Genomic DNA, 72089 nt, shown 5'->3' with positions numbered 1-72089 from the left:
TTGGGCACATACTTGGTTCAGGATGCCTTGGAGAAGGTGAATGTGATTCAGGATAGACTCCGTATAACCCAGTCCAAACAGAAGAGTTACGCGGACCGGAAGGTTCGTGATGTTTCCTATATGGTTGGAGAGAGGGTCTTGCTTCAGGTTTTGCCTATGAAGGGCGTTATGAGATTTGGGAAGAAAGGGAAGTTGCGTCCAAGGTTTATTGGTCCTTTTGAGATATTGAGACGTGTTGGGGAGGTTGCTTATGAGCTTGCCTTACCTCCCAGCTTAGCAGGAGTTCATCCGGTATTTCATGTTTTGATGCTCCGGAAGTATCACGACAATCCGTCACACGCATTGGATTTCAGTTCAGTCCAGTTGGACAAGGATCTATCCTATGTTGAGGATCCAGTGGCAATATTTGACATGCAGGTTCGGAAGCTGAGGTCAAAGAACATTGCATCCGTGAAGGTTCAGTAGCAGGTTCAGCCGGTCAAGGAGGCAACCTGGGAGACCAAGCAGGATATGTGTAACCGTTACCCTCACCTTTTCACTACTTCAGGTATGTCTCTATTCTCGTTCGAGGACGAACGAATGTTTTAAGAGGGGGAACATGTAACTACCCGGCCGGTTGTTTTAAGAATTAACATCCGATCCTCTATTAACTGCTTTCCCTGTATTTATTTCTACTATTGTGAATTGCTGGGAGGATTCGTTTGGAGTTTCAGAGTGTTTTGGGACACTTAGTCCCTAAATAAGAGCTTAAGCTTTAGAATTTGGACCATAGTCGGAGCAATGTAAAGATGGACTCGGAATGGAATTCTGTATGTTCGGTTAGCTCCGTTGGGTGATTTTGGGCTTAGTGGCATGTTCAGATTGTGTTTTGGAGGTTCGTAGCTTAATTAGGCTTGAAATGTCTAAAGTTGAATTTTTGAAGTTTCCGTTTCGATAGTGAGATTTTGATATCGAGGTCGGAATGAAATTCCGGAAGTTGGAGTAGGTCTGTTGTGTCATTTGGTACGTTTCTGCAAAAGTTTAGGTCATTCGAACGAGGTTTGATAGACCTTTTGATAGAAAGTGGAAATTGGAAGTTTTTGAATCCTTAGGCTTGAATCCGAGGGTGTTTTGATGATTTGATGTTGTTTTAAGTGTTTCGAAGGTAGGTACGAGTTTGAATAGTGGTATATGACTTGTTTGTATTTATGGTTGAGGTCCCGCGGGCCTCGGGATGATTTCGGAAGATTGTCGAAAGAATTGGGAGTTCTTTGGAGCAACTTCAGATGCTGAACTTCTATCATAACGGCACCTGTGGATTGGGGACCGCAGGTGCGTGATCGCAGAAGTGTGGGAGAAGCCGTATATGCGGCCATGCGCTAGAGGACCAGAAGTCGCAAGTGCGAGAAGTTGAGAACACCTGCGAGATTGCAGGTGCGGCCCCAGTGCAATAAATGAATTCCGCAGATGAGCACGTGGGACTGCAGGTGCGGGTTCCCAGGTGCAAGGAAAAGGCCGTACGGTGTGGAAACCCTGGGCCAGAACCTATATAAGAGTTCCTTCGCGATTTTCAGCTCTATTTTACCATTTTTATCCGGGATTGAAGCTTTTTGGGAGATTTTTGAGAGAGAATACAATGGAATTTTGTGGAGGTAAGATTTTTGGAACCAAGACTCATTTATATGGTGTTATTTCACTGGTTTGACAAGGAATTTATGGAAAATGATGGTTAGAATTGGGGGTTTAAGGTTTGAAATTGAAGACTTCGATTTTGGGATTTGAGGGGTTTTTTGTGGTCCGATTTTAATGTATTTGGTATATATGAGCTTGTGAGAGTGTAAGGATTCTAGTTTTGCAAATTTTATCAGATTCCTAGACGTGGGCCGGAGGGACTTTTTGGGCAATTTTCTTAATTTCGCGTGTTAGCTTCGAATTAATTAGTGGAATTAGTTATTTGAAGTTATATTTACATTATGCAATTGATTTGAATATATTTGGGCCATTTGGAGTCGGGTACTCATCGCAAGAACGTGATTTCAAGTTGATTCAGCTAGTTCGAGGTAAGTGGCTTGCCTAACCTTGTGGGGGAAAACTTCCCTTAGGATTTGGTATTGTTGTTATATGAGTGCCGTGTACGTAAGGTGACGAGTGCGTACACGTGTTAATTGTTGAAAATCCCATTTTCATTAAGTTAATACCATGTTTTCTTGTAGTTTAGCAAATACTTGTACTTGAAGCCTCTTGTTTAGATTGGGAAAAACATGCCTACGCGACTTAATTGCCTTCCTACTTTAATTGCCTACTTGTACTCTCTGCAGCATGTTAGAGTAGAAATTCCTGTCTAATTCTTGAATAGAATTTTATACTTTTCTGAGATGGTAATGTATTTACTTTGGGACTACGGGACGATATCCTGGGAGATCCCCCCTGCTTGTTTACTTTGGGACTATAAATCGGTATTCCGGTAGATCCCCCTGCACATTTATGATTGGGACTACGGGACAACACCCGGTAGATTCCCCGTACTGGATATTTACTTTGGGACTATGGATTTTGTATTCCGGGAGTTTCCCTTGCACATTTATAATTTGGACTACGGGACGATATCCCGTGAGATCCTCTGTACATTTACGTTTGGTACTACAGGACGATATCTCGGGAGATCCCCTGTTGCTATTTCAGTGTACTGAGATAGATTCTTTTCTGTGATTTTATTCGTTATAGACTGTTAGCATCTTAATTATATTATTGTATTCTATACTATTTTACCTTGTTTTTCATCTATAATCAGTAGGGCCCTGACCTTCCTCATCACTACTCGACCGAGGTTAGGCTTGGTACTTACTAAGTACTGCTGTGGTGTACTTATGCCCTTCCTGCGCATGTTTTTCGTGTGCAGATCCAGCTTCTTCATCTCAGCCATACCATCAGTGAGGCGAGGCGATCTTCAGAGACTTCAAGGTATATCTGCCGTGTCCGCAGACCGAGGAGTCCCTATCTATTCTCCCCTCTAGCTTTAACTCTCCTGTATTTACTTTCATTTAAACATTCTGGAGATTAGAATACTTGTAGTTATTCAACAGCTTGTGATTTCATGATTCCGGGTTTTGGGAGTTAATTCAGTTTGAGAGTTAATCCAGTTTGAGAGTTTATATTTGTATATGCCGAGCATCATCTTAAATGTTTTATTTATGTTTATTCTGCAGTTTTGGCTAGTTTTATCTTACGTTTCTTTTTTTTGCAAATCATTAGGCTTATCTAGTTGTAGAGACTAGGTGCCGTCACAATAGTTCACGGAGGGTGAACTTGGGTCGTGACAGAGGGGGATACAAAGGGGGCCAGCCTAGCAATGGTGGCCCTAGTAGAAGCGGAGGAGATCAGAGCGCTACCAAATCTAAGGCTCCTTTTTAGGTAGCAATAGTGCTGCATCTAACAATAATGATTTGGAGGGTGGGGGTGGGTGGGGGGGGGAAGAAAGCCCCCTTCAGGATGCCGTCATTGCAGCGGGCCCCATTGGAACAATGAATGCCACATGTACAGATGTACACCTATCGAACTTTGGATGATGGGATGGGCCACATTGGAACAATGAATTCCCACATGCACAGATGTACACCTATCAAACTTTTGATGATGGGACGGATGAACAGAGATAATCTTGACCAAACAAATCCAATAGGTGCCTTTAGCACACTTGTTTGTTCTATTTCTGAGGCCTTAGCGGGAACTAGTACTGGCATCCACAAGAAGGTGGACCCATGCCCAACCACCAACAAAGGGAAAAGAAGGCATATGAGGGGCCTGACCAAGAGAAGTCTTTGATGTTCGTCGAGATTAAAGTTAATGGCAAGTCCATTTGAGCGATGATAGACACAAACACTACTTAGAACTACTTAGTCTCAACTCAAGTAGAGTACCTTGGTCTAGTTGTGGGAAAGGGCAGAGGTGTGTCATGGCTATCAACTCACCGCCTCAGCCAGTAGGTGGAATAGCCAAAGGAGTGCCAGTGAAGCTGGGTCCTTATGAAGGAAAATTCAACTTGCACGTAGTGATCATAGATGACATTGAACTGATAATATGGTTGGAATTCATGAGGGAGACCAATTCCATTCCCGTACCTTATGCAGATATGGAGATGATGATGGGAACTAATGGGTCCAAGCCCTACATTATCCCATATTCAACCATAAAGATATCTGCGGAGAGCATCTCGACCTTATAGTTGAAGAAGGAAGTCAAAAGACATGAACCTACATTCCTGGCTACCCTCTATGTCATGACCCAAACTGATGGGCCGCGATGGGTTCCTGAATCCTATAGTCAAATATCCTTAAGCACATATATACATATACATGCGGATTACACTGGGCGAGCCGACAAGGCTGCGATAGACAACTATATACCTAAAACTGAAAGCCGGCAAGACCACATGCTATCCAACTATACATAACTGTTTATAGACCTCTAATAGAAATACAATTGTACAAAGACGGGACTGAGCCACATCATAACCATATATACATATACAAGCATATTGTACCAAAATCAAAAGAAGCTCCGGATCAAGTGGAGCACGCCAACTCTCGCTAAACAAGGATCCTAAGAAGGGGGACCGTCAGCTTTTCTACCTGCACCTGCGGGCATAAATGCAGGCCTCGTGAAATAGGGCATCAGTATGAAAAATGTAATGAGTTTGTAAGGCATGAAAATCAGTACGTAAAAGACATAGATGAAACATGGAATAAAGTAATCCATCTGTAAATCTGAATAACTTTGTAAATTCTGAAACATTTATAATGTCATGCACTTGCATATAAATGTCGTGTCATGCATAGGTATGGGTGTACATAATATCATCAAGCCACTAAGTGCATCCCATCATATCGTCTCGACTACTGTGGGAAACATCATCAACATATACCAACTGATCAGGTGGTGGTGCATATATAATGCCATAAGCTTTTTCCCATATCCCATATATATAAATATATACATATAAATATGCGTATATAACGCCGTCTGGTTATAGGTCAGTGTACATGCATAAATGAATAAAATGCATGAAAATATGTTAAAAATGTCAATATTCTTTTCTGATAAACTTTATCAACTGCATATTATTTTGAGACCCATGAATAGAAGATATAATAATATGTCACATGGGGAATCAAGAACAAAGAGACCATTAGTATTTCTTTGAATAGAGTCGTTTATGAAAACTGTGCGTTTGCTCGTTTCTTTTGTATAACTTGGATCATGCCAAAAAGAAAGAAGGGATAGCCTTAACATACCCGCAGTAGGGAAAACTCCGTATAATATTTTTGTAGATGATTGCACCGTACTCCTTTAGAATCGCAAAATTTTACGTTGCCATGATTCTAACAATTCTCATTGGAATTGTGTTGTTGCAAGTTGGATTGAATTTAGAACCTCAAAAATTGGATTGAATTAGCTTCTATTCTTGAAGTCTTCGAACTAGGAAAATGAAAATGTTTCTTGCTTTAAGATTATAGACGTTTTTGGTTCTTTTGTCCAAAATGAATGGAACAAGACTTTTACTTATTAAATTCTAATTATTCTTAGATAGCTAGCAAGGATTATATGACTACTTAGTTATTTTCTAGGTTTGTGGCTTCTTGCCATATTTTTTTTGGGGTGGGGAGGGGAGGGATTAGTCTTTATCTCATATTTTAATAATTAATTAGGTAATGTCCCGTTACCCCGTAATTGAGCAATTACTCGTATAATTAAGAATTATCTCAAATTACCTAAAAATACTAATCATTTTTTTATATACTTTATATATCACACTATCACGGCCATATTGTCATTTCTTCCACATTGTTGTTTCTCTAAAGTACCTTCACGGAGGCTACCTCCTTATTTCGTAGCTTGGGGATTTGTCGGTCTAGGATGGCAACCGGAATTTCCTCATATGACAAGTCCTCTGTAATCTGTACATCATCCGTGGGCACCACTCAGGTAGGATCGCCAGTGCACTTCCGTAACATAGATACGTGAAAAACCGGATGGATAGACTCCAATTTCGAGGGCAATTCTAACTCATAAAGTACTTGTCCCACTCTCCGAATGATCCTATAAGGCCCAATATACCGTGTGTTAAGTTTACCTTTCTTGCCAAACCTCATCATACCCTTCACAAGTGACACCTTTAAGAATACCTAGTCATTAACTCCGAACTCTAAATCTCGTCGCCGCACGTCAGAATATGACTTCTGACGACTCTGAGCTATCAACAGTCGATCCCAGATCAACTTTACTTTTTCTATGGCTTGCTGAACCAGGTATGGCCCATGTAACCCAGGTTTTCCAACATCAAACCACCCTATGGGAGATCTTCACCTGCACCCATACAAAGCCTCATATGGAGCCATCTGGATACTGGAGTGGTAACTGTTATTATATGCAAACTCGATAAGAGGTAGATGTTCATCCCAACTTCTCTTAAAATCCAATACACATGCTCGTAACATATCCTCGAGCATCTGAATTGTGTGTTAGGCTTGTCCATCAGTCTGTGGATGAAAAGCTGTGCTGAGATTCACCCGAGTTCCTATACCTCTCTGAAATGACCTCCAAAAATGTGTTGTAAACTAGGCCCCACTGTCAGATATAATAGATACTGGTACTCCGCATAGTTGCACTATCTCTTTAATATATAATTTGCATAATCTTCTGTTGTATATATAGATCTGACCGGTAGGAAATGAGCTAATTTTGTGAGCCTATCGACTATGACCCATATGGAATTGAACTTACGATGAGAAGGATGTAAACTCATGACAAAGTTCATGTTTATCGCCTCCCATTTCCATGTCAGGATCTCTATAGTCTGCATTAGCCCTCCGGACTTCTGGTGCTCTATCTTCACCTTCTAGCAACTAGGACACTGAGCGACAAACTCAGAAATGTTATTCTTCATATTGTTCCACCAGTACACCTCTTTAATGTCATGATACATCTTTGTTGACCCAGGGTGAATGGAGTACCACGAATAATGTGCCTCTGACATAATCCTGTCTCGTATCCCTACAACATCTGGAACACACAAATGACCCATGTATCTAAGAAATCCATCTCCCTTGAGTTCTAACAACAACTTCTTTTGCTGCGGAACTCACTCTCTTAACTTGACCAACTCCGGTTCATCGTACTTCCTCTCCTTTACTTTAGCTATGAGAGATGATTTTGCAGTAAATTCTGAGATGTGGGCCCGGGGGTCGGGTTTGGCCAATTTCGGGATTTTTGAGTTGATTTGTTTATTTCCACTTGGGCTTTGTTCCTTTAGCGTGTATTAATGATATAATACTGTTTTTGTTAGATTTGGAGCACTTGGAGGCCGATTCGAGAGGCAAAGGCATCGCAAGCTAGAGTTTGGACCGGCTTGAGGTAAGTAATGATTGTAAATGTTGTCCCGAGTGTATGAAACCCCGGATTTCACATCTTGGTGCCACTTTGAGGTGACGCACACGCTAGATGACAAGCGTGGGGCATGCACCGTTGGGGATTGTGACTTGGTCCGTCCCGTACGACTATTAAGTCGCGTATTTGATTGCAAACTATTTGATACTATTATGTTTTGAAAAGTAATACTATGTTTTGGGCTGAATGCCATATTTGGACCTCGTGCCAACTGTTTGGACACTTAGGGTCTTTTTACTAATATTCCTCATTGTTTTGACGTAATATATGTGCTCAGTCATGTTGTGTTTTACTGATTTCACAACTGAGCCATATTTACATTGTTTTGATACTTTAAATGATATTTTGGGCTGAGTATCCTATTTTACTATCTCCCGAGTGGCTTGAGAGGTTTCTGACTGAGTGAGGCCGAGGGCCTGTGTTGTGAGGATATCATGGGATCGGGCTGCGTGCCGCAGCATGTTGTACTAATTATGATATATGAGAGGCCGAGGGCCTGATTTATTATGCCACGAGGTGGCTTGTTATGTGAAGTCGGGGGCCTGATTGATTATGCCACAAGATGGCTTGTTATAGCGTTTGGGCTGTAGGAGCCCCTTCGAAGTATGAACACCCCCAGTGAGCGCGGGTACCCAGTGTGAGTGATGTGATGTAGCCCGAGGGGCTATTGTTGATTCATATATTTGCCCGAAGAGCTGATTACGAGTGACTGTGAGGTAGCCCGAAGGGCTGGTTCTGTTGATATTTTGCCCGAGGGGCAGTTTATGGTACATGTTTTGCCCCAGGGGCTGTTTACGTTTCTATCATTTTTACTCACTGTTTCACCACTTGTTTGAATTTATTGAAAGAGTTTTTTAAAAGAAAAAGGTTTTACTGAAACTGAGTTGTTTTTACTAGTTAATTGATTATTGTATTGTTTTGGGCATATATTGTTTTGTTGTAGTGTTATGACATGGAATTACATGTTTTCTTACTGCTCAACTGCTTTTACTTTTATTACTTACTTAGTTGGCGTACTCACATTACTCCCGCATCTTGTGTGCAGATCCAGGAGTCTCGGGACGCGATAGTGAGTGTTGATCATTCTTCCAGCAGGTCTCCGGAGTTGGCTAGGTAGCTGCTTGGCATTCATAGCCCCGCACTTCTCCTTCTTACCTTACTCAGACTGTCTTAGTATTTTATTTCCGGACTATGTTAGCCTTTCTTATTCTTAGACGGGTTTGTAGTTGCTCATGACTGGTGACACCCCGATGTCAGGCTTATGTTATATTTCCGCATTGGTTATTTAAACTTATATTGTGAGATATTTTTGTTAATTAATGGCTTAAAATGACTTTTATGGAATAATGGTTCGATTTTGGAATTGTGTCGGCTGGCCTAGTTTCACGGTAGGCGCCATCACGATCGGATCGGTTTTAGGATCGTGACAAAAACCAAGTAGGACAAAACCTTGTAAGGAAAAAGGAGTACAACACGTATGAACTCCCCCTGATGAGAGCATCAATTCACATCCTTGAGCCTTCGCATTCCAATCTTGTGCCCCATCTTCAAAAGCAGTTGGTAGAGATTTGATAAACAAATTTTCCATATCAACTTGTATGAATTTGTTGCACCTTGAAATTATCATTCTTGATAGATATGTAATGTTTTCATATAATTTCATAGAATATCTTCTTCATTATCTCCATAGAGTTAATCTCGCTATCGCATTATCATGCTTATAGTTATAGCAAGATACATATAAGCACAAATTGTACTTAGGATGTGGTACTTCAGGATCAAGAATTCTATATGATTTAAGCGATTTAAATCCCTCGTGGATTATCATATAAGTTAAATCATATAATACATATGAATGGACTTTAGATTCATATCAAGTTTTCATGTCATGCTAGACAAATAAGATATCGAAAACTGATTGCACATACTATTGACTTTATACTTTCAAGTATTTGAACTGCAGGTCCAAAACTACATGTATTTCATATGAAACCAATTCTACTTGAATTATTTCTTCAAACTTAAGATCCTCATAAATATTTAGCGTTATCATAGATGTAATCGATGAATATTTTATATCAGTTCTAATATTTTTCATAAAGACATAACATAGAGATCTCTCCATTCATATATTCAGGTACCTGAATCTCTCCTGAGATTTTATGAAGTGTTATGTTATGTGATCTTCTAGATCACTTGCCTCCTTAATATGATCATTTAGATCATTTGCTCATCTTCTTTATCAAGAATTTTATTTGAAACCGATTCTTCTATACGCTTTAAGCGTACCATAGACTTTGTCCTTCTAGGACTTAATATGAGCATTTGCAATGAGAATATAGTTACTTTCTTTGAGTCAGTAAGTAGGTCTCTCTCCCCCTCATGTTAGAAAAAATAACTTGCTTCCTCAACTTTGAAAATCAACATTTGTGTGTTATGGTGTTAATCAAAATACACATCTCACATCAATAATAATAGGATGGAATTATTTGGTTCATGACCCTGAACCACTTGTGGGGGGGAGAATGTAATAGACTTTCGTATATAACATATATCAAATTGATATAGATAACTTTGTTCTCATAAGCAATAGTTTAGCTATTAAATGGGGGCACTCAATAAATCTTTTTGCTAAACCAATTGTGATATAAACCAACTTATCAAGATAAACTATCTTGAATAAAAAATCTGGAAATTATGCTCTAAATTAAATTATTGAGCAAGTTACCTCGCAAACACCAAGTTGCGGGTTAATAATAATCGCATATGTAACCATCTCTTATATGCATCTTATGTGGTATACATGGCAGGTGAATGGGCTCATATTCACCTTTGATAGTTTCAGCATTCATGGGATTCTATCACAATTTTAGTTGGTCTGTTAATTAATGAGAACAAGCAACATAAGAGAATTCGTAAAGAACTTTCTAGTTCTTTAATATTTACCCATGTGAATTCTATTTTATTTTTGCACATCATACTTAAATTAACAAGGCTAAACCATTTATGCCAACTGAATAAATTATCAATATTGATAAAGTTCAAGTTTCACCATGACATGTGCAATTATCAATAAACTCCAAGTTTATTATGATATGGGTTTTCATATCAATAAACATCCACTTTATTATGGTATTCTTTTATTTATGTAGTACAAACTGAAAAATAAAACGAGTAGCTTTTCACATATATATTACCCTGCTATAAGTTGTAGTAATAGAAGATATTAAATCTTTCCATTATTTATAGGCTCAATATAACCAACCGCTTTCGCGAATACTTTAGAAACCAAATAAGTTTCTTCGAGACTTACTACAACACAATACCTTATTGGTAATCAATTGTGTTTTTTCAAAATAGTATAATTGGCTCTTGTAGAATTCTCACTTAATTTTGTAGTACCACATATTCATTAACATCCATATAGTGAATATATCTTTCAAAGAGAAAGTTATACTATTATGGTAATTGTCAAAATTATATGCACGATCTGTTTCTTGCATCATTGTTGTCCTTTAATAATCACATTACCAAATTATTTTGGTGTACAATAGGTACATGACCAGTGATCATTCATTTGACATTATTTTCTTATTTCATCTCAAACCTCATTCTAGAGGTGAGTGTGGTATATTCACTACCACTAGCACATTCATATTCTTCCAAGAATGAATACATATTCATAAATCACATGTTGTCGTATTCACATCATGAATGAACCATAATTATTTAGATGTGCTTTAGAGAATCTCATGTCAAATCGATGACAAACATTACTTTCACAGAGTGAAGGATTATTTTGAGAATCCTTGTTATTCTCATTACCACAATGATGACGATTATAATTTCGTCTATTGTCACGTTCACATCCATTGATACATTCCTAGTAATAATTTTGTCTTCTTTCAAACTTATCACATACTGCTATCACATTCTTTTAGGGGAATGAGAATGGAGCAAATTCAATGGGACGGGGTTTCAATTCTTTGCCCATAATCATACACGACTTTGATCATTGCAAGACATAAAAATTTTACCACTTTGGGTGGTTATAATTTCTTACAAACTCCATTACAGTTACAATCAAAATTTATTGTCTTTGCTTGTATTTAAAATCAAATTATTGAATTTCAAAAATTTAAAAGAGAAAAATAAAGTAAAATACTTACCTTAAATCTAGAATTTAATCATGAAGGAAGTTCATGGAACAATTGACAATTATTATGCTCAATCATAAAGCTTCTACTCAATTGGTTAGAGTCTCGTGCTGATAACGTGCTATAAAATAATAAAGGAATTTTTACATACCTATATACTATTGGAAAGTTTATTACCCTCCATACTCAAGTTTAACTTTAATTACCTCATAAATACAAAATTACCAATTATGTACATTTTTAGGATTAAAGGATAATTAATCAATTCCTACAATCACTATAACGTACAAATCCTACTCCCCCCACTTTTCTTTCTCCGTACCCCACTCCCCCCACATTTCTCTCTCCATACCCCAGGGTATCTTCAGTATCTCCCACCATTAACGCCTCTATTCACACTTCTTTCAAAAATCCTTCTATAGTTTTAATCTCTTCTTCAGAATTCCTCTCTATTTTTACATATTCTAGCCCTAAATACTCTACCAAAATTGTAGTTGCTTAATTTTCAATGAAGGGGAAAACATTCTCGAAGATTAACCCTAAAAAATCTAAAGTAGGTGATATGCCTACTTTTGATTTGGGTGTTTCCTCACAGGATTCACCCAAAAGAGTTTCAAAATTGGCACATGCAAAAGCAGAGACCAAGCCCAGGCTTTCCCCTCGTGAAGCTAGGGAAGAAGCTCGAACAAAATAGAAGCACGATAGGGATGCTGGTGAGGCCTCGAGGTCTGTTAAATCTGTTAAACAGAAGGCCAAAGAAATTGCTTTCGATGATGACTTTGTTAAAGAAGAAGAAATTGCTTCATATCATGATTTTGTCGAAGAAGAAATTTCTTCAGATGATTTTGTCGAAGAAGAAGTTATCACCAAAGTTGCAAAAAGAAGCAGAGTTTCTCCTAATGTTAAACCTTCAAAAAAGAAGAAGGTTCAAAAATCAGCTAAAACTGTACCCCAACAGTCATTGGAGAAGGTAAAATTTTAGTATTTTCAATTTTTTTTGTTTTTTGTAAAGCTAAAAAACTTGTTCTCCTTCCCGTGAACATACATAATTTTGTGTTTTTTTATTGTAATGGCCCGGCCGGTTGTTCTATGAATTTCAGCCCTGTTTTCCCTATTTCTGCTTCTTTATGTGATGCTCAGTTGTATTTTGTGGTATCGGGTTGGTTGGTTTGGGTTCGGAGTGGTTTTGGAGAGGAATGAGACACTTAGTCTCTTTTGAGTAAGCTTAAGTTAAAAAAGTTAACCGGATGTTGACTTAGGGTAGAAGGTCTTGGATGTGGATTTTGATGGCTCAGATAGCTTCATCAGGTGATTTGGGACTTAGGAGCATGATCAGAATATATTTTGGAGGCATGTGGTAGATTTAGGCTTGAATTGGCGAAATTGGAATTTTGGCGTTTTCCGATCGGCAGTGGAAATTTTGATATAGAGGTCAGATTGGAATTCCGGAAGTTGGAGTAGCTTCATTGTGTCATTTGTGATGTGTGTACAAAATTTCAGGTAATTCAGATGAGGTTTGATAGGTTTTTGCATCAGTTGCGAAATTCGGAAGTTTGGAAATCCTTAGGCTTGAATCCGATAGTTGTAAGGCCCCGTGGAAATTTCTACTCAAATACCTGAATCTCATGATGCCAAGATAGGATCATGTGTTAGAAATTCATAAAAATTCTTCGCGGCGTGGATTGATCGGTGCATTAAAAAGTTAAGAATTATGTTTTCCAGAAAAGTGCGTTTCTGCGATCCATTATGCGGTTACATAATAGGTATGCGGACCACATAGTCAGCGCAGATCCAGTCAGTATGTTGGTTAATTTTAGGCCAACTATGCAGCCAATTATGCAATCGCATAATCAATATACGGGCCGCATAGTCATCGCATAATCCTCTTGGAATTTTTGTGAAGGGCAGTTCTGCGGTGCATTATGCGACCACAGAACAGGTATGCAAACTGCATTTCTGTCGCATACCCAGATAGTTTGTCCAGATTTTGGGACCATTTTTTCGATCCATCTTGCGGACCGCATGTCCATTATGTGATCGCATATCGTGTCGGGGCTCCTATTTTCTAACTTTTATAACCTGACCCTATCCCATTAAAAACACCCCATTAGACCATTTTCCTGTTATTTTACGATATATAGAGTGAGAGAATAAGTTCTAGAGAGAGAAGGAGTGATCTTCATCAAGTCCCCACTCCATCCTTGCCCCAAATCCGTGAAAATTGTCAAGTGAAATTGTTAGGTCTTTACCCTAAGAGGTAAGAGCTTGTACCCTCATCCATAATTTCTAAATTTCCATTAAAATAAGTTATTAGCAAGGGGGTTCATGGGTATAAGGGCTGATAATCTTGCATGCATAAAAGATAATGGGGTATGGGGTGGTTGTGAACCAAAAGAGATAACAATTGTGGTATAAGATGATGAAAAGTTCTCAAAAAAGGGTCCTAAAATCACTGTGCGCACTTGGTGCTTGATAATTTACTTAAATGATTCAGAATCTTATTCATGCCTCTAATTCTTGGTTCAGCTTGTAATTTTCATAAAATAGATTGAAGTTGCTAGGAAATTTTGGAATTTATTATAAGGATTTAAGGAAAGCTCTACTGATGTATGTATGGCTAAAACTCCATCTTTTAGAAATTGAGCTTCGTTGGTGTTTGTGTAAATGCGGTAAGATTAAGGTTGGATTGTTATATTGATTGTTGTTTCACATGAATTGGAGTTGCAACCTTATAGGCGTGAAAGATGTGTCTCAATGTGATCGAAGTGCTATTCTTAATAACTTGGAAAGGGTGCAATGAATATGAATCATGTGCTAAAATGCCTAGACCTTAAATTAAGATTGAAGCTGCATATGTTGTGCCATCTATGTGAAGTCTCATCTATGCTTACAATTTTATTTGCTCTTATGTGCACATATTATCCTAAATTACAAACCTAACATTGAAATTAGGAATGATGTGAGATGTGGCATAGTGCCAAATATATGACGTGATAGTTGTGTCCCCAAGTGCCTATGAAATGATATATGTAAAACAAATATTGAAATGAGATGATTGATGGAAAAGGAAAACGCCTTGGTTAGGCAGCCTAGCCGATCGGGCCGAGATCGGACGCCATGCCGCAAACATGGTGGTATTGTATTTGGGATTGAAGTATATGTTCAAATGAGGCAACCTAGCCGATCGGGTCGAGATCGAACTCCTCTCAAGATAGCGGTGGTATTGTGGACAATGATGAACAGTATGAAATGCCCTAAAACTAAAAGCTATGGGAAAATGATGTAAAAATTGTATGATTCTTTTATTTGATAATGTTGTGATCATTTAAAGTGTTTGAGTTATACTTGTGAATTTCTTATTCTTATATGAAAGTTCATTCTATCTAGATGGTGTTTAGTTATACATACTAGTACTATTACATGGTACTCCCTTTTGCCAGGGGCGCTACATTTTTAAATGAATGTAGGTGGCTTCATAGCAGATAGTGCCGATCGCGCGTAGTGGAGTGTCCTCTTCTCAAATTCTTGGTGAGCCCCTTTCTCTTTCAAGAGGTTATGTTGTACATCTTTTGTTATAGATATCCACTTTTGAGGTACAGCTGGGGCCTTGTTGTCGGCATTGTCATACTTGTCTTTTGTATCCTTAGAGGCTCCGTAGACGTTTGCGTGGGTTATGTACGGGTGTTGGATGGGTCTATGAACTATGTTGTAATTCTAAATCTTGTTTCTCTAAAGTGAAATTGTATGGAATCTTGGGAACTTAACTGCGGTTTAAGTTTGTGATGTAAAATGAACTAACAATGTTGAATGTACAATCTTTCCTATTGCTTAAACAAATGAAAGCATGGTTTCCTTAATCATATTGAGTCGGGTAGAAAGTGTTCGATAAGGCTTGCTCAATTGGGTTCACTCGATTGAGTGCCGGTAGCGCCTCCCGAGGTTGGGGCGTGATAATGGTGATTTGATGTTTTGATGTTGTTTTGAGTGTTCCGAGGTTGGAACAAGTTTGAATGATGTTATGGCATGTTTGGTTGAGGTCCCGAGGGCCTCGGGTGAGTTTCGGATTCTCAACGAATCATTTTTGGACTTAAGGAGTTAGCAGTTTTTCTGGTATTCTATTGCAGTTGTTTTGTTCTTCGCGATCGCAGAGAAAAGTTTACGATCGCGTATCTTAGTTGGGAAGAGGTGAAAATTGTGCTACGTGATCGCAGAGGTTAGGACGCAATCACGATTGGCTGTGATGTTGTGTTTCGCGAATGCATGGCCAGGGCCATGTTCGCGTAGAAGAGAGTGAGCTAGTGAGAAGTGGAAGAGGTTGTTCTATACGATCGCGTGGGGAAAGGCCGAGATCGTGTGAGTTGGCAAAGCAGTGCTTCGTGATCGCGTGGAGGTTTACGCTATCGCGTAAGTTTAAAATGAGGGCAGTCAATTTTGGGCTTCGCGATCGCGATGAAGGGAGCACCTGGGCAGAATGTATAAAAAGCCATCTTCGCAATTTTTAGCTCATCTCTCACCATTTTTGGACGGCTTTGAAGCTTTTTGAGAGGGATTGAAGAGGGATTCGAGGGGAAACATTTGGAGGTAAGGTTTTTGAAATCAATACTCGATTCTATGGTGATTACTAACTAATTAGACATGAAATTAGTGGGATTTAAAGGCAAATATTGGAGAATTAGGGCTTGTAATTGGAGAGTTTTGATAGGGATTTGAGGGGCCATTTGAGGTCCAATTTTGATGTTCTTGGTATGTATAGACTCGTGGGAGGATAAGGATTCTTGTGATGTGATTTTTATCAAATTTCAAGACGTGGGCCCAGGGGGTCGGGTTTGGCCAATTTCGGGAATTTTGAGTTAATTTGATAATTTTCGTATGGGTTTCATACCTTTAGCGTATATTGATGATAATATATTGATTTTTGTTAGATTTGGGGCATTTGGAGGCTGAATCAAGAGGCAAGGGCTTCGCAGGCTAGAGTTTGGCTTGGCTTGAGGTAAGTAATGCTTCCAAACTTGGTTCTGAGGGTTCGAAACCCTGAACTATGTGTTCTATGATTACTACTGAGGTGACGCAAATGCCAAGTGACGGGCGTGTGGGCTTGCACCATGGGAATCGTCGCCTGGATCATTCCATGGCACCGCTTAGTGACTCTTTCTTGCTGATATCTGTGTTTTAATTATGTGATTAAGTTAATGAGCTGTAAATCATGCTAATTATCATGTTAAGGCTTCACGCCAATACTGTTGAGACCTGAGAGGTCGTTTATTGATGTCATATCATTAGCTTCATTGATATTCTGTACTCAGTCATGTTCATGCATATTATATCATGCATCAGTCTCAATTATTGTTATTTGACATGTCATATCATTATTTGGGCTAGTATCATGACATTTTGAGCCTGTGTGTGTGAAACTGGAGAGTGATGACTGAGTGAGGCCGAGAGCCTGATATTGAGTGACAGTTTGGGATCGGGCTGCACACCGCAGCAAGATATTGATTATGCCTTCGTTGGCTTGTTTTAGCGTTTGGGCTGAAAGGAGCCCCTCCGGAGTCTTTACACCCCCAGTAAGCGCAGTTGATGATATTGAAAGATGGATCTTCCCTGGACATGGATCTTGTCTGAAGTATTTATACTTGGAGATGGATCTTCTCCATAGGGCTGGAATGGCCTTCCTTGGTACTAGATGACTACGGTCAGTGATGTATATATATATATATTGGGATGGATCTTCCCTAGGCTGGATGGCCATATACGGTACCGAGTGGTTGTGCACTTGTAAGTGGAGGTACTCGAAACATTGATCATGCTATTTGTGCATTGGTACCTAGAGATTTCCTGAGTTGTATACTCTGTACTGTTCAGACTGCATTTATTGACTGTTGAGTTTTTAATTGAACTACAAGCATGTCTACTTTTCTGTACAGTTTAATTGTATTACCTATTGAGGTTTGGTTCATCACGACCTATCAGTCCATAGTTTTGGACTTGTTACTTACTAAGTTGGTGTACTCACGTTACCCCCTGCACCTTGTGTGCAGATCCAGGTATCTCAGGGCACGGTAGAGACTGTTAACTATTCCAGTCGCGGACTTCACGGAGATAGCGAGGTAGCTGCCTGGCGACCGCAATTCCGCTTCTCTCCTTCTCTATCTTCCTATTAGTACTTTATTGTTATTTCCAGACTATTTTGGTATTATCTTGTTTCGGAACTATTGTAGCATTGCTCATGATTTAGTGACACCCCAGGTTGGGCTTGTATTTTTTTCGCTTTTTTGATTTTAACTTTATATCTTTATCGGATTTCAGTTGAAAATGGTTTTACTTAAGTTTTTTTTAAATGAAATATGGATCAAACTGGAAATGAGTCGGCTGGCCTAGTTTCACGATAGGCGCCATCACGACCGGGTCGGTTTGGGGTCGTGACAAGTTGGTATCAAAGCGTAGGTTACATAGGTCTCATGGGTCATGAGTAGGTTTAGTAGAGTCTCACGGATCGGTACGGAGACGTCTATACTTATCCTTGGAAGGCTGCAGAACCTTTAGGAAAAACTTCACATTCTTGGATTACTATCGTGCGAATCTATTGATTCTGGTAACTAAACTTCTGTCATTATATTCTCTCATAAATGGTAAGGACACGTGCTACTGGTTAGGATGGACGACCACCAGTTGGGGCCACTAAAGGCCGAGGATGCGGTCGAGGTCATGGTAGGGGTTGGGGTGTAGCTCGTACAACAGCTAAGGAAGCACCAGCAGATCCACCAACCGTCCCAGTTCATTATCAGGCTCCAGTGTAGGATGCTCTAGCAGTACCAGCTCAGGCGCCGACTGTGCTTATTGCTATTCCGGGTCTTTAGGAGACCTTGGCTCAGAATCCTGCCACCCGTACACCCGAGCAGGTTGTTTAGGGACTGTAGACACCAGAGGCACCACCAGCCTAGCCGATTGCACCTGCTCAGAATTATATGGTCCAGTTATACCTGATGACGAGCAGCGTTGATTTGAGAGATTTGGTAGACTTCAGCCTCCGACTTTCAGTGGTACAGAGGGCGAGGATGCCCAGGGTTTCTTGGATAAGTGTCAGACGATTCTACGTATAGCAGGAATTCTAGAGACTAGTGGGGTCTCATTTACTACTTTTCAGTTTTTTGGAGCTGCCTTCACTTGGTGGGAGGCTTATGAAAGGCGTAGGCCTGTTGGTGCAGTGCCCCTTACCTGACATCAGTTCTCCATTCTCTTCTTAGAGAAGTATGTACTGCATTCCCGCAGAGAGGAGTTGCGCTGGCAGTTCGAGCAGCTACATCAGGGGGATATGACTGTGACGTAGTATGAGATGAGATTCTCCGAGTTGGCCTGTCATGCTATCTGGCTAGTTCCCACGGATAGGGAGAGGATTAGGAGGTTCATGGATGGCCTCACTTATCAGCTATGTATTTTTCTGACCAGAGAGAGAGTATATGGCACTTCGTTTGAGGAGGTAGTTGACATTTCCAGAGAGATAAAGTCAGTTCGCCGCCAGGAGCGAGATGAGAGAGAGGCCAAGAGGCCTTGGGGATCTGGTAGTTTTGGTGGTGTTCCTTCTGGAGGTCAATTTCACCATGGTTGAGGGCGTCCATTCAAGCATGCTCATCCAGCCCGTTCGGGTCACCGGGGTGGATCATCGGGCCATGGTTCTCACAGCTTACATCAGGGCCACTCATCTCTCAGTGCCCTTCCAGCTCAGAGTTCGACTCAGCACCATCAATTCAGGGTTCATATGCGCCCGATTCTTCTAGTGGTTATCCCGATGCTCGGGGCTCCCTTCAGTACCTACCGCTATTTACCGGGAGAGGTTGCTTCGAGTGTGGAGATTTGGGTCATATTAAGAGGTTTTGTCCCCATCTTACGGGAGGTTCATCTCATTAGAGGAGTTAGCCTTCAACTTCAGCATCAGTTACTTCCCCACCCGCTCAGTTAGCTCGGGGTGGAATTCAGTCAGCTAGGGGTCGCCCTAGAGGGGGAGGTCGATCAGGTGGTGGTCAGGCCCGTTTCTATGCCCTCCCAGCCAAGCCAGATGTTATTGCTTCAGATGTTATGATTACAGGTATTATCTCAATCTGCCACAGATATGCCTCTGTATTATTTGATCCTGATTCCACTTTTTCATATATGTCATCATATTTTGCTCGTTATTTGGATACGCCCTGTAAGTCTCTTATTTCATCTGTACGTGTATCTACTCCGATGCGCGATACTGTTATTGTGGACCGTGTATATCGGTCATGTATGGTGACTATTGGGGGTTTGGATACGCGAGTGGATCTCTTGTTACTTTTTATGGTGGACTTTGATGTGATATTAGGCATGGATTGGCTATCTCCGTGCCGCTCTATTCTGGACTATCATGCTAAGATAGTGACGTTGGCTATGCTGGATGTGCCACGGATTGAGTGTCAAGGTTCGTCTAATTATGTTCCCAGTAGGGTAATTTCATTCTTGAAGGCCCAGCGGATGGTTGGGAAGGGTTGTCTTTCTTACTTAGCATTCGTGAGGGATGTTAGTACGAAGGCTCCTACCATTGATTTAGTCCCGATAGTGAGGGACTTTCCGGATGTGTTTCCTGCAGACCTGTCGGGCATACCCCGAGACAGAGATATTGATTTTGGTATTGATTTGGTGCTAGGCACTCAGCCCATTTCTATTCCAATGTATCGTATGGCACCGGTAGAGTTGAAGGAGTTGAAGGATCATCTTTAGGAACTCCTTGATAAGGGGTTTATTCGGCCTAGTGTGTCGTCGTGGGGTGCGCCTGTTCTATTTTTGAAGAAAAAGGATGGTGCCTTGAGGATGTGCATTGATTACAGGCAGTTGAACAAGTTCACAATCACGAACAAGTATCCTTTGCCTCGTATTGATGATTTATTTGACCAGCTTCAGTGAGCGAGGGTGTTCTCCAAGATTGATCTTAGGTCAGGGTATCACCAGTTGAAGATCAGGGACTCGGATATTCTTAAGACGGCATTCAAGACCCAATATGGTCATTATGAGTTCCTTGTGATGTCTTTTGGTCTGACCAATGCCCCAGCAGCGTTCATGCATTTGATGAACATCGTGTTTCAGCCTTATCTTGATCCGTTTGTCATTGTATTCATTGATGATATTCTGGTGTACTCGTGTAGTCAAGAGGAGCACGCAGAGCATTTGAGAGTGGTATTCAACAGTTGAGGAGGAGAAGCTTTATGCAAAGTTCTCCAAGTATGAATTTTGGCTCAGTTCAGTGGCTTTCTTGGGGCACGTAGTGTCCAGTGAGGATATTCAAGTTGATTCGAAGAAGATAGAGGCAGTTCAGAGTTGTCCCAGACCATCCTCAGCCATAGAGATTCACAACTTTCTCAGTTTGGTGGTTTATTACCGTTGGTTCATTCATAGATTTTCATCTATTGCATCACCATTGACTAAATTGAATCAAAAGGGTGCTCCATTCAGGTGGTCAGATGAGTGTGAGGAGAGCTTTCAGAAGCTCAAGACTGCCTTGACCATAACTCCAATGTTAGTTTTGCCATCAGCTTTAGGTTCATATATAGTGTATTGTGATGCTTCTAGAGTTGGTATTAGGTGTGTGTTGATGTATGAGGGTAGAGTTATTGCCTATGCTTCTCGTCAGTTGAAGCTCTATGAGAAGAACTATCCCATACATGATTTGGAGTTGGCTGCCATTGTTCACGCATTGAAAATTTGGAGGCATTATCTCTATGGTGTGTCTTGTGAGATGTTTACTGATCATTGTAGCCTCTAGCACTTGTTCAAGCAGAAGGATCTCAATTTGAGGCAATGGAGATGGTTGGAGTTGCTAAAGGATTATGATATTACTATTTTGTACCATTTGGGGAAGGCCAATGTGGTGGCTGATGCTTTGAGCCGGAAGGCGGTGAGTATGGGCAGTTTGGCGTATATTCCTATTAGCGAGAGACCTCTTGCATTTGATATTCAGACCTTGGCCAAATTGGTTTGTAATGCTGGATCGGGTCCTAGCTTGTGTGGTTTCTCGGTCTTCCTTGTTTGATCGCATCAAAGAGTGCCACTATGATGATCCTAATTTGCTTGTCCTTAAGGATAGAGTTCAGCACGACGATACCAAAGATGTGACTATTGGTGCTGATGGGGTATTGAGGATGCAGGTCCAGATATGTGTGCCCAATGTGGAAGGGCTTCAAGAGTTGATTCTAGAGGAGGCTCATAGCTCGCGGTATTCCATCCATCCGGGTTCCGCGAAGATGTATCAGGATTTGAGACAGCATTATTGGTGGAGAAGAATGAAGAAGGATATTATAGGATTTGTAGCTCGGTGTCTCAATTGTCAGCAAGTGAAATATGAGCATCAGAGACTGGGTGGCTTGCTTCAGTAGATAGATATTCTAGAGTGGAAGTGGGAGCGGGTCCCCATGAATTTGTAGTTGGACTCCTACGGACTTGGAGGAAGTTCGATGCAATTTGGGTAATTGTGGATCGGCTGACCAAGTCCACGCACTTCATTTCTGTGTGTACTACCTATTCTTTAGAGCGGTTAGCAGAGATTTATATCTGATAGATTGTTCGCTTGCATGGTGTCCCAATTTCCATCATTTCAGATAGAGGTACTCAGTTCACTTCGCATTTTTGGAGGGTCGTGCAACGAGAGTTTGGTACCCAAGTTGAGTTGAGCGCAGTTTTTCACCCTCAGACGGACGGGCAGTCTGAGCGCACCATTCAGATATTGGAGGACATGTTGTGCGCTTGTGCCATTGATTTTGGGGGTTCATGGGATCAGTTTCTACCGCTCGCAGAGTTCACATATAACAACAGTTATCAGTCGAGTATTCAGATGGCTCCATATAAGGCTTTATATGGGAGAAGGTATAGATCTCCAGTTGGTTGATTTGAGTCAGGTGAGGTTAGGCTTTTGGGTACAGACTTGGTGCAGGATGCTTTGGATAAATGAAGGTGATTCAGGAGCGGCTTCGTACATCGCAGTCAAGACAAAAGAGCTATGCTGACAGGAAGGTTCATGATGTGTCCTACATGGTTTGGGAGAAGGTTCTATTAAAGGTTTCACCCATAAAGGGGGTCATGAGATTTGGGAAGAAGGGTAAATTGAGTCCTCGGTTCATTGGGCATTTTGAGGTGCTTCGGAGGATTGGGGAGGTGCCATATGAGCTGGCTTTGCCACCTAGATTGTCGAGTGTGTATCCGGTATTTCATATTTCTATACTCCAAAAGTATATTGGGGATCCATCTCATGTTTTTGATTTCAGCACGGTTCAGTTAGGCGGTGATTTGACCTACGATGTGGAGCCAGTGGCTATTTTAGAGCGGCAGGTTTGAAAGTTGAGATCAAAGGATATAGCTTCAGTGAAAGTGCAGTGGAGAGGTCGCACCGCAGAGGAGGCTACTTGGGAGACCGAGCGGGAGATGCGGAGCAGATATCCACACCTGTTTGAGGCTTCAGGTATGTTTCTTAACTCGTTCGAGGACGAATATTTTTAAGAGGGGGAGGATGTAACGCCTGGCCGGTAGTTTTATGAATTTCAACCATGTTTCCCCCATTTCTGCTTCTTTATGTGTTATTCAGTTGTATTTTGTGGTATCGGGTTGGTTGGTTCGAGTTCGGAGTGGTTTTGGAGAGGAATGAGACACTTAGTCTCTTTTAAGTAAACTTAAGCTGAAAAAGTCAACCGGATATTTACTTATGGATAGAAGGTCTCGAATGTGAATTATGATGGTTCGAATAGCTTCTTCAGGTGATTTGGGACTTAGGAGTGTGATCGGAATGCATTTTGGAGGTTCATGGTAGATTTAGGCTTGAATTAGCGAAATTAGAATTTTGGCGTTTTCTAGTCGGCAGTGGAAATTTTGATATTGAGGTCGAATTGGAATTTGGGAAGTTGGATTAGGTTCGTTGTATCATTTGTGACATGTGTGCCAAATTTCAGGTAATTCGTATGAGGTTTGATAGGTTTTGCATCGGTTGCGGAATTCGGAAGTTTGGAAATCCTTAAGCTTGAATCTGATGGTGATTTGATATTTTGATATTATTTTGAGTGTTCTGAAGGTTGGAACAAGTTTGAATGATGTTATGGGATATGTTGGCATGTTTGGTTGAGGTCACGAGGGCCTCGGGTGAGTTTTGGATGCTCAACGGATCATTTTTGGACTTGAGGAGTTAACAGTTTTTCTGGTATTCTGTTTCAAACGTTTTGTTCTTCACGATCGCGGAGAAGAGTTCGCGATCGCATAGGCTTAGTTGGGTAGAGGTGAAAATTGTGCTATGCTAACGCAAAGGTTAGGACACAATCACGATTAGCTATAATGTTATTTTTTGCAAAAGCATGGCCAGGGTCGCGTTCGAGTAGAAAAGAGTGAGCTGGTGAGAAGTGGAAAGGGTTGTTCTATGCGATCGTGTGGGGAAAGGCCGTGATTGTGTGAGTTGGAAAATTAGTGCTTCGCGATTGCGTAAGGTTAAAATAAGGGCAGACAATTTTGTGCTTCGCGATCGCGAGGCAGTTTCCGCGATCGCGATGAAGGGAGCACCTGGGTGGAATGTATAAAAAGCCATCTTCGCGATTTTTAGCTCACTTCTCACCATTTTTGGACGGCTTTGAAGCTTTTTGAGAGGGACTGAAGAGGGATTCGAGGAGAAACACTTGAAAGTAAGGTTTTTGAACTCAATACTCGGTTCTATGATGATTTTTAACTAATTAGGCATGAAATTAGTGGGATTTAAAGGCAAAAATTGGAGAATTAGGGCTTGTAATTAGAGAGCTTTGATTGGGGATTTGAGAGGTCATTTGAGCTCTGATTTTGATGTTTTTGGTATGTATAGACTCGTGTGAGGATAAGGATTCTTGTGATTTGATTTTTATCAAATTCTGAGATGTGGGCCTAGGGGTCGGGTTTGGTCAATTTCAGGATTTTTTAGCTAATTTGATAATTTTTGTATAGGTTTCATTCCTTTAGTGTATATTGATGATAATATACTAATTTTGGTTAGATTCGGGGCATTTGGAGGCCGAATCGAGAGGCAAGGGTATCGCGGGCTAGAGTTTGGCTTGGCTTGAGGTAAGTAACGCTTCCAAACTTGGTTCTGAGGGTTGGAAACCCCGAACTTGGGCATGCACCGTGGGAATCGCGGTGTGGATCATTCCATGGCACCACTTAGTGACTCTTTCTTGCTGATATCTGTGTTGTAATTATGTGATTAAGTTAATGAGTTGTAAATTATGCTAATTATCATGTTAAGGCTTCACGCCAATACTGTTGAGACCCGAGAGGTCGTTTCTTGCTGTCATATCATTAGCTTCATTAATATTCTGTACTCAGTCCTGTTCATGCATATTATATCATGCCTCATTTTCGATTATTGTTATCTGACACATCATATCATTGTTCGGGCTAGTATTATGACATTTTGATATCGTGTGTGTGAGACAGGAGAGTGAAGACTGAGTAAGGTCGAGAGCCTAATATTGAGTGACAATATGGGATCGGGTTGAACGCAGCAACGAGATATTGATTATGCCTTCGTTGGCTTGTTTTAGCGCTTGGGCTGAAAGGAGCCCTTTCAGAGTCTTTACACCCCCAGTAAGCGCAGTTGATGATATTGAGGGATGGATCTTCCCTGGACATGGATCTTGTCTGAAGTATTAATACCTGGAGATGGAATTTCTCTATAGGGCTGGAATGTCCTTCCTCGGTATTGGATGACTACGGTCCCATGATGTATATATATATATATATATATATATATATATATATATATATATATATTCCGGGATGGATCTTCCCTGGGTCGGATGGCCATATATGGTACGAGTGATTGAGCACTTGTAAGTAGAGGTACACGGAACATTGATCATGTTATCAGTGCATTGGTACCTAGAGATTTCCTGAGCTTTATACTACATACTGTTCAGACTGCATTTATTTACTGTTGAGTTTTTAATTGAACTGCAAGCATGTCTACTTTTCTGTACAGTTTAATTGTATTACCTGTTGAGGTTTGGTTTGTCACTACCTATCAGTCCATAGTTTGGACTTGTTACTTACTGAGTTGGTGTACTCACGTTACCCCCTGCACCTTATGTGCAGATCCAGGTATCTCAGGGCACAGTAGCGATTGTTGACTATTTCAGTCGTGGACTTCACGGAGATAGCGATGTAGCTTCCTGGCGACTGCAGTTCCGCTTTTCTCCTTCTCTATCTTCATATTAGTACTTTATTGTTGTTTTCAGACTGTTTTGGTCTTGTCTTGTGTTGGAACTATTGTAGCGTTTCTCGTGACTTAATGACACCCAAGGTCGGCCTTATATTTTTTCCGCTTTGTTGATTTTAACTTTATATCTTTATCGGATTTCAGTTGAAAAATGGTTTTACTTAAGTTTTTTTTAAATGAAATGTGGATTAAATTGGAAATGTGTCAGCTGCCCTAGTTCATGATAGGCGTCATCACGACCGGGTTGGTTTGGGATCGTGACATGTATTTGTAGATATTTTATCTACATTGTGTAGATATGTTGTAGGTTAACAAATTTTCTTCGTGTCACTGTAAATTATTGTATTCTTGTATATTTTGTAGTATAAATGTAGTTATATTGTTACCTAGTTTTAAAACAAGTTTATTAACTTGTTGTTTCTTTTGCTGCAAAATCGAAAGTTTTTTGCACCACATGATTTGATTATGGCATAACCAGGTTCCAGACATTATGCGACCCTACTATTCCTGGCCAAATTAAGGCTTTACTTTCTGAAAAAGGGTTGAAGTTGTTCAAGAAGATATGTTTTGGGTATTTTCTTTCCTTGCCAAAAATATGTATCCAAAATCAAGCAATTCACCTTCTTATGAAGTATGAATTGAATGCATCTGGTTTCGACTTTTTTACAGTAGAGAAAAAGGGTAAGAGGTTGAATTTTGGGTTGAGAGAGTTTGCCCTGATTAGTGGCCTTAGTTGTTTCACAGAAGTGACGGACTTTGGTTATACAACTATGTATGACAGTAAAATAATGAGGAGCTATTTCTCGAACAAGGAAAAACTTGAGAGGTTATACTTGAAATAAATTATAACCAGCCGTAGTTGGGTGAACGATGAGGATGCAGTCAAGCTGTGTATTCTTTATCTCATTGAATTCTTCATATGTCCTTCAGACAAAGAGAATTTAGGTTTGATAGATCATTTTAGGTTCTACTTGGTGGACTCGGGGCAGTATTCGAACTACGCATGGGGTATCCAATATTATACACATTTGCTTGAGTCCGTTAGGCACAAGCTCAACCCTTCTGTGCATTTTTATCTCATTCGAGGTTTTGCACTAGCTAGGCTAATATGATTGTATGAGTGTTGTTGTACGGTCAACACAGATATAGCTACAAGATTTGCTAATTTGATCCCCTGCGTACTTAACTAGACAGCTAGTAAGGACAAGATATGGTTATCTGCATTGGAAGATAGAATGATCAAACAATGATAGATCAAGGTAAATGTTTTTCACTTTTGCGCACGTAATTTACTACAAATTATCTACAGAATTAATACATATTATGAGTAGTTCTTTCACATTTTTTCACTCAGTTCTCCAACATAATTGAAGCACCAGAAGAGCTTTTAAGAATGAATTTGCCAGATAAAGTTGAATACATCCTTGTAGAAGATGAAACAAAGTCCGAGCATCCGATAGATTCTCCATCTCAATCCGGTCATAAGAAGACAATTGGAAAAGATGACAAGAAAGACATTCTGAAAGAAATTAAAAAATTTAAAAAAAAAGATGTTGATAAGGTAACATCTATACATAATCCTAGATGGTTTCTTATTTTTATGTTATGCATATTTCGTTAACTCTTTCTATTTTAATATGTAGGTTAGTTCAGACCTAGGAACTTTCAAGAAAGATTTTTTTAAAGAACTAGGTAGTATCAACTACAACTCAAAGATTCAATCAAGGCTGTTTTAGAGGCGATAAATACACAGAAGGATAACATTGATGCTAAGGTTTCATTCGAAATATAGTCATTTTAGACAACAATTTTTACAATTTCTAAGTATCTATTATCATTCATAAAAGTATATAGTCTAATAAATTATTCTTGTAGTTTACTGGCAGTTCTACGAAAAATGATGAGCATTGCAAAGAAAAGAACAATCAACACATTTCAGACAGTAGTGCTAAACTAGTGGTGGCCAGCAGTAGTAAAAAAGTATCTACATTATCTTTACATTATTTCTATATTATATCTACATATGTCCCAACTTACTAACAATTAATCTACATTATATTTTCAATGGTTTTCTTAGATACAGGATACCTAAATGACATTCGAATTGAGAAGAATATTCTTGTAGGTGTTGATTTCCTTCCAAATTATAATTGGAAATTTGAAAAATAAAATACAGGTATGATTTAGTACATGTTATCATCATATTTCACATCTTCCATATCAAATGCAGGACAATATTTCTACAAATTTACTATACTTTCACTATAATTTATCTACATTTTCGTTAATGCTTCCTACAAATATCTATAAATTAATTAAGTTGCGCACATTTATTGTAACGGAGAAGGAAACTATGCATGTGGACTCTCCAAAACAGGAAGCTAATATTGCCATTATGGGAGAGAATTTAAATGAGGAGAAGGAGACAACAAAAATTCAATCTTCCATTCAACAAGAAAATGTTATACAACCAGGAGACGATTGATGTGAACATTAAAGTGGTATTATATATTACATTACAGTTGTAGGGGGAAAAAGGTTTTGACAATTTGTTTCAATTTTTGTTGAAGAACTTATGCAACATTTATTCTTATTCTTTTATTTTAAATTTTGAAGGTGAAACAACCGAGTACATTAATGTAGGTGATTCAGATGACTGCAGATCTGAAAAGGGGAAGTAACACTTGATGATTTTGAGCTTCTAGAGAACTCCCATATTGTTAAGTTTGGCGAGCCTATCCAAGATGACACAACCCCTGCTTTACAAGCAAGAACTAGGCAGCCTGAAAAGCATGCCAGATCCCCATTTCTCACTTTTTACAGTTTTGGGGGGAGCACTTTAGAAGGACCTCCAATTTTCCTCATCAAGCATCCATTTACTGGGGTTATTGACGACGATGTTGATCCTGACTTGTTGGAAGAATTCAATAACTGGTTATACTCTAGTACAGACACGATGTCAAAAAGATTAGATTATACAAGTTTTCATATTATTGAGTTCATACAATCTTTTGATTTCCAGTTGAATCTACATATTTATTGTAATTGCTATATTTTTAAATAGGAGGAAGGCGCCTTATTCTATAAAAGATAACCCGATTAAGCCGTGGTATGAACTTGGAATGGAGAAAGTTGATAAAAGGAGTGGTTTTACACTTTAGTACATCCCGGACAAGTCCTCAGCAACACGGTAAACACATACCTTGGCAGAATAAAATGACTAGTTGTAGTATTCTATTATTGGAGAATATTGTAGCTTTTTGTTTAAAAAGTGTAGTTAATTTGTTTGAAGCGTTAAGAAATAATGAACTCTATTTTTCTTTCAGCGCATTGATGTTATTTTATACTATTTGAGGAAGAGAGGAAAGTATGGTCTTGTGAACAAAACATTTTTTACAACCACTAACTGTATTTTCAAGACTAGAATTGAACAAATTCATGAAACATACATTAATGCTCCTGACGATAAGAAGCTTGTTGTTGTCAAATCCAAGGACGTCTATTGGGGTACAGGCTACTTGCAAATGTTGCATGAGATCAAGTTGATTTTTAATTATGCCCATAAATATTGTAGAAAAATTTCATCGGTTGTTGGTTGTTTTTGACATTACCGAAAGGGTTCTATATGTTTATGATTCTATGGTCTCTTCACACAATCACATCATTGTTGAATCTTTTGTCAACAAATTTGCAACAATGATCCCCCTATACTTGTCATCCACCAGCTTCTATGGCAAGCATCCAGACATCAACTACAAGAACACAAAGGCATACATTGAAAAAGGTGTTACTGACCCTCTTGATATTCAGTGGTTGGTCGGTGAGATACCCAGCAAAAAGAGGGATCACTGTATGAAAAAGTTATTTTTCCTTCTATTTATTGAACATATTTTATTCAACCGCTAGATGCTAAATCTTTTTTCCTAATTTCCATTTGCAGTGACTGTGGTGTATACGTTGTGACATTTGTTAAATATGTCAGCATTGGAGAGCTATCAATTTCAAAGGAAGACCTTTCTGATATTGATCAACATCTAGACGCTATGGAGCTCTACTTTGGGATTATGCTAGGAAAAAGCAAGAGATTGGTGCAATTATTGAGAGTGAGGTACTGGAAGATTAGCAAGAAGAAAAGGTCCACCAGCTGCAAATGAGAGAACAGAAGTCCGGAAGAAGAAGAAGAATTAGTTTCCCTATTCTGTAGAAAAATTGTAGTTAAAATGTGAAGGTGTAGTGCGTTTGTAGTAAAGTTGCAGACAAATTGTTAACTTAGAACAAGTCAGTTGAAACATATTTGTAGCATATTTGTGCTACAATTGTTTTACCTTTAGTTTTATTATTTTTGTCCAGGAAATTACTACTTTAAATCGAAAACACTATAAAGATCCTTTTTTGGTTCAAAATTGTTAGTACTTTATTCAACTACTTTTGTTTTGTGTTGTTACCCTTCGTTTCATTATTTTTAGCATATAATTTCTTTACAACTTAACTACATTTATGATGTTTTATTATGTATTAAGTCAGTGGACTGGGGAGATATTGATGTCCCTAGGATGCGGATTTGCAAATGTTCCTTATTTGATTAGTCTGTCTAAGAGTGTTGCAACACTTGCTAATTTTACAGTTGAGTTTTGTGAAACTGGGAATGTCGTTCCCATTCTCTTACTATTGTTGTGATGAATCCACCCTAAGGATGTTGGCTCAAGAAATGTAGTTCAACAAAAAAACTACGAACCAACTGCATTAAGAGTTGAAAATATTTCATTATAGGAGATGGTCTATATTCAATTTATCAACAGAATTACAACTCAACTATAATTCTCGAGAACACCTCAATACAATCTATCAAAATATTATAGTTACTTTATCAATTTTTATTTCCTTTTGGGTGCATTCTTATAAGATCTTTTGTTATGACCTTCTAGCCCACAGTTTTCACATGAAACCTTGTACTTCTTTGCTTTTACTTTATCAAATGGTTTGTATCTTTGTTTCTGAGGTCTCCCTGGCTGTCTTTTCCAAGTTGGTGGCTTTACAACTTCTTCGGCTACATATTGTGGCACATTCCATTTGCTTTCATCAGGCAGCGGGTCTACTGGTGTTTCATAAGTCTTCAAAAGACTCTCCCTCGTGTAATAAGTAGAACAATTATTTTCATAAGACTCATCCCTATGCCTCAAGGCCGCCAAAGCATGTGGACAAGGAAGTTCGTCAAGCTGGAACTGTCCACAACTGCATCTCTTGTTTTGAAGGCAAACAATAAAGCGCTTCGCACCATCTAGCACTGTATGGATGTGATCTATTGAAGCCCTCACCTACAAATTCATTACAAGCACACAACTAATTGCCAGTAATATGTACAAAATAACAAAAAATTTACTACGAGTTATCTACAATTAGCATTATATATTTAGTTTGATGGAATTGTTGATCTGATGTTACTGGATATAGCTTACTCTCATCTTCTGCGATAATGTCTTGTTGTCTTCCAACTCTTTGTTGTATTTTTTCCAAGGTATGTGAATGTACCCCTTGCTTTCAATACCTTTTTATTATTCCAACTTTCAAGAAGAGTCCTCATGTACCCTAATAGGTCTAATATGGACAACTCTCTTGCATCTCTTGTTACCGCATTCAATGACTCTGCAATGTTTGACGTCATTGTCCACGTTCTGTTCACTGTAGCATGTACCTGATACCATCTGTGGTAGCCAATATCGTATAGGTATGCTTTAATACGCACATCGATCTCGTCAATCTTTGACATTCTTTCATTAAATTTATCAATTGTGTATGATCGTGTTGTGGCAAAGTACACTTCGCTTAATTTTAGATGACCCTTCTTAAACTTTAACCTTACATTTGTCCAAATGTGCCACATGCAAGCATAATGTGGCGTTCCGGTATAAACTGTAGATGTTGCCTTCAAGATACTCTCATTCCGGTCTGAAACAACACACATATTAGGTTTTTCACCATACACATCTTTGAATTGCTCAAAAAACAAATTCCATGTTGCGTCATTTTCTGAATCAACAACAGCGTATGCCAGTGGTAATATGCTACCTATCATACATGTGGCAAAAAGAAAATCAATTTCTGTAATAAAATTTGACAGTATAAAAAGTAGATACTGAAAACAACTTTACAACAATATTTCTACAAAGAATCTACAATACCTGCTGCATCCATTGTGTTGGATGTTAACATTATTTCCCTGTATGCCGACTTCAAGAAGGTTCCATCAACTACCACAACTGGCCTACAATAATCCTAACCCTTGATGGACATACTAAGCACAACAAATGCGTACAAGAAATAATCATCTTCGGTCTTCTTCAAATTAACTATCGTCCCTGGATAAGTGTCACGACCCAAACCCCGCTCCCGTCGTGATGGCGCCTCTCATGAAGACAAGGCCAGCCAACAAACCCATATCGCCTTTTCAAAAATAGTTAAACATTAATAAATATTTTAAATATGATTTAATGATATAATTAACGGAAGCACAACCCGACACAACCCTAACCGGGGCGTCACAAGTCACGAGCATCTACTAGGGTATAAATACAACTGAAAGCCTGGAGTGTACAAATATAGACTAATGAAATGAGGAGAGAGAAAAGCAGTGCTGCTAACGCTGGCAGCTACCTTGCTAAACCCTGATGACTCTGCCTCCGATCAGCCAAAATATACCTGAATCTGCACACAAGGTGCAGGGAGTAATGTGAGTACTCCGACTCAGTGAGTAAAAATAATAAATAAAGACTGAAGACAAAAAATCACGCAAAAACACAAAGCATTCCATACTGAAGCAGAAAAATCACTTTAAACAGTAAAGCAGTGAGAAATCAAGTGAAAATCCCTTTTTTCCAACAAGTAAAGCAAGTAGTTTACAAGTGAGTAACAAAAATGATAGAAATGTAAACAGCCCTTCGGGCAAAACATGTACAACAAACCGCCCCTCGGGCATAATATCAACAGAACCAGCCCCTCGGGCTCAATATCAGAATAGTGCCAGCCCCTCGGGCTCAATATCAGAACAGTAACAGCCCCTCGGGATCAATATCAGAATAGTATCAGCCCCTCGGGCTACCTCACAATCACTCATATCAGCCCCTCGGGCATAGTATCAATCACTCAAAACAATGGGTACCCGCGCTCACTGTGGGTGTGCAGACTCCGGAGGGGCCCCTTACGGCCCAAGCGCTATATCAAGCCACCTCGTGGCATCATCACTCAGCATATCCTCACATCACTCAAGCCACCGCGTGGCATATAAAGTATCTCAGGCCCTCGGCCTCATATCACTCGGCCTCACATCACTCAAGCCACCGCGTGGCATAAATAGTAACTCAGGCCCTCGGCCTCATATCACTCAGCATATCCTCACATATGGCCCTCGGCCTCACTCAGTCCGAAAATCATCACAAGCCCCTTGGGCATTTGTAAAACAGTAGTTCTCAGCCCAAAATATCATTTAGAAATATCATTTGAGTTTCAAATTTATATAAAAGTGGCTGAGTTTGTAAAACAATAATCATCAACAGGACTGAGTTTAAATATAAGTCAAAACAGTGAGAAAATAGTGATAAAAATCCCCGAAGGGTTCAAATAATTGGCACGAAGCCCAAATACGACAATCAGCCCAAATCATGATGATAACAAATCAGTTTCAATCAAATATGCAGTAAAATCATCAATACGGGATGGACCAAGTCACAATCCCCAATAGTAAAGGACCTCGCGCTCATCATCCAGCGCGTGTCTCACCTCAATATAGCACTACAATGTGCAATCCGGGGTTTCAAACCCTCAGGACATCATTTACAATCATTACTCACCTCGAACCGGCTAATTCTCTAGCTCGGGATGCCTTTGCCCCTCGAATTGACCTCTGAATGCCTCGAATCTAGCCATAATGATTCGATTCAGTTAATAAAAATTATAGAAATTAATTCCATATGGAATTCTACATTTTTCATCAAAAATCCGAAATTACACTCAAAATTCGCCCGTGGGGCCCAAATCTCGGAACCCGGCAAAAGTTACAAAATGTGAAACCCCATCCAACCACGAGTCCAACCATACAAATTTTACCAAAATCCAACAACAATTCGGTCTCCAAATCAAGAATTTTCGTTTTTGAAAGGTTTACAATTTTCTCCAATTTCTTCCATTTGATTCACTAATTCATGATGATAATAACCATGAAATCATTAAATATAATCACTTTTGGATATAGAACACTTACCCCAATTCATATGGTGAAAATCGCTTCGAACATCGCTTCAATCCGAGCTCCATAGCTCAAAAAATGAGAAAACTCTCGGACTGCCCGAATTATACACTGTCCAGAAATTTTCGGGGGTACTGTTCATACGTTTTTACTGTTTACGGTACTGTTCATGGGGTACTATTTACGGGGTACTGTTCACGGTACTGCTCATGGGGTACTGTACACGGTACTGTTTCTGTAATTTTCTGCAATTTTTCCTGTCCGAAATCACTCTGAGACACCTCCGAAACATTCCCGAGCCCTCGGGGCTCCTAACCAAATATATACACTAACTCAACAACATCCTACGAACTTAACCGTGTGAACAAATCGCCAAAATAACGTCATATACCGTTAATTGAGCTTTAAAATCCAAAAATTCTTTCAAATTTCATAAAACATCAAATTTTCCATTTTGAGTCCGAAACACATCAAACGACGTCCGTTTTCAACCAAACTTTACAGAAAGTACCTAAAATATATATAAGACCTGTACCGGGTGCCGGAACCAAAATACGGGCCCGATATCATCACTTTCTAATCAAATTTCATTTCCATTTTCCTTAAATATTTTCAGAAAACAATTTTACTCAAAAATTCATTTCTCGGGCCTGGGACCTCGGAATTCAATGATTCTTGTTCCTATGAGTCACAAATAATGATATGAACATATTCCTTTAATCGAAACTCAATTCAGAGCTCGTTTGCTTAGTGTGATACCCATTTTACTCATTAAACAATTAACATATGATTCGGGTAAAAAACTCAATCACGACATGATGAAATTAGACCAAAATTTCCAGATCACTCCTATAATTAATTATCAAAATTCCGGAAGTCTCGTAATCAAATTTAGATCTCTAGAACTAAAAATGAACCTTTAGATCATTACATGTTTATGCTCAAAACGGCAAAATCTTCCAAAAACTCTTCCAAAACTTATCTGAGCCTCATGGGACCCCGACCAAACATGCCAACATAATTCATAACATCATTCAAACCTGTTCCAATCATCAAAATACCTCAAACAACATCAAATTACCCAAAACTCATCGAATTCAAGCCTAAGTTTCCAAAAACATCTGAAATACACTTTCGATCAAAAACCCGACCAAATGATGTTCGAATAACCTGAAATTTTGCACACACATCACAAATGACATAACAAAGCTACAGCAACTCTCGGAATTCCATTCCGACCCTCGGATCAAAATCTCACATATCAACCGGAATTCGCCAAAATACTAACTTTGTCAATTCGAGCCAAATCCTTCCACAGACTTCCAAAATGCATTCTGATCGCGCTCCTAAGTCATAAATCACCTAACGGAGCTAACCAAATCATAAAAATTCCGATCCGAGATCATATACAAACAAGTCAACTCTTGGTCAAACCTTTCAAATTCAAAGCTTTCAACTGAGACTGTTCCTTCAAATTCATTCCGATTTTTCCTGAAAACCAAAACCAACGATCTACATCAGTCATAATAAATTACATGGGGCAAGTCATGCCCGAGAACTGGCGATCAAAGTGTGAAAGTTCAAAAACGACCGGTCGGGTCATTACAATAAGTCTTCTCCAGAATATACAAATAACTTGGCAAGCAGCTGTAGGAATCAGCAGGGTGAGCCCTCAAAAATTTCAAAGCCATTTCCTTTGCTCTCCAAGCTTGCATATATGTTAAGTTCACACCATGATTCGATAACATGTCAGTTTGTATGTCTTTTGGTGTGTATATTGTCTTAGGATCCGTATATTTTGGCATCACCATGCTGCCAACTACCATGGCAGTTGCTTTTCGTTGTATGTGTGTATTGTCCATCAAAGAGCATGTGTGAAAGCTATTGAATTTTCAAACCTTGAACAATGTTGATTCGTTTATGCTGGTTGACTTGAATTGCCATGTTCAATTTTCCCCAAAACAAACCAGGCAGTAGCTACATAAAAAAAAAACAAGTTAAAAATTGGTATGAAAAATGTAGCTACAAAATGATAGGTTGTTTAAGCACAAAAATCTTATATTAAATAATTTATTTACAAAAAATACTACAAATGTATTAACAATTATATACAAAGAAAATAACTTATTTTAAATAATTTATATACAAAAAACTACAACTTATACACAATATGAATTTGACAAATAAAATATTTCTACCTTCTTGCACTAGAACTTTTCACCCTAAATTAAAACTTATTCATGACAGAATAGTGCTTCATTGCATTGACAATTATTTGCTTGTCTCGGCAAACTTGGCCTACTTTAATTACATTTGGCGTATGTTCTGTTATGATGATACTTTCATATTCCACAATTGCCGGAGATGTTTGCATATCAATCAACAACACTGTTTCAGATGAACCTGCACTCAATTAAAAGTATATACAATTCAGAAGTATATTGTAGTTAATTTGTAGTAAAATTGTGTAATAATTGAAATTGAATACTTCAACAATTATAACAGTTGAACTACATTTGTTAGTTGTATCATTGTAGTTATTGTATAGAATAATTGTAGAAAATAAAAGAATTGACAGAACATCACCACTGAAAAATACAGAGCAAACCTACAATTGTGCTCGTATTAGAGCTACTGCCTTCCAAATCGAAATTACGCACTGTTATATACAGCGGATACATTCCTAAGCTTCTATTTTCCTTTTTAGTCTCCATGTATACTCGAACTCCTATATCGCTCATAATTTTCATTGAGGACAACGTTCATTGACAATGTATTTGATTTCGATGATTTTTCTCAGAGGTATAGATCATTAGATGCTCTGCAATTGCAAAATTTAATTGACTGTAATTTGAATCCTCGCTGACTACAATTCCATCAACATTAAAATCTATGTACCTACCAATGCTATTTCAATGACCATTTAGCTGAAGCATAATAACTAAATTTGTCATTATATCGCCGAATTCAATATTATTGAGGATAATTGTTTGTAATTTTTTTCTGCCGATCTTCGTTTCTGATTTTGAAACCAGAGGAAATAGAGAAAATCAGAGTATTGAACTTGATTGTGCGACGTTGATGAGAAAAAATCAGAGTACTAAGCTTTGATTGCGCGACGTTGATGAGAGTAAATCAGCGTAATTAAATTGCGGAAATTGTGTCCGTAAATTCTCCGAAGAATCCTCTGTGATCCCAATTTCCCACGTCTAAAAAAAAGGAAGGCCAATGCAGAAAGGATTCTACTTTACAAATATATATATATATATATTGTAGTCTAAACGTGGGTAGGTCGAGTAATTATGTAACCATGGATATTTTTGGTAATAAAGTTTCTAATTTTGTATAGGTATGAAAAAATTCCAATAATAAAAGAAGAAGAAGAAGAAGAGTATTGCGGAGAATAGTAGGGAGAGGGAATTCTTATTGATTTGGAGTCAATTACAATAGAATAGAACCCCTCTATTTATAGGAAAAAAGTGGCTTAGCCACCAAGTAACAAACCCTAAGATCTCTCTAAAATATAAACATTCGCCTAAAATAGAATTATATTTATAACATAGTTCATAATTATTAAGTTATTGTACGCAAGTATATTAATATCTTTTTTGCGACGAGATTAGTGTTGTGGGTAGGGGTATACAAAGGAAACCGACAAACCGCACCAACCTGATAATCCGAGTCAAACCGAGAAAAAAAAACCCGACTATGGTTTGGTTTGATTTGGTTTGGTATTAGAAAAAAAAATCGATCATAATTGGTTTGGTTTGGTTTTAACTAAAGAAAGTCAAACCGAAACCAAACCAACCCGACATTACATATATAGAAATTTTAGATATATTTAATATATAAATATACTTATTATGATGTAATTTATAAATATTTCTTAAAAAATTTCATAATTTTATCTTTTAAGGTATTATTTCAAGGTTGGACTTAGAACTTTTGAATGTTCCAATAAGTTTTATAGTCATTAATATTAGTAAATTAAATAATGCTAATAAAAGCCCAAACCAAAATCAAATCAATACGAATGCTAACAAAAGACATTCAATTCAATACTACGAACGGGAATGTATTGAATATCTATTTTTTGTTTTGCAATAATTTACATAAAAATGCATAACCTGTTTTTATTTTTTCTTTAGCGTTTAGTCATGTAACTAATACTCCCTTATTAGTCTACTTATTTTAGCATGACTTAGTACTTTTAGATTATGCTTATTTTTATTATGGCTTTTTAATTAGCAATATTCATATTACATAATTTTATTGTCTTTATTGTAGAATATTTTAGGATAATGTCATGATACATCTCATATTTCGTATTATTTTCTTGGAAAATACTTTATTTAGTTGAATCTTACTAGGATTAAAGAAATATTGAGCATAATTTTTATGTTTTGTTCTACGAAGATTTTATTGGAAAAAAAACCCCGAATAACCCGAAAACCCGAGAAAATCCGAGAAAAACCGAGAGTGAAAAACCCGAGTTTTATTGGTTTGGTTTGGTTTTTAGATTTAATAATCCGATACAATTGGTTTGATTTGGTAATTGTAAAATGCGAACCAAACCGATCTACGTACACTCCTAGTTGTGGGTAATAGTTATAACTGTAGTTCTTTTTAAGTGTGCGATTTCAATCCTACCAAAAATTCTTTCCTTTTTTTAACCTTTTATATCCTTATTATTTGTGGATCTCTACTACACGAAGGAAAAACAAGAAATTGGAACAAGTTGCGGAGTTACTAATGGTGATCTATTTCCTCCTCAAAAAATGTAGACTAATCAGTGATTGTATCGTTTAAAGCACTGATAAAAAGGAAATGAAAATGTTAGGGCAATTTGTCGGTGAACCTGTTCGGTGCGATATATATATATATATATATATATATATATATATATATATATATATATATATATATATATATATATATACCACATAATTAATTTCAAATTATTAAATCAGAAAATATGGAAAAATTTATGATCAAGCCAAGTAGTAATTATATAGTAATTAACTTGATAAAATAAGCAATAATTAGAAAAAGAAGAGGGATGTAAATAAAGGCAGCAGAATCTTTGTTGCTTGTTAAGGAACGTGCTTTCCAAGTGGATAGACGCGTAGAAGTAGATGTCAATAACATGCAAAAAGTAGGTGAGATTTCGACTCTTCTATACAATCATACAAAACAAAAGATAAGAAGAAGAAAAAAAAAGAGGTATAAAGATTTGTAAAGTCAATAGCCCAAATTGCACTAATAATTGCATCCTTTTTAGAAAGATCCAAAAGCTACATTACATTATAGATTCCAAGCTCAGCCACTTGACTATATAACGCGGGATTCCTCTGCTTTGCTGTACTTAGCTTCTTCTTCTTTTTTCTGAATTTATATCTCGACTAATATATTGATCTGTCTCATGAGCATATTTACCGAGTAACTCTATTCATTAATATTTGAGCGAATGAGATCTTACGGATTGTTGTAGTTTAGCTTAGAACCTGGAATTTTCCAATTGTTTCTTCTCTCCTATGTCTCGATCAGTCAGCCGTATAGGAGAGCAGGAGTGAATATAGCCTTTAGGTTACGAGTTCAATCGAACCTATATTTCCGATACGAAATATAGGGTTTTGGTGATTAATTTTCTCGAATTTTCCTTTTTCATTTTTTTCTCTCAATATTATACTCCCTCCATCTATTTTATGTTTGACTAATACAGCTTAGAAAGCAATTAATAAAATGAATTTTTCTATATCACTCATAATAATGAATTGAAAATAATTAGTAATACTTAATAATAAGGATAAAATAGGTATAAAATAGTAAATTATTTCTGTGTGTGATAACTTAATGTCTTACGCAACTCTAGGCCACAAAAATTTCAACTCTCAAGAATATATAATTTTGCATGGAGTTCACACGTTGATGTAGTCAATTCAATAGTGGGTGAAACGTATCCAATGTCTTCTTCCTACAACTCTATACAAATATACCTATTGTACTAAGTTTGTAGCAATGTCACAAAGAGTACAATAATAAGGACAATGGTACTTCTTATCCACTAGGGTTAAATTTTTTACAACGCTCTAGTCACATTTTACTGTTGTATTTCTTGGCGTTGTATATATTACGTATTATGTTTTCGTGACTGACATATCTTTAAGCCAAGAGATAGTATCTGTTCGGTCATTTTCCAAAATTTTAAAAAGGATAAGTACATAAGAAGCAAACTTCGTAATTAATTGCATCTTAATTTTGTCCGAATTTGAAATTGAATTTCGAACAAATTAATATCAACTATATGAAAGCGAGGAGGCTTCTTTTAAACTATTTTGCTTAAATTAACATTAGATAAATAAATATTAGTCAGCCTTCCACAAAATGATAGTATAAAAGTAGCTAGAAAATTATCTTCAATCTATGTGGACGAAGTTCCTTATTTTAATTTCCGCACTTATAGTAACTTTCACTTATAGTAGTTTTGAAATTGTCAAACAATCACATCCAAAAGTATTGAGACTATATATTGAGTTAGCTGATAAGGTAGGTTAAGGCTATTCTAAATCCAACAATTTTGAGACCGTAAAGAGTTCCATTGCTTTTAATGTATTATTCTACCTCGAGGTAGGACGCCTTTTGACTGAAGATATTATTCGATCGGCAAAATTTAATGCCGTATAGAAAATGTACTACGTTTCTAAGGTTAACACCATATAATATTGCCCAGATGTAAGATTTCAAACTTAATTAGGTATTTGTTAATTTCAACGGTTTACCCGATCTAAGGACATAATCAAATGAATTTTTATTTTTGTTTCGGAATAGGTCTATGCCACTCGGGACGTTGGAATTTTATATCGGGGAAGAAGGCAATAAACAAAGTTGTTTCACATTTCCACATGTGAATTGTGATTTGTGAATTGGGTTTGTCCATGTATAGAATTCCTATTTATATCTCATCTTAAGAAAAATTCAATCAGATTAACATGTGATTTCACAAAACAGCTTTCTTATTCCAAACTAAAAAACAACAGTTGTTTACCGACGCAGCAGTATCGATGAACTTTTTTTAATCGCTATTCCGAGGGACTTTCTGATGGAGTCCTTCAGTACTACCTTACCTCTACCCTGAGGTAGAGATGCTGTTTCCAAATAGACCTCCGGCATCCTTCCCTCCAAGAACTTCCCACCTTGCTCTTGGGGAGATTCGAACTCACAACCTCTTGGTTGGAAGTGGAAGTTGCTTACCATCAGAGCAACCCCTCTTGTCAAATGATACTTTGACCTGTCAAAATTCATAGTAATGATCAAAGACAAAGATAAAACGAATTTGTGCAAAAAGGTATATATGTAGCATTATTTTAATAATGATCATCTTATTAATTTATAATAGTGTGAAACATTATGGTGACAACAGTGTAACAACACACCAGGTTATGGAGTAATGTTATTCTTATATCCTTAATTAGAGGTCTTGGATTGGATTTTTGGATATGTAACAGAAAGCCTTGCCCCAAAATGAAACTTTTCTAAGTGAATTCAGATTCATCTAGTCCTAACGCATGTATTGGACACTCGATAAAAATATATTAAAAAAACATTGTAACAACACATCCTACTAAAGAGTCTCATATGCTCTCTACTTTTTTTTAATCTACCTGCCTTTTTTCAGCGATAAAATTTTGTTTCTCTAGAACAACTATATACTGTATTGGTTTATTTATTTATTTTCTAGTGGACTAAGAATTACGGAACTAACGAAAAATCTTCCAAGAGCGGAAGAGTCATGTGTCGTATATTGGTCCAAAGAACTGTTACGTGAAATTGACATTCGAAATTAAATTTACATGCACGTAAAAGAGAGTTAACGAAAATGAAGTTGATAGGTTAACAAGAAAATTGTAGTCATGTAATTACGAGGTCTCGTTATTAAATTCATTTGATTTTCATTATTTTGAAAGAAATAAAAGGGCAAATTAAGCATTCACACAAAACTTTCAAAGTCTTCCAAGCACACTTGTGATGACAAAAATTAATGAATGCTTTCTTTTATGTTTCCCTGTATTTTTCTGCCTAATAAAATATCCTCCCAAGTCAGTCCAGTTTCATAATTTTACTAGTTGATATAAGAGTGCCAGTTCAAACTACTATATTTAAATAATAAACACAATTAATTATAGTTAATATCTTTGTGATTAAACGATGAGTTGAAGCCTTACGTTGAGCTATAAAAGCAGGCTTTGGGGAGGATTCATTGGCACACCAAAAATGGCTAAAATAGTCTCTCTTCTCGCCACTCTTGTAGTGGCTTTACTGTCCCTTAGCTTTCCTTTAGAATGCAAAGCAAATTACTACTATAGTTCTCCTCCTCCACCAACCAAGAAGTACGTGTACTCATCACCACCACCTCCAGTTTATAAGTACAAATCCCCGCCACCACCTCTACCAATTTATAGATCTCCACCACCACCCGTTTACAAGTATAAGTCTCCACCACCACCTGTTTATAAGTACAAGTCTCCACCACCACCTCCACCAGTCTATAAATCCCCACCGCCACCTGTTTACAAGTACAAGTCCCCACCACCACCCGTTTACAAGTACAAGTCTCCACCACCACCTCCACCAGTTTATAAATCCCCACCGCCACCCGTTTACAAGTATAAGTCCCCACCACCACCCGTTTATAAGTACAAGTCTCCACCACCACCTCCACCAGTTTATAAATCCCCACCACCACCCGTTTACAAGTACAAGTCCCCACCACCACCTCCACCAGTCCATAAATCCCCACCGCCACCTATTTACAAGTACAAGTCCCCACCACCACCCGTTTACAAGTACAAGTCTCCACCACCACCTCCACCAATGTACAAATCCCCACCACCACCCGTTTACAAGCATAAGTCTCCTCCACCACCTCCTCCGGTTTACAAATACAAATCACCACCACCACCCGTTTATAAATACAAATCACCACCACCGCCTCCTCCGGTCTACAAATCTCCACCACCACCTATTTACAAGTACAAGTCTCCTCCACCACCTCCTCCAGTCTACAAATCCCCACCACCACCAGTTTACAAGTATAAATCACCGCCGCCGCCTCCACCAGTTTATAAATCTCCACCACCCCCAGTTTACAAGTCTCCACCACCCCCTTACCACTATTATTACACATCTCCACCTCCTCCTCACTACTAGGAAATGCGTTTTACACTCTAGATCAAGGTAATATATCTGTCATATTTTGCAGTCTTTGTCTATGCTACTAAGCACATTGAATAGAATATTTGATTAATGAAAACCTTCATATATTTTACCTCATCTATGGACAATTTGATCCATGCAGGGAAAAGAGGAAGCAGAAGGAAAAGCCTCACGAGCGAATAAATGGAGTGTTTTAAAGAAGAAGAGAAGTTAAAGCCACAAAAGGAGAATATGTCCTTTTGTTTTGTGTTTTTTTCCCATTGACTTCACGTTAGTTGTATATCTCGTGAAGATTTCGAACTATATATGTTTTGAAAGTATTATATTTATTTACGTACCAAGCCGTACATGTTTATGTGCTTTTGAGTTTTGACTTCATGTTGGATTATGTCAAGGTTCTCTGTAATAAGATCAATAAGTTCATTGAATAATATTGTAGTTTCCGTTTCCAAGAGATACTTCTGATTTTCAATTTTTTTTTTTTTTACTGATTTTTTGTCGAGCATCATGTGCTAGACCTATTCAAAGGAGAAACATAAAGGGTCTAAAAAAGGAGAAAAAATGTTTTAAAAAAAAACAAAAACAAAAACAAAAGGCAAAACCTAGCTGGATTTGCATTAAGAGAAAATGACTCGATGCACGTGATAAATACTTTATTCTTTGTGTAAAAGCAGTTGTCAATTGTAGGAATATGATTCTTTTTATCCGTTTCCTATATTAGGTTGTAGTGAGTGCAGTATATCGTATATATGAATAGACTGGTGCTGCTGATCTGCAATTTATTCTTATGAAATTTCTTAATTAAAAGACCCTTACATTAGTAGGCATAGAGACGAATTCAAATTTGAAGTTTAATACAACGATCTTAAATTAATATATATTTGGTTCCGAGCAATCTTTATATGTTTAATATAAATATAAAATTTAAATAAAAATTACTGAGTTCACGTGAACTCAGTAATTAAAATCTAAATGAACTCGAATTACCTAATAGGAGTATTATATTTCATGAAGCTGGACTCTTGAACAAGCATGGTAACTAGGTAAATAAACTAATGCCACAAGTAAACAAGTTTCAAGAAGCACCTTCAATAGAAAGTGTGTGTCTAGCAATTTAAACTTTTATATGATATGATTAAAAAAGTTAACATAGTATTAGAGTAAACAGAAATTCTAGTATCAAACCTATAACTGGCATATGTTATTAAAAAGAATTTTCACCTAACTGCTACATTAAAAGAATTTTCGCCTAATTACATAAAATGAATGATCACTAATTAATTTAACACAATCAAGCAAGAAGAAAACTGAAGTTAACCAAGTCAAAACTTCAAACTAATTTATGAATTTTGTGGACCAACAAGGGACGACCGGAGGTCAATAAGAGCGAAACTTACCCATCCATTTCCTCCTTTTACCTCTATGTAGAATAACTAATTAAGAATTTCACAGCATTATTTGTCCTTAATCCGAAACAGGTGGATTATTGATATAACTTGATATATTATTTGAATCACCTAAAATATGGAAGACAGAATCGTAAGAATACAACACAACATAACTCAAGATCATTAGTTATTGCACATATTACTGTGAAACCAAACCCTAGTCTTTGTCCCCCCCCCCCCCTTTTTCCCCTTTCCATCGGAGAGGAGTCCAGGTTTCGATATTCATGGGGTGTGATGACTCATTTCCTTTTGAGAATTGGGTATTTGAAGAGTCGCCACCAAACGATTTTAAGGTGCGTTAGGGCACCCATATGGTTCAACTACAACTATGTTTGATAACCAGAGATAGGGTAAGGACTTGAAATTATCCTGAGGGGAAGGTGTTAGGCACCCCTCAGGATCCACTAGTGTGGTTCCCGGCCAGACAGTTTTTTGTGAATTTGTGCAATTAGCAAATAAACAAATAAAGGCTCAAGTAATAGAGGATTTAAGTTTAAATACACAAGTGTTTGAAAACAATAAAAGCAAGGGTTTGAAAAGAGTTACGCATACTTATAAAAATAAAAGGGGTGTCCTAGGTTTGTTTGTAATATGGATCACATTAATGCGATACCCGGTATGACACTCCTCAGAAGAGGGGATACACGTGGTATTAGCGCACCGGTCATCATATCCATATCTACCCTCTCCACCCTGTGAAGGTATTAGAGCGAAGGTTGGTCTCGACCTTTATTGCATGCTATTACCCGTCTCATTCCTATCAGTCCCGGAGGAATTTTAGGACTCCTATTCCTATAGGAAGGAGGTTCTAGGTTGACCCTTAGGTTTAAAGGTAAAATGTTAAGGCGACATACAAAACATATAAAACTGCAATTAGGGGAAACATATAAGCAAATAGAAGGCTCAGTTATACCTCTGCAAGCAATGCACATAGACAACACGACTTATACACAATTAAGGTCTGAGTTTAGAATCCTAAAGCAGGGTGTTTAAGTCAGAACCAGATTCATTATATAACTCAGAAAAGAAGTCCGAATCAGGCCTGCCTGCTGGTTGTAGCAATCTAGAATTAAACAGAGGCAGTTCCAATTTTTATTTAAGTGATTACCTAAGGCTTGCCTAGGCGTAAGCAGTATTCAGTAGTTATTCAGAATCATTAAGACGTTTGGAGATTATTATTACCTAAGACATGTTGTTTTAGGTATTCAACACATAGAATTATTGCCAGTTGGTTATAAAAAAAAACTAAATAAATTTTTTTATGAATTCATAGTTAGCCTAAGCGTGTTTAAGCGAATATAAATGAAGTCCTAAAGATATGGCATCTAATGTATAGAAATGCAGAATGATGTATATGCAGAATCCTAAGCAGGATTTCTATATGCACAAATATTATAGCGTTTAAAACATGACTTCAAGAATATGCAGAGAGGATATGCTTGTTGGTGTTGTTTAGCATAAAACAAGATCTCTAAGTCTGCATGGCAGTAGGAACATGATTGTAGAAAACACCGGTTATTAACACATTTAATGCAGGATTTTCTAAGTGATATGATAGTGAAATGGACACGCTAAAAACAGTAAGTGAAAATCCTAAGGAGCATGATCTCTAATGCATGAAATGAGTCCTAGGCGTGGTTTTTATTGCGCAAGTAGGAACGTAAACCTAGTAACTTGCTTTCTATCCTTTTTGATAGCTAAAGCATGCATACTTACCCATTCCCTTTTCACTAGCCAACCCCATAATTGTTTACAAATTATTACAGACCAAATGATGAATTACCAAAAGAAATGCAAAAATAAGAAGTTACAACCATAGGAAGCCTGATCTTGATTTCCTCTATGAGTTATGTAATGAACCACCTCAAAAGCCACTATTGTTCCAAAGCTTTTCTCATAGTTGGGTGTGTCAGAGTTAAGGACCTCAAGGGATCCCGGGCAGTGCTCACACCCAGATTTGCATAACCAAACAGAATGAGTGCAGTGTGGAAGAGCCAGCTCTTATGTGTCCAAGTTCAGAGGGAGCTCAAGGGTCCCAAGGCAAGGCTCACACAAAAAGGGGCATAACCTAGATTCTAAGAGTAGGTGAGAGTGCTTGACATAGTTTGAAAAAGAGTTTGTTTGTTTTTTTAAAAAAAAAACTAGACTGGCAAGTCCACTTTGAAAGTAATCAGTAACAGAGGTGATTGAAAGCAGTTGTAGTAGTAAACAAAACTCAAACTCCCAAGATGGGATCACACACAGAATCAGTAGTCACACAAGGGGGGTCAAAGGGTTTGGGACACATAGACATTTGACTGAAAACACATAATCCCATCAAGGGTATTAGGACTAGTTGGATATGCACAGCAATAGTTGATACTGGCATAATCACAGGCTAGTCAGAAAAAATATAAGCACATTGAAGGGATAGGGACTTGGGATGGCAAGTACACAATAAGTGACTGACGGAGTATGCTTTGAAACACACATAGGGGAGTACATTAAACTAAAGGGAAGGGGAGACATTATAGCAAGTCGGTAATGTAACTTGACTGCAGAACCACAAGCAGAAGTAGACAAGAATAAGAGAAATTGAAACAATTAAAGAAGCATGTTGTTGTTGAAGCTTTAAAATTACTAGGACATACCAGTAGAGAAAGCAAGGTGCAGAAAGGTAAAGCAAGTAGAATCCCACAGTCTAGCCTTGCCTTTCAGTCGGCTAGACAAAGCAGTAGCACAAGTAGTAGTAAAGAAAGAGAGTTTTGAGTGTGTAAGTGTGTGTTTTTGAACTCAATTGTTCGTGTATTTAAAGAAGAGAGGGTAGAGTATTTATAGTTTTAAAAAAGAGTAAAATAAGGTAACAAGTAAAGTTTTAACACAAACATGAAAATAATCACAATCAGAATCAATTAATACAAGTACTTTCCTTTAATCAAGGAATTACTGTTCAAATGGATACTGACAGGAATAATTAAGGAAAGAAAACCAATTTGAGAAAGATTGATTTCTGACCATATAAGGGATAGAGTAAATAAATGAGTCTAAGTACAAATATACTTAATTGGGGAAAGGATTCAGTAGGGATAAAACATCACAGCAAATGAAAGGAATCAATCGATTTAAACAAAAACGAGTGAAACCGGGGGTTTATAAGAAAATATTTACAATCAGTCGTAACTTGAGGAAATCAAGATCAATCAATAAAGAATCATAATTTTGCACTTTGCCATATAAATAGAGAAGAATGAACAAGAGTATCAGACACGCAAGGCCAACCATATGGCCAAAAGAAGCAACACAAACATACAGTAGTAGTAGGAGTAGGCTAGGATTCAGTAGTAAAAGAAACATATTCGAAGCACAGTAGTCAACAAAGTCCAGTAGTCACATAGAACCAAAAAATAAAGGAAACAGTCTAGCACATAGCAATAGGTAAAGGAGATCTTTCAAAAACTCTCCGTAGCAAACGAGGAAATTTCAAGAAACTAGGGTTTTGACAAAGTTGATTTAAAAAGGTAGGAACTCAGAATCAGTCAATTTAAACAAAGAGAAGGATTTAAACTCAAAGAACTCAATCGGAACAAGTATACAAAATAAACAAAGACAGTTCCGGGACCCCGAATAAAACCAAAGATATTTAGGGTTTTCAACATGCTGAATCAGGTAGAAGAAAAGCATAAACAAATCGTTTGAACATAGTAGAATCATAAAGCAACACTAAAAATCAGAGAAGAGATCTTTAAAAAGAGGTTAAGAAAAACCCTAATCGTTGAAAAAATAAAAAATCGCTTTGAAAAATCGAAAAACCCTTAAGGGAAATGCTGAAGAGGCTCATAACATACACAGATCTAAGACAGATCTAAAAGAAAAATCAAAAGCCTTTAAAGTTAGGGTTTCGGAGAACTCAGAAAAATAAGAAAGACTTCGAAAAGTTACCGATCTAGCCGGAAAAGCCATGAATCTGACTTGAACGGCCATGGATGGCCGGAGAAAGGCCGTGGATAGAAGTTTGAGCAAGACTGGACTAGATCTCTTTGAGATCTGTCCACGAAATCATGAAAAAAAGCAACCAAGAGACATAGAAGACCGGTACACCTATCAAACAGCCATGGGAGTCCATGGATTAGGTGAGAATCAAAGGGGTTTAGTGTGGATTTGGGTGGCAGAGGCTAGGGTTAGCCTTAGGTTTTAGAGAGAGTTTGAGAGGACAGGGGATTCAAGGGCGCCGGACTGGTGAGAAATGATTTAGGTTAGGGGGTCGTTTGGGGTTAAAAATAGTAAGGTGGAATGGTGGTCGTTGATTTGAATGATCAACGGCCTAGATTAAATGGGCTAGGTGGGGATCTGGGTTTGGGTTGGTTTTAGAAGGGTTAGGGTCGGGTTTAAATCAAAATTGTATTGGGGATTTGGGGTCCAATTTAGGCTATAATTGAAATACAAATGGGCTACTATTTAAATAGCATTTTTTCCTTTTTTTGAATTTATAAAAAATAGTACATAGTTTTCTGAAAATAAATTGAAAGTACTAAAATAATTTATAACACATAAATAACAATTTAAAAATATAGGGCCCAATTTTATGCGTACAAACATAATTAAACCTTAAAAGGGCCAATATTGCAATTATATGCAATTTAGCTTTAAAAATACTAAATAAAATTGTAAAAATTACCTTAGCCATATTTTGGCATAATTATAAAAATCCAATAGATGAATTATCAAGATAATAATTTTAGAAATAATTATTGGGATTTTATGGATAAAAGGGAGAAAATAAATCAATTTAAATCTTTAAAAATTATGGAAAAATAATAAAACATTTGGCCATGCTTATTATACATATATATGCTATTTGAAAGTTATTTTGCATATTAAAAATATATAGGAAAAAATTGGGTATCAACAGTTGCCCCTCTTTACCCGGGAAGGATGAAAGAATTGTCGGGTAAAGATATGATGGCCAATTTTGACCGAGCGAAACGGGTTGAAGAGGTTTAGGCCGCACCCTGACTTCTGATCTTCCTGCATATCCTGGTTTTACAGGAATCAGGCCGTATGAAATTCAGGAATCATCGGCGAAGTATGCCGATGAAGATATTTCAAGAACGGACGCAATATCTAGGGCGGGGTGAGTGATCGGTTTATGGGAAGGGTCAGGTTTGATAAGGCTGCGGAAACTAGAGCGGGATCGCTTCTACCGAGATAGTCTTTGCTCTCCGGTTTACCTGCAATTAGAAATAATACAAGCATATATTATGCATAAATTTAAACATGATGCAAGTTCCTGTTGGACCATGAATGCTGTCTTTGGACGGTTTGGAGTGGTGTCCTTAGACCATGATGTCCTGGGCCATGAAGCGTATGATAAAAGGATTCGCAGACCATGAAATTATGTTCTCGGGCTTTGAGGATAGTGCCTCCGAACCATGATGCCTTTGAATAATGGTATGCAAAAGAATGAAAGAGATCCTCGGGCCATGAAATGGTGTCCTCAACCATAAAAATAGTGCCTTTAGACTATGACGCCTTTGGATAATTTGGCGATCTTTCAGTCCATGAAATGCAGTATGGAGCGATCTTTCAGCCCATGAGATGCAGTATGAGGCGATCTTTCAGCCCATGAAAGATACGGTAGTATGATATGGATAAGACAGAACTTAGTCTTGTGAATTGAAGGGCAGAGTTTAGCCTGTAAGAAAAGCGAAATAAATAGTGCTTGAGATGGCGCTTAGTTTCGAAAAAAATTGGAGGCAGAGCTTACCCTCGGAAGGCAGAATGATAGCCTTATGCAAAATGTAAATGGAGATAGTGTTTAGTCTCAGAAGACATAATGGTAGCCTTTTGCAAATTAGAAGGCAGAATAGTAGCCTTATACAATGCAAATGCGGATGGAGACAGCGTTTAGTCTCGGAAGGCAGAAAGGTAGCCTTATGCAAATATACGAATGCGGATGGAGATAGCGTTTAGTCTCGGAAGGCAGAAAGGTAGCCTTATGCAAATATACGAATGCGGATGGAGGTAGAGCTTAACCTCGGAAGGTAGAAAGGTAGCCTTATGCAAGAACGCAGATGCAGATAGAGGTAGAGCTTAACCTCGGAAGGTAGAATGGTAGCCTTATGCAATACAAATACGGATGGAGACAGCGTTTAGTCTCGGAAGGCAGAAAGGGAGCCTTGTGCAAAAACGCAGATGGAGATAGAGCTTAACCTCGGAAGGCAGAATGGTAGCCTTATGCAAGAAATAAAATAGCAAATGATAGTAAAGTTTTCTTAGCTGATAGCAGATTGCGACGTTGTGATTACTGGGAGTATTGTGACATAGGGGACATCACTGGCGTGTGCTGATAGTAGATGTTGGCAAGTGCAACGATTCTGAGAATCGTATTCTTGAACAATGTTGGTTCCATGGGCATACAGTATGTTTAGTGATTTCTCCATCCTAGTGCCTGCATCCAAAGGAAAATCGTGAGTTTTGTAAAGGGAAGGTTAGTTCGTATCCCCGCTGGCTTTGCTTGACTCGTTCGACTTTGATCTGGTGATACCGTCTGTATCATTGGGGTAACGTTGCTGAACAAAGCAGTTTCAATAATAAATGATTTCACAAATGTATGACATGAATGTAAAATTAAAAATAGCTTTTAGATGAACCGATGACTGTGACGTGGCTCGGGACATTGCAACCTCTCCTGCTACAGAATTTTGAGGGTCCTCCTCAAAATTCTGCCCCAGTTTGATGGGTTGACGCTTCTGACTGTTTCTCGTATGGCGATCGGCTAAAATTATTTCGGAATTTTGAGGGTCCTCCTCAAAATTCTACCCCAGTTTCCAATTATGGGGGAAATAAAAATGTTATTGAATTGTGACCGAACCCATAGGGCTGCCTACGTATCCCCTCTTAAACGGGAATCAGGTCAGGCGTAATTCAATATACATCACATAAAGAAAGAATAAGGATTACACATAGTAGCGCTTGACTGCATCTGAATTGATCAGCTTTGGACAGACTTCTCCGTCCATTTCTGCAAATATAAGGGCTCCTCCTGTCAGAACCCGGTGGACCAGGTATGGACCCTGCCAGTTGGGAGAGAACTCCCCTTTGGCTTCATTTTGATGCGGAAAAATTTTCTTTAACACCAGCTGCCTCGGTGTGAATTGTCTTGGCTTCACTCTTTTGTTGAAGGCTTTGGACATTCTGTTCTGATAGAGTTAACCATGGCAGACTACATTCATTCTCTTTCCTTCTATAAGGGCTAGTTGCTCATAACGATTTCTTACCCTCTCTGCATCGTCGAGCTCAGCTTCTTGTATGATCCTTAGGGAAGGAATTTCTACTTCAGCGGGAATGACAGCCTCTGTACCGTAAACAAGCATATAGGGGGTTGCCCCGGTTGATATGTGGATTGTGGTGCGATACCCCAAAAGAGCAAATGACAACTTCTCGTGGCACTATTTATGCTTCTCTATCATTTTCCTCAATATATTCTTGATATCTTTGTTGGCAGCTTCTATCGCTCCATTCATCTGAGGCCTGTAGGCTATGGAATTCTTGTGTCTGATATTGAAGGTTTCAACCATAGCTTTCATCAAGTCACTGTTGAGGTTGGAGCCGTTATCAGTAATAATTGACTCTAGAATTCCGAATCGACAAATAATGCGGTCGCGGACAAAGTTTGCCACAACTTCTTGGTTACTACATTGTAAGATGCTGCTTCGACCCATTTGGTGAAATAGTCGATGGCTACTAAGATAAGCCTGTGTTCGTTGGAAGCGGCAGGCTCGATTGGTCCAATAACGTCCATTCCCCAGGCGGCGAACGGCCACAGTGAGCTTGTTGTGTGAAGCTCGCTTGGAGGTACCTTTATCATGTCTGCATGTATCTGACAGCGATGGCATTTCTGGACATACTGGATACAGTATGTTTCCATAGTCATCCAAAAGTAACCAGCCCGGTGTATCTTCTTTGCTAAGACAAAACAGTTCATATGTGGACCGCAGGTCCCAGCATGAATTTCCTCTAGTAGCTTGGATGCTTCCTTTACGTCGACACATCTTAATAGTCCCAAATCAGGAGTCCTCATATACAGGATTCCTCCGCTGTGAAAGAAGTTGTTGGACAATCTCCGAAGTGTGCATTTCTGAGTAGGATTTTCAAGCTCTGGGTATTCTCCTTTTGCCAAATATTCCTTGATATCATGAAACCAAGGCTTTCCATCTGCTTCCTCTTCAACATGGGCACAGTAAGCTGGCTGATTGTGGATTTTCACCGGAATGGGATCAATGAAGTTCTTGTCTGGATGTTGTATCATAGATGATAGGGTAGCCAATGCATCAGCGAACTCATTCTGGACTCTGGGAACATGCTGGAACTCTACCTTTGTGAACCTCTTGCTCAATTCTTGTACATGATGTAGACACGGGAGTATCTTGGAGTTCTTTGTTGCCCATTCTTCTCGTACCTGATATATAAGTAGGTCTGAATCTCCAATGGCCATTTTGAACCCTAAGATGCAGGCTTCATACTCGGCCATATTGTTGGTGCACGGGAACCTGAGTTTGGCAAACACCGGATAATGCTGACCGATTTCAGATACTAGGACTGCTCCTATGCCAACTCCTTTGAAATTTGCTGCTCCATCGAAAAACATTCTCCATCCGTCATAGGATTCTGCAATGTCTTCTCCTATGAATGATACCTCTTCATTAGGAAAATACATTTTCAGGGGTTCATATCCTCCATCCACGGGGTTTTCAGCAAGGTGGTCTGTCAGTGCCTGTCCCTTGGCCACTTTCTGAGTTACGTAAACAATGTCGAATTCACTCAATAGGATTAGCCACTTGGCTAGCTTGCCGGTGGACATAGGTTTCTGAAAGATGTACTTCAAAGGATCCATTCTCGATATGAGATATGTAGTATAGGCACAAAACTAATGTCTTAACTTCTGAGCTACCCAAGTCAAAGCACAACAAGTGCATTCCAAAAGAGAATACCGGGCCTCGTACGGGGTGAACTTCTTACTGAGGTAATAAATGGCTTGCTCCTTCCTCCCCGTTTCATCATGCTACCCCAGAACGCAGCTGAAAGCTCCATCCAACATTGCAAAGTAGAGTAGTAAGGATCTACCTGGCTCGGGTGGGACTAAGACAGGCGGTGTTTATAGGTACTCCTTGATTCTGTTGAAGGCCTTTTGGCAGTCATCAGTCCATTTGGTAGCGGCGTCCTTCTTCAACATCTTAAAGATTGGCTTGCAGATAACTGTAGATTGTGCTATGAATCGGCTGATGTAGTTGAGCCTTCCCAAGAAACTCATCACATCCTTCTTATTCTTTGGCGGTGGTAGTTCTTGAATGGCTTTGACTTTTGATGGATCCAGTTCTATTCCTTGGTGACTCACAATAAACCCAAGCAATTTCCCAGTAGAAACCCCAAATGCGCACTTTGCGGGGTTTAATTTCAGGTTGTACCTCCGCAGTCTATTGAAGAACTTCCTCAGATCTTCCATGTGGTCAGCGGGCTTCTTGGATTTTATAATAACATCATCTACATACACCTCTATCTCCGTATGTATCATATCATGGAAAATGGTAGTCATGGACTTCATGTAGGTGGCCCCTGCATTCTTCAGGCCGAACGACATCATCTTATAACAGTATATTCCCCACGACGTAATGAAAGCTATTTTCTCAGCATCTTCTTCATCCATCCAGATCTGGTGATAACCAGCGAAGCAATCTACAAATGACTGCAGCTCATGCTTGGCGCAATTGTCAATCAGGATGTGTATATTCGACAAAGGGAAGTCATCTTTCGGACTGGCCCAGTTGAGAACCCGGTAGTCGACACAGACTCTGACCTTCCCATACTTCTTTGGTACTGGTACAATGTTGGCTAACCATGTCAGGTATTCTACTATCCTGAGAACCTTAGCTTTGATCTGCTTGTTGACTTCTTCCTTGATTTCAAACTCATATCAGGCTTGAACTTTCTGAGTTTTTGCTTTACCGGGGGATACATTGGATCGGTTGGCAGTTTGTGAGCCACAATGGACGTACTCAGACCGGTCATGTCATCATACGACCAGGCGAATATGTCCTTATATTCTTTTAGAAATTCTATATATTCTTTCTTTTTTGATGGCGATAGGTGAACGTTGATTCGTGTTTCCTTGATGTTTTCTGCATCTCCCAGGTTGACAATTTCGGTCTCGTCCAGGTTGGACTGAGGTCTGTTCTCAAAGTTTTAACTTCTTTGACAATCTCGTCAGGTATGTCATCTTCCTCTGAATCTATGTCCGTTTGTTGCGTTGTCTCATTATATGTCACAGTCATTGGTTCATCGAGACAATTAATAGTAATGTTGTATAAATAAAGTAATGAGAAAAAACGATATCAATAAGTGTTGATTCATAAGAAAAGTCAAAGATGCTTTTGATAAACTGCATAATTGATTTGAACATTGAAGATCTTATTGCGGGAATTGAAAATGCGAAAAGAAAATCATTTAGTAAAACAATGGATAATGCTTGTTTTAGCCTTGCTACCTCGAGGCACGTCGGGATTTAGTTGTCCTAATGATCCAATTCTTGAGATAGGCCCTTTACTCACAGCCTGTATGGAAGGGCCTTCCTCCCCCTCCTCCTCAAGAATAACACAACAGTCCATATCATTGTCCTCTAGAAACAAGTTCTTCACTGATGCAAGTGCTTCTTCTTCATCTAACCCATAAATGATGTCGGCCCGTTGGAAGGTCTGCTCCAGATGTGGTATTGACTTCTCTAATGGATAGTAAGGACCGCGCCATGGTAACGACTAGTTGTTGCTTCCCAGGTGTATTCATATCCCAAACCGAAAGTAGTGCCATGCTTCTTGAATTTTATGGGTTTAGCGATTCCTTGGAGGTTCTTGCCGAGCCCTTTGACAGGTTCATACCCACTCCAATTCAGTATACTCTCAATTTTGTTATCCCACCATTTGTCTTTGTCAACAGCATTGACCCGCTCGATGTGGTGGTAAGTTTCTCCACCCAACTTCCTTCTCCCTTCGATTGCTGGAATGGTCTGGCAACTATATATATGGTTGCTACCGTCGCTGTGAATGATTACTTCCTGGTGATTCCATTCGAACTTTACTGCCTGATGTAGTGTTGATGCTACAGCCCCAGCAGCATGAATCCATGGCCGTCTCAGAAGCAAGTTGTAAGACGCTGGTACATCTATCACCTAGAAATCGACCTCGAACCAGGTTGGTCCCATCTGCAAGCATAGAATAATCTTGCCAATGGTGGACCTCTGAGAACCATTGAAAGCTTTCACATTGATTGCTCCATCTTTTATCTCATGCATCCCTTTGCCCAACTTCTTGAGTGTTACCAGTAGGAAAATGTTAAGACTGGAACCTCCATCGATCAGGATTCTGGTCAATAATCTTCGCATTGCACGGTGATGTGTAGTGCCTTGTTGTGCCCCAGCCCTTCAGGTGGCAGCTCGTCCTCATGAAAGGTGATCTTGTGACTTTCCAGAACTTGTCCTGCTATGTTAGCCATTTCCCCACCAGTGATGTTGCTTGGTATGTATGCCTCACTTAGCACTTTTAACAGGGCATTCTTGTGTGCCTCAGAATTTTGCAGCAAAGAGAAAATGGAGAATTGTGATGGCGTCTTGTTTAACTGGTCGAGGACCGAATATTCCTTGGCCTATATTTTCATCCAAAGATCATCTGGACCTATCTCAATTATGGGTGGCCGATTGGAGACTTGCTTGCTTGATTCAGCTAGATGTTCAGGGGTATAGATTCTACCAGTTCTTGTCATACCTTGTGCTGCGACAGTTTCCTCAATCCTGACCTTGCCTTTCCTTCTTGCCTCGGCTGTATAGTCCCAGGGTACAGCCTTTGTATAATGGTGTCATAGCTGACATTGCCACTGGGATTGGCATGGATATCCTTATCCCGGACGGAACATGTGCCTTAGGTGGCAAAACTACAACCTCAAATGGTATGGGTGCATTTGTTAGAGACACGAATTCAACCTCAATCGGTGTTGGTGTCTTTGCGGATGGTGCTACTTCAAACTCAAGTGGTACAGACATATTTACCTCAGCATCCTCAAACGGCTAGATCTGGACTATGATTAGATTGAGAGTGATTGTTGGTTTCTTTGGGTCATCACCTTCTGCGATCAACCCAATAGATCCCTCAGGATCCCAGTCATCTTTTATTTCAATCATGTGGATACCTCCACCCTTATCGTCTGGCAAAGGGTTGTTGCGGACATTTGGAGCGGGTTCTTTTGCCATAATGATCTTGTTATCAATCAAAGACTGGATCTTGTCTTTCAAGGAATGGCATTCATCGATGGTGTGCCCTTTCATGCCGGAGTGGTATGCACAGGATTTGTTTAGGTTAACCCACTGAGAAGGATTCTCAGGGGTTGCAGCAGGGATGGGGGTGACATAACTATCAGCTTTGAGTCTCTCATATAGCTGGTCGATGGGTTCAGCAATGGCTATATATTGTTTCGGAGGTCTGCGATCAAAATTAGGTCGGGGTCTAGAGAGGTTTTGGCGTGCAGGTGGTGATTGATAGTGGGATGGTTGAGCATTATAGGTTTGGTAGACATGAGTGGGTTGGGAGTATCTGGGTGAAGTAGGTTGATATGTAGGAGGTGGAGATGACTGATAAGTTGGTAGCAGAGCTTGGTATGAAGGTGAGGGTGCTTGGTAATTTGGGATTGGCTGGTATGTGAGTGGAGGTGTTGGGTAAGCTTGGTCTTTAAGGGGAGACTTGGTCCTTTGTGCAACCATCACGGCCCCTACATCCCTTTTCTTGGACACACCCCCGGACGGTAAAACCTTATTTGTAGCTTACAAGGCCTCGAAGTTTATAACCATACCACTTTTGATTCCTTCTTCAATTCTTTCATCCAATTTGATAATGTTGGAGAACTTGTGTTTCTCAATCATCATCAGCCGCTCATAGTATTGCGGGTCCTAGGCCCGGACAAAGAACTTGTTCATTTGCTCCTTTTCTAAGGCAGGTCTGACCTTAGCAGCTTCGGACCTCTAGTGAGTAGCATACTCGTGAAACATCTCCGTGTGCTTTTTCTTCAAATTCTGAATATAGAACAAGTCTGGCGCATTCTCTGTATTAAACCTAAATCTATCCATAAAGTCAGACGCCATGCCTACCCAGCTTGACCACTTCTTGGGATCTTGGCTGATGTACCAAGATAATGCATCTCCTTTCAAACTCCTCATGAATAGCTTCATGTGGATCCTTTCATCCTTCCATACTCCAACCAACTTGTCGCAATATGTCCTCAGATGGACCCTTGAATCACCCATACCATCAAATATCTCGAACTTAGGAGGTTTGTACCCCTCGGGCAGTTCGACATCAGGCTGTATGCAAAGATCCTCATAGTTCAGCCCCTCGATTCCTTTGCTTCCCTCAACGCCCTGAATCCGGTTTGTCAGCTTCTTAAGTTCCTCGGCCAAGTTCCTGATAAGCAGATCCTTCTCATCAGACTCAGGTGTGCATGAGATATGTTGAGTGGAGTGTGGAATGGTCTCCACGTATATAGGAGTGTTATGGTGGCCTGGTGTATGGTCGTTTGTCGAGTTTTGAGGTTCTGGGATGAGTAATGGAGCGTTGTTTGGGGTATGGCAGGTGTTGCATTGGTTCTTTGGTGGAGCAATGTGATGGTGAGGAATGGGATGATTTTGTTGTTTTGGGATATTTTGAGGAGGCGTAGGGTTTTGAGTGTTGGGGAAGTTGACATCCGGGGTGCTGAGGGAAAATGACAGGTTTGCCAGATTCCGAACCTGATCAAGCTCTTCTTGGAATTTCAGCAGTTTCTGTTCAAGTTGTGACACATTCTCGTTTGGAAACCGAATACCCTGGCTATCAATGGATTCTACCCGTTCAACTGTGTTCTCCTTCCTAATGTTGTTTAAATCTTCCATCATGCCTTTGTTCTTGCCTTTAATAGGACTGAGAGGAGGAGTGGGTGGAGGGCCCTTGGATCTTGTGAAATAAGATGATGATGTCAGAGTGCACGAACTAACCTTTGGGGGAGAGGAATAATAAAACAAAAATAAAAACAAAAAGGTAACCAAGTCAGTGAAGATTATAAAAAGTATTGCAACATTTAAAAACATATTGCGAGAATGTAAAACGTGTCCTAATTTGGGGAACCCCTTTGTGCCCGAGGTAGGCCTAGAGACAAATTGATGTGAAGAACTTAGAATGCTAGGTGCCTCATTTTATTGATAAAAAATAGATGAATCCCAAAATGACACTGAATAAACGAGAAATAAAAGTTACTAATGGCCATTGGCCTTGTTACATTAGTAAAGCAAAAAAGATAAATTCCTATCTACTTGGTCCTAGAAGGACCTTCACCAGATTCGGCATCCTTGGCTCTGTCAAACAGCTTCCTCAGCTCGCAAAGTCCCAGCAACAGGTATGCTCTGGCCAGATGTCCGCCTTCGGTCCCTTCAGTAATTTGACAATCTTCAACCCTTTTGAGAAACTTTCTCTCCAATTCTACTATGACTCGCTCCAAGTATCCTAGCCTCTTGTTGGCACTGATAGCCATATCTTTCCATTCCTCAATCAGCTTCTGGTTGGACTCTTGTATCAGTGCTCGCTCTCAGATTCGCGGATCCTTTTGCGCAGCTGGTTGTACTTGACTTGTGCCTCGGCCCTTTCATCTATAACTCTGTGACATCGAACGAACCCTGGCTGGCCCAGACCAGCATGATTGTCTTCTAACCAACCTGTATAGAAAAGAGTACAACCAGCATGATATCTGTCTGGCTCGATGGTGTCTTTCCCCATTACGATCTTGCAGTGCAACATATGCTGGGCTTGGTACTTGTAGGGACTATCATCATTTTGGAAGTCGGCTCGAAAATGGCTCATCTTGTCGACTCTGGGTATAACTTGCTTCCTACTAGCTTGCCTCATAACTAGAAGAGGGATGTAAGGGTATGTTCCTCTTAGACCGATTAGTATCAGGAAAGGTGCATCTCTGGATCGGGCGATGAACTCCTCTGTCGGAAACCACTCGAACATCCATTGAACATGTTCTTCAGTCAGATTATCAAATAGCTCAACCCATCCTTTGGCATTCTCAGGCTGAGCGAACATGCCGGGGATGTAATTCATTCGCTTTGGATGGTGGAAAGCAATGTGGTCATCCTAGTCCTTTCGGTGAATTTCTTGTCGGTATTCGCCTCTTTGGAGATGTTCCATGAGCTAGAGTTGAAGTAGTAATTGCATCCTTCGAAGTGTTTTGCTCCTCATTGACACTTCTCTAAGGATCGGTATATGTCTGCAATGATCATAGGTACAATGTTGAATGTTTGTCCACCAATCCCCTCCATTAGGGTCTTGGTTACCATAGCCAGCCTGATATGGATTCTCTTTTTCTTCGTCAGAAACACGATCAGACCCAGGAAGCAGAACATGAAGATGAAAACCCTACGATGGATGTGTCCTAAGATGTGATGGCGAGCTCGTCAGGGTAGGTACGGTAGGATTTGTTGTGACCGTACCTTTCATACAAGTAGTCAAAAGGGATGTATGATTGCTTCAGGCATGTCAATTCTGCATTATTCTTCAAACCCATCATTTTCAGGAAACCCTTGCCTTTGCGGTTCTCAGGCATTAGCAAACCCGGAGTTTCCCATACTAGACCGGTCAGTCCTCCTATCTCCTATAGCAAAGGTGTTATTTCAATGTCCCCAAAGCAGAACACAACCTTTTCACAATCCCACAACAATGTAGCAGCTTCTATGATCATGTTGTTAGGCTGGACCTCCAGGAGGGATGGTAAATTACCCAGATATTTTCTGATGAGAGTTTGGTCACTTGAGTGTAAATCTCTCCACCAGCTTAGAAATCTTGGGTGGATGTTGGTGACCATGCCGAATCTAGGGACTTCGTGCCTCATATTTTTGCAAGACAAATAAGGTTAGGCCCTTACCCCCACCAGACTCGACTATTTAATATCAACAATTAGCATGAAGCATTTAGTTCTCCAAATAAATGCACAGAACGTGATGATGTCCATTTGGATTTAGGGAAACCCAATGGACTTTTGGATAAGGCTATCTTAAAGGATCATTATACGGACGACATAACTGACCCGGCTAGGTTTGACCATGATGCATGCACAATTTAATAGAGTAAGGTTTATATGGGGTTTTAGACTGGTACCCTTGAGCGGACAACTCAAGGGGGAAGGCACGGAACTGTCGACTACACCGTTGATCGACTAGTTTTACAGCTAATATGCCTTTCCGAATTTAGGGGTAATGATATAGGAAGAGCGCAACCACTCATCAAGCGTTGTTATGGTATTTGTTTGGCACGAGTGGATTATGATGTTGAGCATGATTGGGCAATCATTAAAAGTATGTTGACATGTATTTGCACGTTTAAGAAAGCGATAAATACATCAGTTTTATAATTTAAAGCAACAAGAAAGATATGTCAGTTTTGCTTTTGAAGAAGAAATTAAATGCTTAAAGAAATTAAACAAGTAATTGCACATAGGGAGGTACAAATTCACAAGAACAATCTGAAATGGTAAAAGCCTAAAAATGCCCAAGTAGAGTCGCCATGTTGTCGCGCCCCCTTTTTCCTTTTCCATCGGAGAGGAGTCCGGGTTTCACATTCATGGGGTGTGATGACTCATTTCCTTTTGGGAATTGGGTATTTGAAGAGTCGCCACCTAACGATTTTTAAGGTGCGTTAGGGCAACAATATGGTTGAACTACAACTATGTTTGATAACCAGAGATAGGGTAAGAGCTTGAAATTATCCAAAGGGAAAGGTGTTAGGCACCCCTCAGGATCCACTAGTGTGGTTCCCGGTCAGACAGTTTTTTGTGAATTAGTGCAATTAGCAAATAAACAAATAAAGGCTCAAGTAATAGAGGATTTAAGTTAAAATACACAAGTGTTTGAAAACAATAAAAGTAAGGTTTTGAAAAGAGTTAAGCATACTTATAAAAATAAAAGGGGTATCCTAGGTTTATTTGTAATATGGATCACATCAATATGATACCCAGTATGACACTCCTCAGAAGAGGGGATACACGTGGTATTAGCGCACCGGTCATTATATCCATATCTACCCTCCCCACCATGTGAAGGTATTAGAGCGGGGGTTGGTCTCGGCCTCTATTGCATGATGTTACATGTCCCATTCCTATCAGTCCTGGGGGAATTTTAGGACTCCTATTCCTATAGGAAGGAGGTTCTAGGCTGAACCTTAGGTTAAAAGGTAAAATACTAAGGCGACATACAAAACATATAAAACTGCAATTAGGGGAAACATATAAGCAAATAGAAGGATCATGTATACTTCTGCAAGCAGTGCACATAGACAACACGACTTATACACAATTAAGGTCTGAGTTAAGAATCCTAAATCAGGGTGTTTAAATCAGAACCAGATTCATTATATAACTCAGAAACAATGTTCGAATCAAGCATGTCTGCTGGTTGTAGCAGTTTAGAATTAAACAGAGGCAGTTCCAGTTTTTATTTAAGTGATTACATATGGCTTGCCTACGCGTAAGCAGTATTCAGTAGTTATTCAAAATTATTAAGATGTTTGGAGATTATTATTACCTAAGACATGGTGTTTTAGGTGTTCAGCACATAGAATTATTATTAGTTGGTTGTAAAAAAACTAAACAAAATTGTTTTATGCATCCATAGTTAGCCTAAGCGTGTTTAAGCGAATATAAATGAAGTCCTAAAGACATGGCATCTAATGTACAGAGATGCAGAATGATGTATATGCAGAATCCTAAGCAGAATTTCTATATGCACAAATATTATAGCGTTTAAAACATGACTTCCAAAATATATAGAGAGGATATGCTTGTTGGTGTTGTTTAGCCTAAAACAAGATCTCTAAGTGTGCATGGCAGTAGGAACATGATTGCATAAAACACCGATTATTAACACATTCAACGCAGGATTTTCTAAGTGATATGATAGTGAAATGTACATGCTGAAAACAGTAAGTGTAAATCCTAAGGAGCATGATCTCTAATGCATGAAATGAGTCTTAGTCATGGTTTCTATTGCGCAAGTAGGAACGTAAACCTAGTAACATGTTGTCTACCCTTTTTGATAGCTAAAGCATGCATACTTACCCATTCCCTTTTTCACTAGCCAGCCCCATAATTGTTTACAAATTATTACAGACCAAATGATGAATTACCAAAAAAATGCAAAAATAAGAAGTTACAACCATAAGAAGCCTGATCTTGACTTCCTCTCTGAGTTATGTAATGAACCACCTCAAAAGCCACTATTGTTCCAAAGCCTTTCTCATATCTGGATGTGTCAGAGTTCCCTAAGGACCTCAAGGGATCCCGGGCAGTGCTCACACCCAGATTTGCATAACCAAACAGAATGAGTGCAGTGTGGAAGGTCCAGCTCTTATGTGTCCAAGTTCAGAGGGAGCTCAAGGGTCCCAAGGTAAGGCTCACACAAAAGGGGCAGAACCTAGATTCTAAAAGTAGGTGAGAGTGCTTGACATAGTTTGAAAAAGAGTTTGTTTGTTTTTTTAAAAAACAAACTGGATTGGTAAGTCCACTTTGAAAATAATCAGTAACAGAAGTGATTGAAAGCAGTTGTAGTAGTAAACAAAACTCAAACTCCCAAGATGGGATCACACACAGAATTAGTAGTCATACAAAGGGGGTCAAAGGGTTTGGGACACATAGACATTTGACTGTAAACATATAACCCCATCAAAGGTCTTAGGACTAGTTGTATATGCACATGAATAGCTTATACTGGCATAATCATAGGCTAGTCAGAAAGAATATAAGCACATTGAAGGGATAGGGACTTGGGATGGCAAGTACACAATAAGTGACTAATAGGTTATGCCTTGAAACACACATAGGGGAATGCATTAATCTAAAGGGAAGGGGAGACATTATAGCATGTCGGTAATGTAACTTGATTGCAGAACCACAAGCAGAAGTAGACAAGAATAAGAGAAACTGAAACAATTAAAGAAGCATGTTGTTGTTGAAGCTTTAAAATTACTATGACATACCAGTAGAGAAAGCAAGGTGTAGAAAGGTAAAGCAAGTAGAATCCCACGGTCTAGCCTTGGCTTTCAGCCGGCTAGACAAAGCAGTAGCACAAGTAGTAGTAAAGAAAGAGAGAGTTTTGAGTGTGTAAGTGTGTGTTTTTGAACTTAATTGTTCGTGTGTTTAAAGAAGAGAGGGTAGAGTATTTATAGTTTTGAAAACGAGTAAAAATAAGGTAACAAGTAAAGTTTTAACACAAATATGGAAATAATCCCAATCAGAATCAATTAATACAAGTACTTTCCTTTAATCAAGGAATCACTGTTCAAACGGATACTGACATGAATAATTAAGGAAAGAAAACCAATTTGAGAAAGATTGATTTTTGACCATATAAGGGATAGAGTAAATAATTGAGTCTAAGTACAAATATACTTAATTGGGGAAAGGATTCAGTAGGGGTAAAACATCACAGCAAAGGAAAGGAATCAATCGATTTAAACAAAAATGAGTGAAACCAGGGGTTTATAAGAAAATATTTGCAATTAGTCGTAACTTGAGGAAATCAAGATCAATCAAGAAAGAATCATGATTCTGCACTTTGCCATATAAATAAAGAAGAATGAACAAGAGTATCAGACATGCAAGGCCAACCATATGGCAAAAAGAAGCAACACAAACATACAGTTGTAGCAGGAGTAGGCTAGGATTCAATAGTAAAAGAAACCTACTCGAAGCACAGTAGTCAACAAAGTCAGTAGTCACATAGAACCAAAAATGAAGGAAACAGTCTAGCACATAGCAATAGGTAAAGGAGATCTTTCAAAAACTCTCTGTAACAAACGAGGAAAATTTCAAGAAACTAGGGTTTTGACAAAGCTGAGTTAAAAAGGTAGGAATTCAGAATCAGTCAAGTTAAACAAAGAGAAGGATCTAAACTCAAAGAACTCAGTCGAAACAAGTATACAAAATAAACAAAGACAGTTCCGGGACCCCGAATAAAACCAAAGATATTTAGGGTTTTCAACATGCTGAATCAGGTAGAAGAAAAGCATAAACAAATTATTTGAACATAGTAGAATCACAAAGCAACACTAAAAATTAGAGAAGAGATCTTTTAAAAGAGGTTAAGAAAAACCCTAATCGTTGAAAAAATGAAAAATCACTTTGAAAAATCGGAAAACCCTTAAGGGAAACGCTTAAGAGGCTCATAACATACACATATCTAAGACAGATCTGAAAGAAAAATTGAAAGCCTTTAAAGTTAGGGTTTCGGAGAACCCAGAAAAATAAGAAAGACTTCGAAAAGTTACCGATCTAGCCGGAAAAGCCATGGATCTGACTTGAACGGCCATGGATGGCCGGAGAAAGGCCATAGATAGAAGTTTGAGCAAGACTGGACTAGATCTCTTTGAGATCTGTCCACGAAATCACAAAAACAAGCAACCAAGAGACATAGGAGATCGGTATACCTCTCAAACAGCCATGGGAGTCCATGGATTAGGTGAGAATCAAAGGGGTTTACGGTGGATTTGGGTGGCAGCGGCTAGGGTTAGCCTTAGTTTTCAGAGAGAGTTTGAGAGGAGAGGGGATTCAAGGGCGGCGGACTGGTGAGAAATGATTTAGGTTAGGGGGTCGTTTGGGGTTAAAAATGGTAAGATTGAATGGTGGCCGTTGATCATTCAGATTAAATGGGGTAGGTGGGGATCCAGGTTTGGGTTGGTTTTAGAAGGGTTAAAGTCGGGTTTAAATCAAAATTGGGCTGGGAATTTGGGGTCCAATTTAGGCTATAATTGAAATACAAATGGACTGCTATTTAAATAGCCATTTTCCCCTTTTTTTTTAATTTATAAAACATAGTAAATAGTTTTTTGAAAATAAATTGAAAGTACTAAAATGATTTATAAGACATAAATAACAATTTAAAAATATAGGGCCCAATTTTATGCGTACAAAACATAATTAAACCTTAAAAGGGCCAATATTGCAATTATGTACAATTTAGTTTTAAAAATACTAAATAAATTATAAAAATGTGTAAAAATTACCTTAGCCATATTTTGGCATAATTATAAAAATCCAATAGATGAATTATCAAGATAATAATTTTGGAAATAATTATTGAGATTTTATGGATAAAAGGGAGAAAATAAATCAATTTAAATCTTTAAAAATTATGGAAAAATAATAAAATATTTGGATATATGCATACATATGCTATTTTGAAGTTATTTTGCATATTGAAAATATATAGGGAAAAATTGGGTACCAACAGTTACGAGTGCAGCTCTTGATAAAAAACTATCTGATAACCTAAAAATGGGAAACAAATCTATGATAAAACAATCAAACCAGTGGCACTGGTGGAATCATTAGAGACCACAATGGCAATTAGATAGTGGGGTTCGCATAGAAGGCAGCTGCAACATCCGCTCTTCATGCTGAACTGCTAACACTAATGGCAGGACTAGAACTCTCCTTCACAAAAAAAATCTATTCCCCACTATAGTAGGAACAGATTCACAGATATTATGTAATTTATTTAAATATGAACAACCTCTCTACTCACATCTTCTTCATGATTGTAGTTGTTTTCTTGATGCTATTGGAGTGGCAGAAATAATACATGTATATCGGGAAGGCAACGTTGTAGCTGACGCTCTGGAAAAGTATGGAAGTACCATGCAACAAACATCAACGGAGGAAGATAGCATTATGTACTGGGAAACACCTTCGGCTTTTATTTTACAAGGTTTTATTAAATACAAATTGGGGAAAACCGCAATGCGGTCTATTCCCATGTTAAGTAATAACTAAACTTCTATGCTTTTAATATGATAGACTCCCCTTTCTTTAGCAAAAAAAAAATATTAGAACATAATATTATTTATTGGCAAGAACAGTGACATACTTGTTTGAGCCATACACGAATTGACGAAAAGATTAGGTATTTTTCTCTATTACCCTTTCTCTAATATGGCAATGGCAATGGTACAGCGACCACACAACAGATATTATGGAATAACCCCTGTGTGTTTATATAATGACTAGAGAGGGAACCAAGCTACAATTAATGAAATCCTTATGTGTCCTCCCATTACGGGCCTCATCTGGTTAAGCTGATACTTACCACAACACTAAACTCACCAACCACGTAAAGTACACAACTCAATAACCAACGGTCACACTTATAATTATGCTCACGTTTATGTACTACTATCAAAGTCGGACATTTAAAAATATTTAATAATGTAAGCCCATAGCCATAAGAATGACACTTAAAGGAAATATGAAGAAAAAAAATTATTAAATGCCGCCCTTAAAATGGACCATGGGGAAATTTCAAGAAGGTAGCGTGGTGGCCAAACCCGACAGACAAAACTTACAGATTGTGTTTTTTGTTTCAAGTCTAAACTTATTACTTTGAATACTTTGGAGTTGTTCAGTTGTCACAATCAAAAATCGATCCTTGACCGATGCATAGGACAATATATATAATTTTTCTAATAAGTCTAATCTGTCAATGAAAATTTTGTCTGAATTTTCCTTTTATAAACGGGCATAAATCATATCAACTCAATAATTCAAGTCACCTCATAAACATCCCGGTTATGCTATGAGTAATTTATATAGCACTATAGAAAATCATATTTAGCTCAAGTAAAACATATACACAATCTTTAATTTTACTCTTTTGTTGAGATATATACTCTTATCCAGCACAAAATATTGAAACATTACGAAGTAATTAATATAGCGTTCATGCTCAGTTCTCATTTAGTATACTCAGATATAGAAAACATATACTACAAAATCATGTCATTTTTAGTACACAATCAATAGAAAGAAACAGTTTTAAACATACTAGAAAAGACAAACTATTAATAATCAAGGATCTATTTATGAGAAAAATGGCCTTCAATAACTTACAAACATAAGTAATAATAATGTATATAAAAAATATATGTTGGTTAGTGTAAATATCTTGTGTAAGTAGATATCTTAAAGTATATTTTCCTTCTTGCAAGCATCATTTTATTTTTTCCGTTCTAGTTTTAGGTTTTACTTATTCAAAGTTAACCTAATTCTCGGGTTTAGCTATCATCAATTAATTTGGCATAAGTGAAAAAGTAATTTAAATTTTTTAACTTATGATAACAAGAATATACATACTTCATTCCATTTGTTGATCTCTAATCCTGCGTATACTTTTTAACACTTTAAACTATACATAAATAAAATAGCATGAAGTGTCTCTTCTTAATTTCTGAGTTGAAAACACATTAAAAGAGTCAAACATGAAAGGCTATGGAAAGTTCTCTTAACTTAATTATTCTATTCCCATCCTATGGCCATAATAATTCGAAAAAGAATGCTTAATAAAAAGGCTATTTAATACAAACTTTAATCCAGATTTTGTTGTACTCGTCATTTAACAAGTGTAGAATTATCAGCAAAACAGTGGGGACACTTTGAAATAAGCATATAAGACTTTGAGCAGATTGACAATGAGATACTATGATTGGATGTTGACTAACTCCTACTTACACAAAATGGAGAAGTTCACCAACTCAGTATTAATTAATTGAATCGGTATTAATCGGACGCAATATTTTTTTCTGGTTTTAGATTTAAATAAAACTGTCAAAAAAGGGAAGGGAAGAAACAGCTAAAGTTAGTGCTAGGACAAAAAGATGAGTATCAACAATATCATAGATTTTCACTCCATCTGTCTCAAATTATCTATTAGTGATTTCTAAAAATAGTTATCTCAAATTATTTCTCATTTTATCCTTAGTAGTAATTGTTCTTGAAGATGGAGATGACACATAAATATAAAAAATATACAATAAAGATATATTATATCTTAAGACATAAATAAGGGTAAAATAATCAAAATCCCTTCTAATTAATGCTTTTTAAAAGTAGTATAAAAGAGAAATATGGCAGATAATTTATGAGAGAGGAAGTAATATACTTGACCAAAGTTATGGCTGGCAAACGGTCCGGGCCCGGTCCCAAACGAGCTTCGCGGGCAGGGCTTAAATGGTCCTGGCTCAAACGGACCCGGTCTTTGTGTGTCGGGCTTAAACGGACCCGGGCTTCATGGGCTTTTGGGTGTAACCAGACCGGGAATCGGGACCGTGTAGTAATGGTCTCGGGTTATGTGGGCCCGACCCGATCCTAAACGGGTCTAAACGGGCCTAAATGGGCCTTGACTATTTTTTTTAAAAAAAATTATCTAAGGCAATTTCTTGTAAATTATATAGCTTATATATATATTATATATACTATATCTATATCTATAAATATATATATACTTTATACATTGCTTAAATGTATATATATATATATGTAATTTCTTGTAAATTATATATATATATGGGCCTATTTATTTGTTTAAATTTTTTATCTAAGGCATTTTCTTGTAAATTATATTATATAATTGTGACTTAAAATTTTTTAATTCAAATTTAAAACACAAAATATTGTAAAAAGATATTCAAAGGAATGCGTTATAATTTTTATTATTATAACATTAAGAAAACATGGTCCAATCTTTCTTAGCTTCCACTCCCCCTCCCTCCATCCCCAGTGAAATGAGCACAACCAAGGTGCTAATAAATAATCTCATGATGTAAGTTTAAATGAATAGTGCTTTTATCTAAGGCATTTTCTTGTAAATTATATTATATAATTGTGACTTAAAATTTTTTAATTCAAATTTAAAACACAAAATATTGTAAAAAGATATTCAAAGGAATGCGTTATAATTTTTATTATTATAACATTAAGAAAATATGGCCCAATCTTTCTTAGCTTTCACCCCCTCCCCCTCCCTCCCCCAATGGAATGAGCACAACCAAGGTGCTAATACCACCATTGAGAAGAAAAAGAAACTAATCAAGATGTGCCAAAATACAAGTTACATATTAATTTTACATGGTATCTCTTACAAATTTCATAAATCCATCAAAGTTCGGAGGAATTTTCGTTGGTGGTGGTGGAAAAGAAGCTTGTTCATCACCGCTTCCGGGCGAAGCTGCTTCCTCCGCAAGTTCAGCTAGCATTTCTTCGTAAGCTTCGTCTACCTCTGGTTATGATTCAGCAAGTCCAAAATTTCTTCGTTCCGAACGGATCCAATCTCTGAAAAGTACTGATTTTTCCAAGCTCACCCTCATTAGACACTCTATAATCATCGAGTTGTAGTTTTGCTTGACTGAAAGTGCTCTCCGATGCCACTGTTGAAACTTGAATGGTTAAAATGTCTCAGGCCATCCTTGAAAGGACCGGAAAGTATTTTTCTTTGCCCTTCCACCATTCCAAAAGATTAAATGAGACGTCGGGATTCTCCTGCTCAAGTCCCTGTGACAAATAAACTTCAAGCTTATTTAGTTGTGAACAATCACTAGTGGTACAACCTTGAAAACCCCTGAACTCGGTCCAAAAACTAAGTGCTCTTACTCTTGTAGTTCTTTTAGATGATTGAGAACTAGAAGAAGAAGGAGTTGGAATATCTGGTCTAGCATTATCTAGTGCAATTTGATAAGCACTATAAATAGTTAGAGCATTTATTTTAATTGAGGCTTGTGCGTCCGAAAGTGGAGAGAACTCCTCAGGTGCAAGTGCTAAATAAATAGATCGATGCCAATATTAAGGACCACCTAATTTCATAGTAGGATTTAACAAGGCAGCAATACCATAAATAGGGGGAATAGGGAAAATATATTTTTTAAATTTCTTTTTCATAGAATCAATAGCTACTTCATAAATTTCCCCACCCTCTGAAAAATGAGCAAACAAATTTGCAAGTTCTGCAAGATAAACTAAACAGTTCGAAATAGTAGGATAATATTGCCCAAAAATTCATTTGTAGCAACATGAAATGTTTCTAAAAAATCTACAAGTATTTTAACATTAGCCCAATCCGCATTTGTAAGGTGCTCATCATAATCACTTATATGAGCATTAAACGTTGAGTTTATGCGGTTTTTATATTCATATGCAACAAATAAACTGTCATACATGTAATTCCATCTAGTTGGACAAGGTTTAGGAACCTTTCTTTCTCTTAGGCCAAATTCATCGCATCTTTTAAAATATTCTCTAAGTCTACTTCTACGGTTTGAATAAAAAAGTCAATTAAGAGTCATTTTAACCTTTTCAATTTCAACATTTAAAATTTTCATGCTATCACCCACAATTAAATGGTAAATATGACAAATACATCTAACATGAAAAATGTTACTAAATGCAGGATTTAGTGTGGTGGTAAACAAGGCTACAGCATTAGTGTTACTAGTAGCATTATCTATTGAAATTGACATTATTTTCACTAATGCAAATATCTACAAATATCTGTAACCGTGCTAGAAATAAACTGCCATGTGTGACATGAATTAATTACTATAAGCAATAATGCGCTTTTGCATTATCCACTCCTCATCAATCCAATGACTTGTAACAGTAAGATAATCACAAACATTACTACTTCTACCAATATCAGTAGTAATAGCAACACAAAAATTAATATGGGTAAATAAATAGCCCAAATATTGTTCATATTCAAGTTTATATTTATAAATATCGCTCCTGACTAGGTAGACTTCTCCCCCATCCACCCACCCCCAGCCGCAGCTTTCATTTGATTATATTTAACTTATCTTGAGGGTATATCATTATGTGTCTTCTCAAACTTCCCGTCCCCCCGCCTCCCTCACTCAACATAGTTAAAGGCTAACTCTTTGCCACAAGTTTTACACTTAGCTTTATTTTTTTCTCTTATTCGAATAAAAAATGGCCAAACAAGAGATGTTTCGGCCCATTTAGAAGGTTGTCTAGAAAAAGTAGGGGTAGTAACGGGGGTCAACCGGGGCATCATTTGGATTAGTTGGGTTAACTTGAGTAACAGGACTAGTGGGTGTATCATCATCCGGTTGCGTTTCATCTAAATCTATTTCCTGCTCATCTTCTTTATCAATAGTTGGATTACCATAAAGGTTGTTCATATATTCATCATCTAAGCGTTCACCACAATCAACATTATGCACATATTGACTCTCCGTAAATTGTAATAAAGTATTATCACTATCAAGAATAGGAACAGGTAGAGGGCGGGTATAGGGTTTGGGTAGGGGAGGCCGGGGAATTAGAGGAGGAATAGATTGGCCACTAGATTCACCACTCTTGGATTTTGCTTTATTTTTATTAAACATTTTTTTAAGGAATATGCCATCTTAATTATAATTATACAAAGTAACTAAATAAAACAAACAAAAATATAATATTAAAACTAAAGAGTTGGAAGAGTTTACCGAATTGATGAACAACTTGTT

At 38.3% G+C, this 72089-nt stretch overlaps 2 protein-coding genes across 2 annotated transcripts; one reads left to right on the top strand and one right to left on the bottom strand.

The window, feature by feature from the left end:
- Positions 1-30680: 30680 nt before the first annotated feature.
- On the bottom strand, positions 30681-36759 carry LOC107826254 (uncharacterized). The gene is made up of 5 exons (XM_075232177.1): positions 36654-36759; positions 36357-36448; positions 35944-36022; positions 31352-31905; positions 30681-31121 (listed from the first exon to the last, which is right to left on the bottom strand). The coding sequence occupies exons 1-5, from the start codon at positions 36757-36759 to the stop codon at positions 30681-30683; spliced, it is 1272 nt and encodes a 423-aa protein (XP_075088278.1).
- Positions 36760-42290: 5531 nt separating this feature from the next.
- LOC107800248 (uncharacterized) lies at positions 42291-43712 on the top strand. Its single transcript, XM_016623398.2, has 2 exons — positions 42291-43279; positions 43401-43712. Exon 1 carries the CDS (start codon positions 42317-42319, stop codon positions 43250-43252), a length of 936 nt encoding a protein of 311 aa, XP_016478884.1. The 5' UTR covers positions 42291-42316; the 3' UTR covers positions 43253-43279; positions 43401-43712.
- The last annotated feature ends 28377 nt before the right edge of the window (positions 43713-72089 follow it).

This window comes from Nicotiana tabacum, chromosome 16, assembly GCF_000715075.1.
Source record: "Nicotiana tabacum cultivar K326 chromosome 16, ASM71507v2, whole genome shotgun sequence".
NCBI lineage: Eukaryota > Viridiplantae > Streptophyta > Magnoliopsida > Solanales > Solanaceae > Nicotiana > Nicotiana tabacum.
Note: the sequence above shows the minus strand (reverse complement) of the source record. Positions and strands in the feature narration are given on the sequence as shown.

Excerpts from the sequence above, each read along its gene's own strand:
- LOC107826254 (XM_075232177.1), bottom strand. The coding sequence starts at position 36,759 with ATGGAGACTAAAAAGGAAAATAGAAGCTTAGGAATGTATCCGCTGTAT. Across the intron at positions 36,023-36,356 it reads TAACAGAACATACGCCAAAT|CTACTGCCTGGTTTGTTTTG; the intron begins GTAATTAAAGTA and ends TTTTTTATGTAG. Across the intron at positions 31,906-35,943 it reads ACGAATCAACATTGTTCAAG|AAATTGATTTTCTTTTTGCC; the intron begins GTTTGAAAATTC and ends ATTTTATTACAG.
- LOC107800248 (XM_016623398.2), top strand. The coding sequence starts at position 42,317 with ATGGCTAAAATAGTCTCTCTTCTCGCCACTCTTGTAGTGGCTTTACTG.